This window comes from Helianthus annuus, chromosome 11 (genome assembly GCF_002127325.2).
Source record: "Helianthus annuus cultivar XRQ/B chromosome 11, HanXRQr2.0-SUNRISE, whole genome shotgun sequence".
Lineage (NCBI taxonomy): Eukaryota > Viridiplantae > Streptophyta > Magnoliopsida > Asterales > Asteraceae > Helianthus > Helianthus annuus.
The window spans coordinates 22020479-22092567 of NC_035443.2; the positions used below are offsets into that span (position 1 = coordinate 22020479).

General features: G+C 37.0%; 4 protein-coding genes across 8 annotated transcripts; 3 read left to right on the plus strand and 1 right to left on the minus strand.

The window, feature by feature from the left end:
- The first annotated feature begins 2463 nt into the window (after positions 1 to 2463).
- On the plus strand, positions 2464 to 7341 carry LOC110929879 (phosphoenolpyruvate carboxylase 1). The gene is made up of 11 exons (XM_022173063.2): positions 2464 to 2621; positions 2763 to 2963; positions 3427 to 3818; positions 3911 to 3995; positions 4093 to 4315; positions 4401 to 4504; positions 4584 to 4671; positions 4773 to 4927; positions 5025 to 6023; positions 6183 to 6569; positions 6847 to 7341. Exons 2-11 carry the CDS (start codon positions 2796 to 2798, stop codon positions 7141 to 7143), a joined length of 2898 nt encoding a protein of 965 aa, XP_022028755.1. The 5' UTR covers positions 2464 to 2621; positions 2763 to 2795; the 3' UTR covers positions 7144 to 7341.
- A 9455-nt stretch (positions 7342 to 16796) lies between these two features.
- On the plus strand, positions 16797 to 21535 carry LOC110929881 (14-3-3 protein 9). 4 transcript variants are annotated; one of them, XM_035979646.1, is made up of 8 exons: positions 16797 to 16956; positions 18544 to 18850; positions 19046 to 19133; positions 19820 to 19926; positions 20017 to 20165; positions 20258 to 20304; positions 20484 to 20492; positions 21266 to 21535. In XM_035979646.1, the coding sequence occupies exons 1-8, from the start codon at positions 16884 to 16886 to the stop codon at positions 21266 to 21268; spliced, it is 783 nt and encodes a 260-aa protein (XP_035835539.1). In that variant the 5' UTR covers positions 16797 to 16883; the 3' UTR covers positions 21269 to 21535. The 4 variants fall into 4 exon arrangements, with proteins under 4 accessions (XP_035835539.1, XP_035835540.1, XP_022028759.1 ...); XM_035979647.1 differs by having other exon boundaries at positions 20261 to 20304; XM_022173067.2 differs by lacking the exon at positions 20484 to 20492.
- Positions 21536 to 23690: 2155 nt separating this feature from the next.
- On the plus strand, positions 23691 to 29182 carry LOC110929882 (ubiquitin-conjugating enzyme E2 35). Its single transcript, XM_022173070.2, has 8 exons — positions 23691 to 23836; positions 23945 to 23972; positions 24092 to 24178; positions 25302 to 25360; positions 27860 to 27901; positions 28001 to 28074; positions 28717 to 28814; positions 28889 to 29182. Exons 1-8 carry the CDS (start codon positions 23801 to 23803, stop codon positions 28924 to 28926), a joined length of 462 nt encoding a protein of 153 aa, XP_022028762.1. The 5' UTR covers positions 23691 to 23800; the 3' UTR covers positions 28927 to 29182.
- A 25648-nt stretch (positions 29183 to 54830) lies between these two features.
- On the minus strand, positions 54831 to 59932 carry LOC110929883 (TPR repeat-containing thioredoxin TTL1). Of its 2 annotated transcripts, XM_035979648.1 has the most exons (8): positions 59257 to 59379; positions 58743 to 59161; positions 57089 to 57284; positions 56812 to 57002; positions 56388 to 56721; positions 56102 to 56306; positions 55905 to 56011; positions 54831 to 55620 (listed from the first exon to the last, which is right to left on the minus strand). In XM_035979648.1, the coding sequence occupies exons 2-8, from the start codon at positions 59144 to 59146 to the stop codon at positions 55468 to 55470; spliced, it is 1590 nt and encodes a 529-aa protein (XP_035835541.1). In that variant the 5' UTR covers positions 59147 to 59161; positions 59257 to 59379; the 3' UTR covers positions 54831 to 55467. The 2 variants fall into 2 exon arrangements, with proteins under 2 accessions (XP_035835541.1, XP_022028763.1); XM_022173071.2 differs by having other exon boundaries at positions 58743 to 59932.
- Between the last annotated feature and the right edge of the window lie 12157 nt (positions 59933 to 72089).

A 72089-nucleotide genomic window follows, 5' to 3' on the forward strand; every position in this document is an offset into this window, starting at 1 on the left:
GCTAGCGGGAAACTTTGGGTTGACAAGTATGTGTTGCATGCTAGATTATGATATGCGATGCCTTAGTATACGTTATTGCCATGTGGATTTCAATAAACTCTTTTATACTTATGCTAGTACACACAAACTTGTATACTCGCCAATACTTTATGTGTTGACATGTTATTTTACTATATATTGCAGGATAGTGATCATAACACATTGAAAAGAATATAGGAGGAAGGACTAGAAATGCACCAAACTTTAATTTATGTTTATTAGATTAGTCATACGTTATTTGTTGTACTTTTGTTTCCAAATCATGTACTTGAACCGTTAGCAATAAAATAAAAATTTACTTTTATATACTTGACACATTTAGTCGTTATGAAGTATTTTTCAATCTTGTTTTCGTCTCACTCCGATGTTTCACCATCGGTTGGGGTGTGACACATGAAGTTCACATCCAATTACAAGAAAAAAATGATTTAAACTTGGATCGTCAAGCTACCCATGAATGTTTGGTACGTAATTATTTTTCTAAAGATCCTATATATATTGACTAATTATTTAGGCGTTGTTTTCATATGAACTGAAAACTATGCCAATGAATAGTTGTGGATTTGGAGAGAGAGACAAGCCATGGTTCAGGCAAAAGTATGATGTAAAAGTTCATCGGTACCATATTACAAAAGTACACATCTACAATTTGTCAAATTATGTATAGAACCTGCATTGAATCATGGGAAAAAATATTTCAATATGTCATAAAAACTTCAAGGTTAAGTATTTACAGATCCTGTAAAGGGGTGATGGATTTAAGGTAATAAGTATTTACAGACAGACGCAATGACATCCAACTATATGATTTACATGAAGCCGAACGCGACTTTCTTGATATGCTTGGTAGCATCGATTGCACATATAGGGTGTGGTGAAACTGACCCACTTCTGGGTGAGGTTAGTACCATCGAGGTGATCATGTGACTCGACGATAATGCTTGAAGCTGTGGCATCACATGCTCTTTGATTTTAGAATGCGTTCTTTGGTGTTACCGATCCAAAAACGATATTAATGTTCTAAATCAGTCGCTAATTTTCAACATCATAGATGTTATCACACCGAGTCTTCATTTTATGTCAAAGGGTGATAAGCACGATTATTACATTTCTGATGGGAATTTTCCTGAATATTCTATAATTATAATATTGTTTATATGTCCACGGATGAAAACAAAAACAATATCAAATCAACCTAAGAATTGGCAAGAAAGGATACCGAACGACCATTCATTGTCCTAAACTAGCGTTGGCATATCGTGTAAAATTCGACACGGTTTTGGAAGGATAACAAAATTAGGAACATAGTATACACTTCCGTAATTCTACATTTAATATGATTTTACAGGGACAAGAGGAACACAACTCGACAACACTTTCAAGATGATATCCAACGGGTTGCCAAAGAAGTTGACGTCTTGACGAGGAACAAATAGCAAGTTTGGAGAACTCACTAGCCGCTAGTCGACCAGTGAGGTGGGGACTAGCGCCCACTCGGGATTAATTGGATCGGGTTTTTTATATGTAATTTTCAGTTTTATGTATATATATACACACATTTTTATCGGTAAATATTTTAAATAGCTAGGTTTTAACTCTTACTCAACTCATTTTTTATGTATACAAGATTAATTGTTGGAATTCACATGGTTTGGTTGGAATGTGACCGGAATTTAGAGGTTGTGGACGTAATATACAGGTTTTTTACCGAAATCTGGCCGGAATCACCGATTTTTTGCTGGCCGACTAGGTCCGACTAGGCCCGACTAGCGATTAATGGACTGATTAACGAAAAATTACTCAGTTACTGGACGACTAGCGATGAATCGCCGACTAGTCGCCGCCTAATCGTGATTTTTACAACACTGTCAAATAGCAATAAACCATCGAGAGCTACTCAATCGAGACTCACACTCACTTCCGAAAAATTTGGTTGAGCATGACATGTTAGTCACTTTACTTGTTTTTTACCTTTTTTTAAATTAAACTTATTATGTTTTTATTGATGTAATGTTAAAAAAAATAAGTTAATGCTAGTCTTTTATTCATTTGTTATTTTATTTAACATTTGTTTAAAAATAATAAAAAATAAATGATGAAAAACAACCACACTCAGCACTCACGATATTCCCTAATTTTTTTTTAGCGACAAATTTCTTTACTTCTGTCGTCTGTGGGACTCGAACCCTCCGCTACTTCATCTGAATGTAAACCCTCTGTTGTCTGCGTGACGCTACATACCCCACCCTCACTCTCTGAACATGAAATATGCCTAATGCTCATGAAATATGCCTATGGGTGGGCTTTAATGTAATATGCCTAATGCCTCATGAAATATGCCTATGGGCTTTAATGTAATAATTAATTAAATTGGATTAATTAAATAATAATAATAACACTTTAAAGAAAAATATAAAAATCCCTCTGATTCAGGCGTGGAGTATGCCTATTTGGTGACGACTCTACACTGAAAACTCAACCAGTTCCTCTATAAATACCCGATCCCTAAACCATTTCATTTAGGTCTCAAATCACTGACCAAAACCTCTAAATCTACTATCAATCTATCCGTCAATCATCAGGTTAACAACCTACCAATTTTTGTTTAATTTATGTTGAATCTGAACTGTTCATGCTTCGATTTATGGAATCATGAGCCGCGATCACAAGTTTGTGACGTTGTCATTGATCCGATTGCTTTTATTTTAACTTTTTTTTTTCAGGATTGGGGGAAATTTGAAGAAAGATTCTGTGTAATGGCGAATCGGAATTTGGAGAAATTGGCATCGATCGACGCTCAGTTGAGGCTTTTGGTTCCCGGAAAAGTTTCAGAGGATGATAAGCTTATTGAGTATGATGCGTTGCTGTTGGATAAGTTTCTAGATATTCTTCAGGATTTACATGGAGAAGATCTTAAGGAAACGGTATGAGTTCTTGTAGTCTGATGTTTTTGTTACTTTTTTGTTTGATTTTTTTGGGTTTTATGGAGTTGAACATCAGGTGTTCGACGAAATGCGTGAAAGAAAATTTCACTTTTTTTTCTTGGGCTTTTAATTTTAGTGATTAATGGCTTAATGGGTACTTAGATTGGTAACATTACTCATTATTGATAAGTTGATTATTTTGTTACTTTTTTTGTTTAATTTATTAGGGTTTATGTAGAGCCTCAGGTGTTCGACAAAATGCCTCAGAAAGATGTTTACTTTTTTTTGTTAGTCTATTAACATTAGTGATTAATGGGTACTTAGATCGGTTAAGTGATTAATTGATGACTTGATTTCATGTTTGATCGTGTAACAAAATGTATCAAAGATATTTTTTTTTCTTTTTTTTCTTGGTTTGTTAAGTGACTAATTGATGACTTGATTATTATATTTGATTGTGTAGGTTCAAGAATGCTATGAGCTTTCTGCTGAATACGAGGGAAAGCGTGACCCGAAGAAGCTCGAGGAGCTCGGAAGTGTGTTGACCAGTTTAGATCCAGGGGATTCGATTGTCATTGCAAAAGCTTTCTCTCACATGCTTAATTTAGCCAATCTGGCTGAAGAGGTTCAGATCGCTTTCCGTAGAAGGATCAAGCTGAAAAAGGGTGATTTTGCCGATGAGGCTAATGCGACAACCGAATCGGATATTGAAGAAACTCTTAAGAAGCTTGTGTATAAGCTTAACAAGTCCCCTGAAGAGGTTTTTGATGCACTCAAAAATCAAACTGTTGACTTGGTGTTGACCGCTCATCCGACTCAATCGGTCCGCAGATCTTTACTTCAGAAGCATGGAAGGTATACCCTTTAATGCCTTACTCCCTTAATCTGTGTATGCATCTGATTTGGTCAATTAGTCAACTTTAAAATTGATCTCTTTATCTTCATAGGATCCGTAACTGTCTGGCCCAGTTATATGCTAAAGACATCACTCCCGATGACAAGCAAGAACTCGATGAGGCCTTACATCGCGAAGTAAGTATTACCGATCCAAAATCTTGTTAGATCCAAGCTACATTATGTGAAATATCATTTATATAAACTATGTTTATATGTTTATGTTGTTTTGTAGATCCAAGCTGCTTTCCGTACCGATGAGATCAGAAGGACCCAACCGACACCGCAAGATGAAATGCGAGCTGGAATGAGTTACTTTCATGAAACAATATGGAAGGGTGTTCCGAAGTTCTTACGGCGTGTCGACACCGCTCTAAAGAATATCGGGATTAATGAACGTGTTCCGTATAATGCACCTCTTATTCAGTTTTCTTCATGGATGGGTGGTGACCGTGACGGTATGTTATAACACATTTTTTTAAGCTACATATACACTTAAAATGGAATACGTAATCGAATAACATTTGTTTGTCGTAAATACAGGTAATCCAAGAGTGACTCCTGAGGTAACAAGGGATGTTTGCTTACTAGCAAGAATGATGGCTGCAAACATGTACTTTTCGCAGATCGAGGATCTAATGTTTGAGGTATTTGAATTTTATGCATCTTCTCATTGTGATTAATGATGAATGATCATTGATCTTAATCTAACATTGGGTTTCTTAGATGTCCATGTGGCGTTGTACCGATGAACTACGCGTTCGAGCTGAAGACCTCTTTCGAACAGCAAGGAGAGATGTAAAGCACTACATAGGTACAAAATGGTCCAAATTTATTATTTTTTGTATCTAATGTTATATGTTGTTTTACAGAACACGACGTAATTTTTTTCGGTTTCTGTTTTATTTTTTATAGAGTTCTGGAAACAGGTTCCTCCCACTGAACCTTATCGTGTAATTCTCGGTGATGTAAGGGATAAGTTATATAATACACGTGAACGTGCTCGCCATTTGTTAGCGCATGATATATCCGACATTCCAGAAGAGGCGGTTTACACCAATGTTGAACAGGTATCACTGATTACTTTCTTTATTTGTTAGCTTGACTCTAATGTCCTTTTCTTTATGATATATATAATTATGTTTTTTTTTTTATAAATTTATACAGTTCCTAGAACCCCTGGAGCTATGTTACCGATCACTATGTGCGTGCGGTGACCGTGTGATTGCTGACGGAAGCCTTCTAGATTTTCTACGACAGGTGTCGACATTCGGGCTGTCACTAGTGAAACTCGATATACGACAAGAATCCGATCGCCACACAGACGTCCTCGACGCAATCACTCAACATCTGGAAATCGGGTCCTACCGTGAATGGTCTGAAGAAAAACGTCAAGAATGGCTTCTAGCTGAACTCAGGGGAAAACGTCCGCTTTTCGGTTCCGATCTCCCGAAAACCGAGGAAATTAAGGATGTTTTGGACACGTTCGGTGTGTTGGCAGAACTCCCGGCTGATTGTTTCGGTGCTTATATCATCTCAATGGCCACGTCACCGTCTGACGTCCTCGCTGTCGAGCTTCTTCAACGCGAATGCCACGTAAAACAACCGTTACGCGTGGTCCCGCTTTTTGAAAAACTTGCTGATCTGGAAGCTGCCCCTGCCGCTATGGCCCGTCTTTTCTCAGTCGATTGGTACAAAAACCGAATTAACGGGAAACAAGAAGTCATGATCGGGTACTCCGATTCCGGAAAAGACGCTGGGCGGTTTTCTGCTGCGTGGCAGCTTTACAAAGCTCAAGAAGAGCTGAAAAACGTTGCAAAAGAGTTTGGAGTTAAACTTGTTATGTTTCACGGGCGTGGTGGGACCGTGGGCCGAGGTGGTGGGCCCACCCATCTTGCTATCCTGTCCCAACCTGCTGAGACCATTCAGGGGTCGTTAAGAGTCACAGTTCAGGGGGAGGTTATTGAGCAATCGTTTGGTGAGGAACATTTGTGTTTTAGAACGCTGCAACGATTCTGTGCAGCTACACTTGAGCACGGAATGAACCCGCCGATCTCACCGAGGCCCGAGTGGCGTGAACTTATGGACCAGATGGCGGTTGTTGCAACCGAACAGTATCGTTCTATTGTGTTCCAGGAACCACGTTTTGTCGAGTATTTCCGCCTTGTGAGTGTCTTATCTTAATAATTTCAATTTATTTCTTCAATACACATCTTGTTATCTAATTTTACTAACTAGTGGCTTACCACCCGCACTCTGCAGCGGGTTCGAAACATAGATAAAAAAAATAAGTTAACCCCAACACATTTTTTTGTAATTCTACAGGCCACACCAGAAATGGAGTACGGGCGTATGAATATCGGAAGTCGCCCATCAAAACGAAAACCGAGTGGCGGCATAGAATCACTTCGAGCCATTCCATGGATCTTTGCATGGACCCAAACCAGGTTCCATCTCCCTGTTTGGCTCGGGTTCGGTGCTGCATTCAAACAAGTCATTCAAAAAGACAGCAAGAATCTTCAAATGCTTCAAGAAATGTACAAAAAATGGCCTTTCTTTCGGGTCACCATCGATTTAGTTGAAATGGTGTTTGCTAAAGGAGACCCCGGCATTGCTGCCTTGAACGACAAGCTACTTGTTTCTGAAGACTTATGGCCCTTTGGAGAATCGTTAAGAGCTAACTATGAAGAAACCAAAGATTATCTCCTCAAGGTACATTTTTCGACGTTTATAACTCACTCTCTTTCATGTCAATACGGTTTCGAATCAAACGGGTTTCTTTTGGTACGGGTCGATTCGGGTTGGCTGCTAATACACATTGTCCATTTCTTTTACACCTTTTTTTTTTTTCATAAAATACCCTTATACCTCTTTTTGGTACATTTCAGTTGCCAATAGCTATTTAAAGATAAAAACATGACCCGAATAAGCTCATTTAATAACTAAACGGGCCGACACCACTAATCTGATTCTATTTTCGGATTTGTAGATTGCTGGACACAAGGACCTGCTCGAGGGCGATCCCTACTTGAAACAAAGACTTAAGTTGCGTGATTCATACATCACAACCTTAAACGTTTGTCAAGCGTATACTCTAAAACGGACCCGTGACCCGAATTATCATGTGACCTTAAGGCCGCATATTTCGAAAGAATATGCTGAGCCAAGCAAACCGGCTGATGAACTTATCCACTTGAACCCAACCAGTGAGTATGCCCCGGGTCTGGAGGACACACTCATCTTGACCATGAAGGGTATTGCTGCTGGAATGCAGAACACCGGTTAAAGGTTAACCGTTATGCAAGCATATCGGGTTTTTTTTTTCTCGTTTTTCGAACTTTGTCTCGGCCTTGTTTTCTCGAGTTCATCGATCTATGCGTTTAATGAAGTTGTAATGTATGCATATCGATGATGGTTTATCCATGAAGCTAATAATGTATTGTACACTTGATCACAAGTGATATTGAAGTTTATTTTCTTTCTACTTGTCTTTTTTATATTATCATATTCTAAAAATATAGTTGGTGACTTCTTTTATTTAATACAAAACTAATTATTAGTATACAACTCCAAGAACTAAATAAAAACTTGTATACTTTATTTTTTTTAAGTGTGACAATTAGCGTTATTAGTTACTAGGTTAGAACCCCGTGTATTACACGTGTTGAATAAATGTAATTTTATATACCAAATAATAAAACAATATATTTTCAAAAATCTCGTTTATTAGACGGGTTGAATAAATTTAAATTTATATACCAAATAATAAAACAATATATATTTAAAAATCTCGTTTATTACATGGGTTGAATAAATGTAATTTATATATATTAAATAATAAAAAAGTTGTATTTTTAAAAACCTCGTGTATTGTACGGGTTAAGTAAATTTAATTTTATATATTAAATAATGAAAAAGGTTACATGTGTTAAGTAAATTTAATTTTATATATTAAATAATGAAAATTTTACATTTTTAAGAACCTCGTGTGTTATACGGGTTGAACACATGTAATTTTATATACCAAACAATAAAAAGTTATATCTTTATAAACCCTATGTATTATATGGATTAAATAAATCTAATTTTATATACTACATAATAAAAAAAAAGTTATATTTTTAAAAACCCCGTGTATTACACGAGTTGCATAAATGTAATTTTGTATAGTAAAAAATAGAGTAAATTACAATTTTGGCCCCTGTGGTTATATCACTTTTACCCTTTGGCCCAAAAAGGAATCTTTTAACATCTGAGCGCCCAACGTCTTTTTTTCTAAACCTTTTAGCCCTCAACGTTTTTTTTTTCTAACACTTTTGGCCCCTAAAAGTAAATGGATGGGGTTAGTGTTAGGGGCCAAAAGGGTTAGAAAAAAGACGTTGGGGACTTAGATGTTAAAAGATTACTTTTTGGGATAAAAGGGTAAAAATGATATAACCACAGGGGCCAAAATCATAATTTACTCTGAAAAATAAAAATGTTAATCTATAAAAAACCTCGGGTTGAATGAATCTAATAAAAATTTATATCTTTAAAAAAAACCAACGGATATACTCGGTATACGATGGATGGGGTGATTGCGGTGATGATTCTTATAAATGTCACGTAAACATAGTTTATAAGGTGTAAACAAAAATATTAATCAATGTTTATTGGTTCTATACTTTTATTTTCGTGTTCAACTCTCAACTCAGTTTAATAAAATAAATAAATCATTTACATTAGGCTATCTCGATATGATCACGTATCTGAACGATCTTGCCTCTAGTTTTTCCTGGACCATCTCGGACCAGTAGATAGCTTACATCTTTTGTTAATTTCAGGATAAATAATTTTGAAATCTGATAAATATTTTAAAATATTATATTATCTCCGATACAAAGTGTTTAAATTTATATTAAATTTAATTTTATAATTATCTTTTAATTGATATTAGTTATCTATAAAAAATAAATGGTTGACATGTGTCCTTCTATTGGTTTCTTTTATTATATAGATTTATTTACATAATTGTGTCCCAAGTATTTACCGAAAAGTTAACTATTTATAAAAATACAAAAGGGGAGGGGGGGGGGGGTCAACATGATTGATATTAATTAATATGTTTTGGGCATGCTTGTATTCCTAACTTGGTCTACATGTGTTTTTGATTAATCAAATACAAAATCAAAATGAGAAATATAATCACTTAGTAAATGTAATATTGAAGTAAATTTAATATGATAGTTATAGAACTTGTTGTTGTTGGTATAATAAATTAAGAGCATGCTTATAAAAATCTAATTATTTTTAATAATAAACCAAATATAACATATTAACAACATTCAGATCCACTTTTTTTTCAAATAAAAAAGTGAACAACCATTATTTGTTATCGAAACATGGTGGGCTAAATAAGAATGAGTTAAGATTGTAACCGAATTAGATTAGGCCTGTTTGGTGAATCAGAGCCTCTGATTGAATAAGAGGCTCCACTCCTCTGAATTTGTAACCGAATTAGATTAGGCCCTGTCTAGTGAATCAGAGCCTCTGATTGAATAAGAGGCTCCACTCCTCTTAATGGTTCAGCGCCTCCTCAAATCTGAATGGTTAAGACTTTGAAATCCTCATTCAGATGTCAAACTAAACACCAAATCCTCTGACCGAATCAGAGTCAATCTCTAATTGATTCCATTCAGATGCAAACAAACAGAGCCTAAGTGACAGAACTTAAATAACCAATCGAATTCAGATTTTTTTAAACCTGAACATATAATTCGATTCGATTTGATTTACGATTTATTTTTTTAACGCAAAACTTACTCCTATATGATAATAAAGTTCTAGGATTAATATTATCAAAAGGGCTAGCGCACCACGTTGTAAATACGGTTTTCGACAATGTTTTAAAACCGTTTCAAACCAGCCGCTTGTATCAGTTAAGCCGTCCGCTACACCCGATTGAACCGTCCAATACACCTGGTTAAACCGTTTCTTAGCCAAAATCGATACCATATAGTATAAGGCTGGAGGGTGTGGTTGGAGGCCCCTAGGGGCTTTATCAGGCCACGTCAACGCCACCTAGGATCCACCTCAGCCATGGAGCCCCCTTTAATTTGCATGGTGTGATGGAGCGCCATATTAAAAAAAAAAAGATTTCATTGGTGCAAAACAAGTGGGCCCCACCTGATAAAGCCCTTCTCCCTCGTTACCATGATGGAGCCCCTCCTATAGCGCCCCTCTTTAATTTCGTGGATGTGGTCGTATAGCGCCCCGGGACGCTATAGTTACTGAGTTGGCGGGGATAGCGCCCCCACACCCTCCAGCCTAAACGAAAGAGACCAAGTTGCTATTATCACAGAAAGGCACGTGCCAGCCTGTCTTACGTGTCGCACAATGAGTGGGAGTCATACTCTAATGTATAGGCTTTGGGGGATGGGCCCCTCTTGTCGCCTTCCACCCACTTGCCAACATAAAAGATAAAACTCTCAACTTTTTATCTTTGCATATTTACCACATTACTTTTATATTATCTTTTATCACCACATACATGCTGAAAATAATTGGTCCAACCATCAATGTATTTCTTTAAAAGAGTAAACTGCCAAAATAGTCCCTGAGATTTAATCATTTTGTCACTTTAGTTTAAAACTCAAATTTTTTGAATCCAGATCCCCGTGGTTTCAATTTTGTTGTCAATTTCATCCAAAATCAAACTCTGGTCAGATTTTTCAGTTAACATCCAGCTTTTTTATCTTTTTCCTCACTTTTAATGAAGGGTAAAATGGTTTTTTAACGTTTTATTATAACAAATAAAAAAATCTGACCATTTTGCCCTTCATTAAAAGGGAGGAAAAAGCAAAAAAAACTGGATGTTAACTGAAAAATCTGACAAGATTTTGCCTTTGGATGAAAATGGAAACAAAATTGAAACCACAGGGATCCAAATTCAAAAGGTTTGAGTTTTGGACTATAGTGGCAAAAGTGAACAAATCTCAGGGACTATTTTAAGACCATGCGTAGTCGTTGGTGTAAATAATGCCCCACCCTTGGGCGTTTTGCGTCATGTGGCAGCCCAGTCAGCAATGGGGCGTTTTTCTAAAATGGGTATAGTGGGGATATGAGCATTATGTTAAAAGGGGTGTAAAGAATTAAAAAAAAACCATGAAAAAAATTGATGGACTAAAGAAGAAAAGGGTTAGATATGATTGGCCCATCAAATGGGGTTTGGGCGTGCTTTTAAAAATGCCTGGGAACCAAAAACCACAAAACACGCCATGGAGGCGGCTTTGTCGGCGTTTTGGGGTGTGAAAGAGGGCAAAAACGCCCACAAAACTGCCCACTTTGTATTGTGTAACAGTTTACTCTTCTTAAAACCATCGTTATCTCACAAAAGTTGTGAACAAATACAACAAGCCATTCTTTGGAAGCTATCACTCCAATTGTCAACAAAAGTAGGATGAATTATATTATGATATGATATGTAAATCATACAAGAAAAATTCTTCATTAGTCAAAGTTTCAACAAACCTCACAATTGTCATCCTACATGGTTAATAAAAAACCATGACAATTTTTTTTCAGAATAATTATACGATAACTTGTTGTAAAACTCTAACATGTAGCATCGGGATAGACTGATATTTCATTAAATTTCGAAGCAATGAAATCATTTGAAGCAAAGGTCATGCATTCCTATTATTTCTTCTCCAAGAACTATCATGTTTCGATCAAGTAGTTAGGATGAAAAAAAAAAACGATCAGTAAACCTAACAATATACTTGCAAGGTGTTTGATTGCTTAAAATCAAGGGAATTAGAATTAGAATATGAATTAAAGGTAATTTAAATGATAACATATATGGTTGAAGAATAAGCTAAATTGAAATCGGAATGAACTTTGTCAAATTCTTTCTAGGTAAAAAAATCTAACATTCCTTCCAAATTACGAAAAAAAAAATAAAACCAAAGAAAATAGTATCCCCGTCGACGTCACCACTCTCGCAACCCATGTCATATCATCGCACCACCGTCACCGCCAATGCCAAAACCATTTTCATCGCTCTGCCATCAATTTTATTCTTTCAAATTCTAATTCCTGTAACATAGTTAACTTTCCATAACATTCCGCAAACCTAACCCGCACTTAGGGCTGCAAAGGAACCGAACAAACACGAACAAGACCTTGTTCGTGTTCGTTTGTTAAGAAATATATGTGTTCATGAACGCTTACCGAACAAGATTTTATGTTCGTGTTTGTTTGTTAAGGGAATTGTTAAAAGGATAACATGATCCATTCATTCTCAATAACTTATATAAACTATTACAATAGAATATTGTAACATATATAATATTTATTGTTATAAAATGTTTGTTTATATGAACATTTTTTTAAATTATGTGCGAGGTGGGCTGATATATGTTGATCAAGTGATGGGCCGTTGTTTGGACTGTTTTACATGGGCTGAAGATACATAGGACATGGACTTGAGCATTTAGTTATTGAGCTGAGAGGGGGTGTTAAAGGATAACATGATTCATTCATTCTCAATGACTTATATAAACTGTTACAATAGAATATTGTAACATACATAATATTTATTGTTATAAAATGTTTGTTTATATGAACGTTTTTTATATTATGTGCGAGGTGGGCTGATATATGCTGATCAAGCGATGGGTGTGACAACTGTGTTCTATTAATCGTTGTACAATGTAAAACAATGTTGGTTATCAATAAAACAATGTGCTTTGGTGTTATTATATGTGATTTGATGTTAATATGTGTGTAATTATGTTTGGTGATTTTACAATTTAATTAGATTCCAATTTCAAGCTTTAAATCGCTTTCTGGAAGGTTATACGCGCACTGATGCGTAAATATAACCAGTTTAATGCAGCAAACACTCCAGAATAGTGAAATAAGCTTAACATACCTTAAATAACCTCCACATAACTTAGAAATAAGTTTTGGATGGTTTGGTGTGTTGAAATCAAGTTTGTTCGATCGCAGGGACTATTTGTGTCAAACTGTGAAACTATACCGATTTGTATAGTAACGAACATTCTGGAACTTGATAATAAGTTAAATATACCCTATATAACCTTTACATAGCTTAGAAATAGGCTTTGAGGGGTTCGGTATGCTAAAATAAACTTTATTGATCAATAGGGACTAAAAGCGTCAAAAAGTGCACAAGTTTGCATTTTCGCGCATATTTTACGTTCTGAATATATCCGGACATCCAAAAATTCGTGTAATCATTAAAATATTATGTTTTAGTGTTTGGCATGATAAAAATCCATTCGTCGCTTGATTTGGATCGTTTTTGCGTTCGTTACGACTTCCGTCGTAATTAAGCGAATAACGCAACGTACGACCAAACGAACCGACATCTGAGATATTTTTGAGCATGTTTTGAGTTCCCTATACTTTAACTTTATTTTAGAGCCTTGAAATGGGGTTAACGGGGCTTAAAAGTGCAAAAAAATCAAGTTTTACAAGTGCAGGGACCATTTTTGAAATTTCTGACCAGATTCAATGAGCCTAGTCCATTTTGAAGTGTTGATGGTTTTAACCCATGGTTTTGCAAAATCATGGGCTGGTATTCAATGAACCTAGTCCATTATGACTCATATTAGGGACTCCCATGGTTTTAGAAAACCATGGGCACACATGTAAGGTCCAGATCAAAGCTCAGTTTTCGATGAACGATCTTAACGGTTCTTGAATTCCTATAAATACCCACCCTCACTTCCTCCCAAAGCACACTTGAATCTGATTTTGGCTCTCTAAGTTGAAGTTTATGCTTCATACCTGAGAGTAAATCGGATCAAGAGCTTGCGGGGACCTTCTGTAAGTATTCTTTCGTTCTTTTCATTCGTTTTTGTCGTTAAAGTCAAACTGCGTTTGACTTTCTGCTTTGACCAGTTTATGGTCAACGCGAAGTTCGTTTGAACTTCATAACGTGAGCGTAATCACGATGGTTATAGTCCCTAGTGACTATACCTACTGATTACCATGTTATCTAGGCTCAGTGACGAGTCGTAGTTTCGGCCAAAATGCGTTTTCTCACGTATTTTGTAACCAAACTACTCTAGGATATCAAAACCGTTTGTTTTGATATCAAAACCTGTTTTCTAACTTAACTAAACATAGTTTGCCACTTTTTTTAAGATTAGTGCTTGTGTGGAGCCGAAAGTCAAGCGGACTAAACACCCGCTTAGACTTTCGAACACGACCCGTTTGGTCGATCATTAGGATCCGACCAAACATGTTAAGTGACCATAGTAGCGTAGGGAATAACCTTCCGAGGTTATACCTTATGGTAACTTAGGTTTGATTAGTCGCATGATAGGTAGTTTATATGCTTTTTGGTAAATTACCAAAATACCCTTTTCATACATAATTGGTAATTAAGCATATGTAACCTAAACCTTTGACACGTAGCTGATTATGTAACATAATTAAACATGTATGGGCATATAATACTTGTCATAGGACTAGTTAGACGTCTTGAACGCGCTTTTGCGCACACGACGCGTTAAAGTAGCGTAAGCTACCTTAATGGGTCGCGATGGGTCGAAAGCACTTAGGTTAGGTTTCAATTTAGGATGTAAGCTTTGTTAAACCATATCATATGAGTTCCAACACTCATTTGGTTTACGAGACTTCATTCTATCCGATCGTCGGATTTAGGCGTCTATTGTTTGACTAGTGGTTCGATTACTAGGTGCTACTTGATTCCTTTGGTTTGCTTGAGGTTGTTTAAAGTTCTATTGATTGAGGATACTTTGCACTACATGTGAGTACATAGCTCCCCTATTTTACTGTTTTCAATTGTTTTGGGGTGATTCATATGTACGAAATGGTTTCAAAGTTTAAACGATGGTTTTTCAAAAACAATTAAGATGGTTTATACAAAACTAATAACGATTTCAATAAAGTGAACAAACTTGTTGGTTGTAGTTACATAACAAATGACATTCATTAGCATTGATCAAGCCGACCAGTATTAGGTTATGGTACCATAGGATCTGACAAATCCCGTTATTTTACATCATCCATGGTTATGTGTGGGGGTTGTGGGTAACGACTGAATCTGATGTTAGTTAATTTACCCTTTGTGGTTTGTTAACGCGAGAAGCGAGACGCGAGGTGGTCAAGTCACAAAGGTTTGAATGTTATTAGCGAGACAACCATATATAAGTTTTCACAATTAAAACGAGGATGATTTTAAACGATTTAAAGGAGTTAACGATTTGGAAATGATTTGAACAAGTTAAACGAATTGGAAAAACGATTGATTTTTGGTTAGTGTATAGATAACGAGACGGGTGTAATGTGATGAAATCATGGTGGATACGCCGCTGGTACTTCCTATATATAAGTGTTTTCATCATATTACATACCGTGGCGTTATTTAGTTCACTTGGGTAAACGATTTTGAAACGATGTCACACAACGATGTTTTCTAAAAGATATAAACCATACGAGTTTTTAACAAGTTTTTACAAGATGTTTTACAAGTTGGTTTTCTAAAACAAATATTTTTGGGGTTAAGAATCATGGCTACGAGATTTTATAAACTATAACCATCTTGATTTGAGTTGGTTAATTATGTTGCAATACATTTTTCAAAAACAAGGTTTGTATTTCGACTCTTGAAGTCTACTAAAGTAATGCAACATGTAAACGAAGCCGTAATTCCGATGCTCTCATAAAACCTATGTACTCGCCAGTATTTCTTTGCTGACTTTGTTTCTACATATGTTTCAGGTGATGTTGCTTGATTGATTCTAGGATGCATGCGTCACGTAGGATCTGGACAAGGCCTTAGTGACATAATAACAAGTGATAGACGATATGTAGCTTGTTTGTTTTGTGTCAAGACAATGTAATGTTCAATATTATCAATAAAACGAAACACTTTTTGTATCCATGGTTATGAAACAATAGCTTCTGTTACAACACTCCCCGACGTTTCCGCCACGGTTTGTTGTCCTACGTGGTCGGGGTGTAACAATGGGCTGCTGTTTGGACTGTTGTACATGGGCTGAAGATACATATGACATGGACTTGAGCAGACATGTAACTTGGCGTATCATACAAGTGTATATTATACTTGTGATGTCCATTATAAATAAAGAGGGAGGTATCCTATCTCATCATTCAGTCACTTTTACTCTCTCCCTCTCCACAAATCAGTTAGGGTTTCATTCTTGTAAAGCACAAATTCACTTTGAATCTGTGTTCATAGTTTGTTATCTGATAGTTGTGTAAAGATTATCTAGTTGATAATCGTGTGTAGAGTTAGATCGATAGTTATAAGTGATTGTAATCGACCGAAGATATTCCCAGGGATAAATATCAGTTTGGTTTGGGTATTTGTGGTTCTTGGAAGATCTGATACCATATCGATGTTCATTGACATAAATGAACTTGTTTGTGTTCCTTTGTGTTTATTTGCCAACTTTAGGAAACGAATGAAAACGAACGTTGATGAACGCAAATGAGCACAAACTAACGTTCATGAACAAAATATATAATACACCGGCACTTATTAAATATTTTATTTGTCGAAAATTTAAAGTATTTAAATAATATATAAAAACTATATTCACTAATGAACTATCAAACACAAACGAACACGTTACCGAACGTTCACAAACATAAATGAACGAACGCGACCTCTGTTCATATTCGTTTATTAACTAAACGAACGAAATTTCTTGTTCGCGTTCGTTTGTTTAACAAGCGAACAAACACATACAAACTTCTCGTCAAACATTTCACGAACTATTCGCCAAACATTTGGTTCGTTTGTAGCCAAACCCGCACTTAATTTACTTCCCATCTTAAAATTCATATTTTTAGTGTAACAAGTGGAAAACAATCAACTTTAGTGTCAAGAAACAAACATTCCATTTGACTATATGAACAAACACACACACACACACAACAAACAATAACACTCTCTTATTTTACAAAAAAGAAAAAAAAAACAAAAAAACAAAATAGCAGTTGAGAGCTTGAAGATCAGCATCCATGGCGGCTTCTGCAGAACGCGAAAACTTCATCTATATCGCCAAACTCGCCGAGCAAGCCGAACGCTATGACGGTTAGCATGTTTATCTCATCGTAGATCCGTTCTTTACATCTTAATTTCGTTATTTTATCCTGCAATTTCATGATTTTGATCGGTAATTCATGTAGATGTGTTGTTTACATGTTAATTTCGTTATTTTACATATAGAGATCACCTAGGGTTACGAAACTGTTAGCGGATTGTTCAAATTTCGGGAAATAGTGACTAGAGGAAGTGTGGAGGTTAGAATTAGGGTTTAGAGGTTATACAGACTGTATGCTTTTTGTTTTTGAAATTGAGGTTGAATTTGTATTTGTTTTTAGTGTTTTAACGTTTTTAGATTGATACTAATCCTTTGTAACTGTGTAAAATGACACGATGGATGTAATAAATTGTGTTCAACTGTTGAAGTTGTGAAATTAGAATCTGAAGTTATTGTATCGAATATTGACTGTTTTTTAAAGTGATTTTGGTGTATGAAGGCGCTTATATGCACTAATATAGCTAGATGTAATGGGGAAAATTGAATACAGAGGACTGCGTAGTGTGTGTGATTTTATTGTTTATAAGACCACCCGTAATCGGGCGTTTTTTGTCCAAAAAACTGCCCAAACACGCCGGATATCGCCCCTACTCCGCCCCCTGCGGCGTTTTCGGGCGTGATCTTGGGCGATTTTGTGTTTGGCGTTTTTTGAATAACGCTGGAAGGGGCAAATGATGGACCAATGGGAACGAGTTAGCTTTCGTCATCAACCTTTTATTGCCGGAAATTTTTGCCGGAGGTTGCAGGTCAAAGAAGAAGAAGAAGGTCAGAAGAAGAAGAAGAGTTGGACTGTGGGAGGCGGCTGTGGTTTTTATTTTAAGTTTAAAAAATGGCAAATTAGGTCCCTGTGGTTTTATTTTAAGTTTAAAAATGGCAAATTAGGCCCCTGTGGTTTTATTTTAAGTTTAAAAATGGCAAATTAGGCACCTGTGGTTTTTATTTATTTTTTTATTTCCAGTTTTTTTTATTTCCTGTTTTTTTTTTTTTTAAGTTTAGTCGGTTTTTATTGTTTTTTTATTTCTAGTATTGTAATTTTTTTTAATTTAATGAATTATTTTAAGTTTTTAATTTAAAAAAATAAATAATTGTGTAATGATTGGATGGAGCGTTATTGGGCATTATTCCACTACGCCACTTTTGCAAAAACGCCCAATAATGCCCCCATGTTGACTGGACTGCCACATGGCAGAAAACGCCCCAGGGTGGGGGCATTATTCATCAAACCACTACGCATGGTCTAAGACTGAATAAGTGTTCATGACGCACATTATATGCATATAATAAATCGTAGATGTTTATTTGATGTTTGATACGATAGACTATGTTAAAGTTGTAAAACTGGAATCTGACTCTAACATATCACACGTTGACTGTTTTTAAAACTATATTTTGGTAGATGATGATGTAATGGGGAAAATGAATTCAGAGGACTACATATTTTGTGCGAATTCAATGTTTATAAGATCGTATAAGTGTTCATTATTCATGTTTACATATAAAACAGTAGAAGTTTATTTGATGATTGATCTGTATTGTTCGCATCATTATTGATCTTATGGAGTTATTTTTTTGTTCAGAGATGGTGGATGCTATGAAGAAAGTAGCAAACTTGGATATCGAATTAACTGTCGAGGAGAGAAATTTGCTGTCAGTTGGATACAAGAATGTGGTGGGTTCACGTAGGGCATCGTGGAGGATATTGTCTTCCATTCAGCAAAAAGAGGAATCAAGGGGCAATGAAGCTAATGTAAAGCGAATTAAGGAATATAGACAGAAGGTGGAAACCGAGTTGTCTAACATTTGCAATGATATCATGACTGTGATTGATGAGCATCTGATTCCATCTTCCTCTGCTGGAGAATCTACTGTTTTCTACTACAAGATGTGAGTTTTACATATAAGTGTGGGAAAAAGGTCCAAAAGAACATTCTTGTCCCATTTTATGTGGTTGCTGATTGTTTAACTTGTTCTAAGAATACAACCTTTACATAATTTAACGGGGTACCCTTTTCTCAACTGGGGACGACCTTAAGCTTTTATGGTTCTAGATATTTTCTAACGTGTTTTATTGGCATGCAGGAAAGGGGACTATTATAGGTATCTTGCGGAGTTCAAGTTTGGTGATGACAAAAAAGAAGCAGCTGATCAGTCACTAAAGGCTTATCAAGTAAGTTGCTTTTTTTTTTATTCTGCAGTTCAGTAATTCTTGCAATTTGAACAGGTCGTGTGATTCCGTTTTATTTATATTTAGACTTTTAGAGTAAATTGCCTGGATGATCCCTGTGGTTTGCTAGTTATCACCTTTAGTCCGCAACTTTCTAAAACTACATATTTGTTCCCTGTGGTTTGATCACTTGTTACTCGGATAGTCCCCTGACTGGATGACTGTTAATTTGTCCAGTTAAGTCTTTATGTGAAATGACTAAACTACCCTTTAGTCTATGTGAAGAAGGAGAACTATTTTTAAATTGATTTTCTTCAGAATAAACAAACTGATGGGTTTTTTTTTTTTTTTGTTTTAATTTAAGATGCATTTTCTTATAAAGAAATAAAGGCAGGTGCCCTTGTGTTTGTTGATTTTATTATTATCATTATTGTTTTTTAATTATAAAGGGAAGTTTAGTCATTTCACATTGACTTAAGTCTTAACTAGATAAACTAACGGTCATCCAGTCAGGGAACTACCTGAGTAACAAGCGATCAAACCACATGGAACAAACATGTTATTTTTGGAAGTTGGAGACTAAAGGTGAAAAACTGGCAAACCACAGGGACCACCCAGGCAATTTACTCTTATATTTATAACAAAGGGCCAAATTTTGTATTATGTATTTACCGTTATGTTTCCCGCAGTTGGCTTCAACTGCTGCAGAGGATTTATCTCCTACTCATCCGATCCGATTGGGTTTGGCTTTGAACTTCTCTGTTTTCTATTATGAGATAATGAACTCTCCTGAAAGGTAACAAAATTTGTTAACAATCTTTTTGGTTTTCTTTGTATGAAAAGTGCATTCTAAATTGTGTTTTCTTAAAACATTGGTATTTATCAGAGCCTGCCACCTGGCAAAACAAGCGTTTGATGAAGCAATCTCGGAACTTGACTCCTTGAGTGAGGAATCATACAAAGATAGCACTTTAATTATGCAGCTTCTGAGGGACAACCTCACTCTGTGGACTTCTGATATTCCAGAGGACGGAGGTAAGTTTTCGATTAACCTTGTTTTTCATACGCAAATTTTTATATTTATTAGCCATTTCATTATACTGGTATTTTTCCATCTATTTTATCAGAAGACCATAAGATGGAGATCACCAAATCTGGTGCAGAAGATGCGGAGGTTAGTCTCATCAATTGCAATTTCAAATTTTATATACACACACACACACACACACTTACATATATTTGTAGGTTATGCTTATAAAATACCATCTAACTAATTTGTTTGTATATTTTTGTATTGCTTACCGGAATATGTCGGTACGGTACGGTATCGGTATGGTATCGGTACGGTAGCAGTATTTGAAGGTAAAAGTTGGTATTTTACCGGTACGGTACCGAACCGATACCGATCCCGAAAATACCAACACCGAAAATCGCAAAAAGTGGATACCGTTTCCGGTACCGAAAAAAATTCGGTACGGTATTTTCGGGATCGGTACGGGACGGGATCGGGATCGGTATTTGATACCAAATGCTCATCCCTAGTTCTATTTATCTACACAAACAATGAAACTAATTTGTTCTATGTTGTTTTTTGAATTTCGGGAGAGAGGAGTGAGAAACAAAAACCGTTGTATTTATACCCTTTTACTTTTAAGAGTAAATTACTTTTTGAGTCTATGTGTTTTAGTGGTTTTAACCACTTGAGTCCAAAATCAAAAAGTTTAACGCCCTGAGTCCCTAACCATTCATTTTATAACGTGTTTTGAATCTCTGTGTTTTAGTGGTTTTAACCACTTGAGTCCAAAATCAAAAGTACAAGTCTTAAAAGTTGGACTCAAAATGTTATAAAATGAGTGGTTAGGGACTCAGGGCGTTAAACTTTTTGATTTTAGACTCAAGTGGTTAAAACCACTAAAACACAGGGACTCAAAAAGTAATTTACTCTACTTTTAGATATTTTAAGATAATACACATAAATTTATCTGCGCTTATGCATACACTAATTCAGGTACAACATAACACGATGATGCATTTGGTCACATTATTTATGGTTTCACATTGAACCCTCCTTGTATATATGTGTTTTTTACTTTATTTTTCATAATTTGTTCTTATATTATTTTTATTTTATGCAGTAAAAATTGAAGGGTAACTCTGCAACCTTGGAGGAAGCGGATATGGCCCTTGGTATTGTATTTGTAAGCTAAAATTTGAAAGCAGTAGTTGTTTTCGTCTGTTGTAACAGTTGTGCGAATGCCCGGGTAATGGGACATTTATGTCATGCCCAGCAGGTTTTATGATCCAGGCTTGTTCCTTTAAAAGAATCTGCTTTAGTTAATTTAGCAACTTTTTTTTCTCTTTGGTGAGAAAGCAAATAGAACAAAATTTCACCATGTTTAGCTCTCGATTACCATGTGTTCTGTTTGCTTAAATTGTCGTCGCTACTACCTAGCAACACCCTCCGCCGACGCTGCATTCCTACACGTCATAACCTCCTTTCCACTGCATTTCAGTCACCCCCCCCATTGAAGATTTGTAGTTAATAATTTTCTTTTGTTTGAAGGAGATGAAATATTTGAAAAGTATTTGCATGTGTATTTTTTAAACCAGGTTGATGGTATGGTTTGTGGATTGGTCCAAAAAGAGTTAACTTCACTATAGTAATACAATAAAATATATAATATGATACAATTTTACATAGTTTGACAAGTTTTCAACTATGGAAAGCTATTTTTTTCTTTCAAACGACAAATTTTGAATCACTGACGGACCATTGAAGTATAAATGTGCCACCCAAGGTATCACTAGGCTATAATGTCATGGGCAATTATTAAAGATATTAAAAGATTAAATAGTGTCAACAGTTCTGGGTTGAAATCTTAATAAATTGAAACTACGAAATCAAATGTAATATCTACTTGATTATGTTTGATTCGTTTTTGTCTAGTTGTTTGGTTTTGAGTGAAAAGAGTCGAATGTTTAACACTACACTAACGAAGTGACGTTAAAATCGTTGAAACCGAACAATGAATTTTCTTGTATTATATTATACTCCTTAATCACGTGAACAAAACCAACCAATTTACAATCCCATATAAACCAAAATCTCAAAAATTAATAAATTAGAATATCATTTAATCTAAAGAGTAAATTACAAGATTTGTCTTCTATGTTTACATCAATTGCAGATCTTGTCCTTTTAGCCAAAAGTTTACAGACGGTGTTTTTAACTTTCCAAAATCTTGCACGTTTTGTCCTTAGGCCAAACCTGGTTAGAAATCTCAGTTAATTCTTGTCATGTGCAATGCACATGAGGGTGCAATGGTCTTTTTCCCTCTCAACCCTTTCTATTTCCCCATTTATAACCCTCACCAACCCCTCAATTCAGCTCTATCAAAAATCCAGCCCTCGTATTCCTCTAGCTTCAAGTTTAATTTAAGAAACTTCGAGTTGAGCTAGGAGCATCTCCTCGAGTTTAACTAATTTATAATTAATCATCGATCCAACAGATCTTAGAATCCCTATGTTGTGAGAAAAGAATGATGAAGAAGAAGAGTGAAAAGGAATACGAGGGCTGGATTTTTGATAGAGATGAATTGAGGGGTTAGTGAGGGTTATAAATGGGGGAAATAGAAAGGGTTGAGAAGGAAAAAGACCATTGTACCCTCATCTGCATTGCACATGACAAGAATTAACTGAGATTTTTAACCAGGTTTGGCCTAAAGGACAAAACATGCAAGATTTTGGAAGGTTAAGGACACCGCCTGTAAACTTTTGACCAAAAGGACAACGCCTGCAATTTGATATAAACATAAAGGGCAAAACCTATAATTTACTCTAATCGAGAGAGAGGGAGAGAGGAAGAAGATGAGGGGGGCCACTCATCTTTATATCTTTTTTATTGGTTAGGGGTAATTTCGTCATTTCACACACATTTAACTAAGAAATTTAAAATAAATTATTGATAAGGATCACCCGAGTGCAAAAATTATAACCACCGGGATCAAACGTGTAATTATTAAACCACTGGAACTAAATCTGCAATATTTGCGAACTATATGAACCAACCACCATTTAACTCTAAATAAACTCAAAAGTATAAGGTTTAATATGTCAATTCACTAACGTATGAGGTCAAAACCATTAAGGGGGTGTTTGGCCTAGCTTTTTTGTCTAAGCTTATAGCTTTTTTAGCTTATTTTTACAAAATAAGCACTAATGGGTGTTTGGTTTAGCTTTTTAAGCTTATGCTTATTAGCTTATATAAGCTAATTTTAAGAAGCTTATGGGAACATGGTTTTTTAGCTTATTTGAATAAGGTTATTTGAAGAAGATGGTTTTTTACTCATTATACACAATGATATTATACCCCTTCCCATAATACAAAATAACTTAACAAACAACTAAAGGTTAATTATTAATTATCAACTTGTAGAATATAAGCTAATCCAAACACTTAAAAATAGCTTATCAAATGAAAGAAAATAAGCATAAGCTACTTTAAAATATAAGCATAAGCCAAAAAAATAAAAGCTAGGCCAAACACCCCCTAAATTTAAACAAAAAATCCCAGAAATAAATAAATACAATCCAATTCATCATTTCCCCCAAACTTTCTTCTCTCTCTCTCTCTCTAAAATCCCCGTAGCGTGAATCCTAAGCTTCCATCCATGGCGAACAGCAACCTACCTCGAAGAATCATCAAGGTATTATCATCGTTAATCTCTTTCTCATTTACGATCCTCTTTTCCGGTAATCATTCATCTGTATCCGAAAACCCTAACTTAGGGTTTTGACTTTCGTGTTTGATCCAGGAAACGCAGCGATTGCTCAGCGAACCAGGTGATTTTCAACTTTATATTCATTTCTCTTATGAAATTAATTAATTCAGTATCTGTAATGGTTGCTTTATGTTATTGTGTTTGTGTGAATGTTGAGATCAACTGATTGTGTGTTTGTAGCTCCTGGAATAAGCGCATCGCCGTCAGAAGATAATATGCGGTATTTTAATGTGATGATTCTTGGCCCTACACAGTCTCCTTATGAAGGTAGATTGAATTGAATTATAATTATTGGTGTGCTAAATGTTAATGCAAGTTTAGATTATTAGAATATTAGGTGCTTTGTTGGCTATCTGTTGATTTGGTTATTAGTTTATTAAGTTTATTTAAAGTTGTCATATATCGATGAACAATGTTTCATTTTAAATCTTACAGCAACATAGTGAATAAAAATATAACTAGGAGTGGAAGTTGTTTTTATAATAAAAGAAGAATTATAGAAACATATGAGATTTTGCTGATGTAACTACTGCTTCGTGATCTCTTATTGAAGTTGAGTGTAAATCATATCTTGGTTTTAAAATGCGCGCATAATGTGTGATGCACTGTGATTACATGATGCACTCTAAATCGCATAATGCGCGCATTTTTCTGAAAATCGACCACTATAGACTTATAGAGTAAAATTGTAGAATGTGCTTAACAAGCTTGTACAATGAGCTGGTGAAGTTGTTAAATGAGCTCCTACATAGATTACTTGTACCTTTTGCATAGACTACTTGTACACAAAGAGTTCAAGGCTTGTTTGGTTGTATTGAACTTCTTTCATGGTACTAGAGCTATTTTTTAGTATTTATTTATCTTAATCTCTAAAATTTTAGTGTTTAAAGTTAACAAGTTAAAAGATTATCTATAAATATATATATATTATATTATCTATATATTAAAAAACAAACGCCTCACATGCGTGCGCATCACTCATTGCGCATGGCGTATCAGCTTTTGGGATCAAAACACATCGGAGCGCATCACGCTTTTTAAAACCAAGAATCATATATTCAACTAGTCTTGTATTATAGGATGAATTGCGTAAAACAGGCCTATTGGTACTTTTGGGTCATAAATTTTGCCATCTTGGGTACCTCCTTTTTGAACATATGTTCATATGGTATCAGGCTTTCTGTTTATTTTCTTGATTTAGTTCAGTAACTGAGAGCTTACAGTTGAAAATATGTTTTATTCTAACTGTACTATTTACTTGTGATTTATGGCTGAATATTTGTATCTTGCTCGTTTTCGATTTAAAAAAAGGGCCTTGATAGTGGTTCTGTTTCATTCTTCTACACTGTTCTTACCTCAAAAAATGTAATATTTTAAACTTTTTAAACAGGAGGTGTGTTCAAGCTGGAGCTATTTCTGCCTGAGGAATATCCAATGTCTGCCCCCAAGGTATAGATGTTAATAAAGATATCCTTAAATGACATTTGATTTGCTTTGCTTTGTTTCCTGTTATTAGAGCTGTAAACGAACTGAACATTCAGCGAACAGTTCGTGAACTGTTTGGCAGGAAGTTCGTTTACGTGCGTTTGTTTAATAAATGAACGAACATGAACAAGAAATTTCGTTATTAGTTAAATGAACGAACACGAACAAAGGTCTTGTTCGTTCGATGGCGTTCGTGAACGTTTGATAATGTGTTAATGAACGTTTGTTCATTTACGACCGTTCATGTTCGTTTGTTTATGTTCATGAATGATTCTGTCCCTTTTGTTTATCTAAACATTATATATTATTTATTTTATTACCCTAACAATTAAAATAGAAAACTCTAGTTCTGCCTTATTTTTGTACCATTCCCTATTTCACATCAATGAATTCATCGACCTCCATTGCACTATTAGGATTTCAAGTTCTAGCACTGCTCCCTCCGCCATCTATTTCTAGCCTCCTCCGCCTTTGCCGATTTTATCTGTGTGCGTTTGTGTTTGTGAACAAGTTCATATTCTTAATGAACGAACATGAACAAAAAATTTCGTTCGGTAAGTGTTCATGAACACATTATTTCCTTAACGAACGAACATGAACAAGGTCTAGTTCGTGTCCGTTCGGTTCGTTTACAGCTCTACCTGCTATCATTTTTAAAACTTTAATAAAAAAACAATGCTCCCTTTGATTATTTCATGGATCATGAAAAGTTGAAAACTGTTATTGTGTTAAAGTACAATCCACTCCAGTCTCTACTCTCTACTTATATTTTCCAATGTATTAGTGGAGTCTTTATATGCATATATTCAGAGGCAACAGTTAAATTGACACTTATTATTGTTACATTTTAATTATGGTACTCAATGATCGTGTCAGGCATGTTTAAATATCTTACCAGAAAATGAACAGAAAATCGAAAGATCAGAAAAAAAAAACGAAAAATTGATTCAAATAATGGGTAAGTCCTTTTTCTTAGGCCATCCGTAGTCATAAAGCCCCCGGGTGGGCGTTATGCGACACGTGTTGTGCCACGTCACACAGGGGTTTTATGGGGCGTTATATCACTAGAGCCCGTAGTCATAAAGCCCCAACCCATCATTACCTAATTATTAATTTTCATTTTTATTAAGTAATTAAAAAAACATTAACTATTTTTGATTGGTGGAAGATTTGAAACTCCCCTCCATACCGGCGCTATCACCATACCGCCCCCACCATTTTCTTCCCCCATAAAGCCCCTCGTCGTGGTGTTCCAGGCGCCATTGGGCATTATGTTTGGATTTTTGGGGAATATAGCGTCCCACTACAGGTGCTCTTAGGGTTAAGTGCTAACTATCAGGGTCATGTTTTATTGTTTTCATTTTTACATTTTTGGCAAAAATTTACGAATTTTTAGTTAGTTTTTATGAATAATACTGTTTTACATTATCAAAATGACCAAGTTCTTATTTTATTAATTACTCTAAATAATGCAACTCTTAACCTATGTTGTAAAAGACGCAAGGCGCAGGCGAGGCGCATCGGCCTCGCCCGGAGCCTAGGCGCAAGGCACAAAAAAAGCGTGGGCTTTTTTAAGAAAAGCGCACATAGAGAAAAAAATATAAAAAAATATGTTATGCTTTGAAAATAAATAAGATTCCACATATAAAATTAAAAAAACTATTATATATGTCATTTAAGATCATTTAAGATTATGAGTTTCTGAGCTGGAATTTGGTTGAGTCAGGTTTTGCACGCACTCAGTTAGGTTTTTTTGTGCGTGCGTTTTGTTTTCTGCTTATGCGCTGCGCCTCAGCACTCGTTTCTGCGCCTAGGCGCGCGCCTTTTTGCGCCTCAGCAGCGTTTTTTCCATAAAAACCCATTTTTGCGCCTAGGCTGCCACCAGGCGCTATAGGTGCGTCTCGCTGCGCCCGAGCGCCTAGGCGCGCGCTTTTTGCGCTTTTGACAACATAGCTCTTAACAAGACTCCTCTTCACATAAGAGACCTTGTCCTATAGGTGGGAAGCCCACATTTCTTCTTTGAGCTACTCAATTGCCAAGGAAGCCCAAAATAAGGTCCAGTTCCCATATTAAGCCCAAGTTCAGTTTTAGTACTTAGCCCAACAACCTCATTCCACTTTCATATATCAATCCTCCCTGATTCTAGTTTGATATGACTGATGATTTTTATTTATAAACAATTATAATTACAATCTTGGTTTGCTTTCAAATAAAAATATCCAAATTATCATACGAATCATCATCCAATAGTCATCTCTATCCATATACACCTAAGCTCTTTGTCATGTTAAATTGTTTACGATTATCAGAGTAAAATAAGTCCTAATAATATGTTTGTTACAGACCAGTGATTTGTACTATTCTTCAGATGCTGCTGAAGATTTGTTATGTCATTTTCGTCCATTCATGTGATTTGTTACGTAATGTGCTAATTAATAGATCATTTAATTCATGTTGTAACAGGTCCGGTTCCTTACAAAAATATACCACCCGAATATCGATAAGGTATAATGTGGTACCCACCTCATCGTTTGTGTATGTGACTTTAATGCTCATATTTAAATGTTTTATTTCTATTTATTTTATTTTTTATTTGTTATGTAGCTTGGCAGAATATGTCTTGATATTCTTAAAGATAAATGGAGCCCTGCTCTTCAGATCCGTACAGTGCTCTTGAGGTAAAATCATTTGTATTTTTATTACTAAATAACAGTGGCGGACTCCGAAATTTTTCTATGGGGGTGCGGAATATTTTTAAAGATTTTAGGCCTCTAGGTATATAAAAAAATCTTGTTCATATCGGGTGGGATCGGGTCGGGTCATGTAAAACAAAAGAACGTCAAATTAAAATTTATATAACCATCTAAAACACGTCAAACGTCATTACATACATGTTTAAAATTGTGCCTACGGGTTTTCATTTTTTGAAATCTATGCAAAACATCATATATAGCTACTTTCCTAATGGTTCCTCGTTAAATTTTGGATTTCGGGTGATGGGGTGGTCGGAATCAGGCTTTTCCGGGGAGAATACAGTCGCTGCTGTCGTGCCTGTTGACTGCTTACGTGCGTCTGTCGCTGCGCGGTCAGAAAAGAGAGCGGGAGAAAGAATTGGAAGGGGCGGTTTCCGGTTGGGTTGGGTTAATTTATTTAACTATATATATATATATATATATATATATATATATATATATTTTTCAAGGGATGCGGCCGCCCACCCACACCAGTGGGTAGGTCCGCCCCTGCTAAATAATAATTACACCATTTCATATCACATTGGTATGTTATGATATGAGCTTTTTTATATATCTATATTGTAGCATTCAAGCACTTTTAAGTGCTCCGAACCCAGATGACCCGCTCTCTGAGAACATAGCAAAGCATTGGAAATCAAATGAAGCAGAAGCCGTTGAGACAGGTAATTGAATTTTGATGCGGTTTTGCCGTTTTGGGTTTAATATATATTTTTATATGGTTTTTATGCAAATGCAGCAAAGGAATGGACTCGTTTGTATGCAAGTGGCGCATGATGGACATACAAAACCACCGAAAAATAACAAGTGTATTATCTATCTAGTACAACATATTCCATAACCTGATTATACTCCATTTCGCCATCCTTTTGGTCCCAATATATGATGTGTCCTTTATTTTTATTATGAATTTAGTGATGGAAGAGTCAATGAAGCACTTTTCAAGGTTTTGTCATATACTACTTTTTTCTTTAGTTATGGGGACCAATCAATAATTGCATGTTCATTCGAAATGGACGGTTCGGTTCGCTAACATGTATTCGATTCCTGTTATACTCCCGTTTATTATTGAGAGGAGGTTATTTGTGCCCCATGTTAACGGTCACATGTCTGACTGTTTTTGGCTCATTCTGTGAGGTAATTCAAACTCTTGTCAATGATGAAAAAGCAGCAGAATATGTTATTAAAACCCATATTTCAAACGGTTAAGTCTGAAAATTGATTGGCAGATATAAATGATAGCGATGAGGTAAAATACATTTCTCGAAAGTAGTTAATATTATTCGTTTGTTATAACCCAAAACTGTATACAAATGTTAACATTTCTCGAAGTCCATAAGATTTTAATTTTTAACAAGTATTCCTGTTCTCCTTGGTAAATATATTTAACCTAGGGATATCAAGATGTGAAAAGATTTTTGGTTGAAGGTTTTATTTAGTTTTTTGTTTTTTTTTTAAATATTTTTTAGCTATCGTAGATTTGTTGATGTTTATTGTATGTGTTTGGGGTTGTTTATTTTAGATCTTTATTGACTGTTACAGAGTTTGCAAAAGTCACATTCTTTTAAATTCTCAAAAACTCCTTTTAACACCTTTAAAAAGTTATAAGGAGTTTCAATAAACAATCCCAAATATGGCCGTAGAAAGAGATATCGAAGTTAAATAAACGGTCTGACATGACGAAAATGTTAATAGAGTATTGATGAAACAATGGTTAACCGGGCAGGGTTAACTCACTGGTCTCCTCAAGAAGGGTTAATCCCTTCCTCTCGAGGATCGCTGGCTGGATCACCGGTGGAGGATGGGGTGGGGGGTGCTCCTTGTTACCACTCTCCGGCGTGAGAATCAGTAATTTGCTTAGGAAGCAAAGTATGATAGTAGTAGTAGTGAGAGAGTTGTGAAGAGATACCTCAAACCTGGTTTGGGGTTGGTATTTATAGCCGAGGAGTGAAGGAGGAGGATGATGGACGGACTGACGACGTGCTGCACCTTTGCAGGTGTGTCAGGCTTGTCGGTTATGGATGTTACGCCACGTCAGTCCGTTGCTTACGTAGCCCTGACAGGTGACTGCCATTGGTGCCACTTGCACTGTGGTGTCAGTCCTACTTGATGAGCGTATAGGATGCGGTGCGAGCCGCATCGCTGCCTGCGGTAACATCTGATGTTATCGCGTCTCTTGCTTGTGATCAAGAAATACGCGAGATGCGGTGCTGGCCGCATCGTCGCCTGTGGTGACTGTTGCTGTTATCCAGCTTCCTTGTATTGATAGAAGTGTTCACTAGATGCGGTGCGAGGCCGCATCGCTGTGAATACTTCCGTTTTCATACACCAGATGTGATGCTATGCCGCATCACTCTACCGTTCTAATATTCTAGGTAAGTCCTCCATCACTGGACAGATTGGATTTAACCATTGTGTCGATGCGTTCCCGCACGGACATAAGTAGGTTGTTTAGCTAGTGGGGGTTTTGATACGGGTAATGGTCACTCGCGGTCGATGCTGACGCGAGATCTGGGACCATACCCCTTCAAGTCCCCCCAGTCTAGTGGTGCTGCCATATGCAAGTTGCATGTGGGAGGAGTACTGGACTATGGTGTCTAGAAGGTAGTTTGGAGTCTGGAGAAGATCCTAGACCAAGTGGATGGTCTTTGCTTTTTGTAAATCAAGTTGGAGGTCTGGAAGAGTCATTTGACGCCTCTTCCGTATCGGTGAAAATGTTTCGTCTGATGCGAAATTCTCAGCCTTTGGCTGGATGCCACCTGTTGGTGTGTCGAACCAATTGTGGGAATTAGTCGGAGGAAGTGTACAAACTTCGAACCAATCTCTGAGATGGTGGTTGAAGGTGTGCACAAACTTCGAACCAACCTTTGAGGTGGTGAATGAAGAAAAGAGCGTGCTGCTCCCATGATTGGATATCTAATGATGATTCCTTTCGTGGGGTGTTCATGTTCTTCCAATTAGCTCTCAAGTAACCGCACGTCCTTTGCGGTTACCTCGTTGCTTGACATTGTTGGGCACGGTTGTGGAACAATGTTGGGTACTTGCGTCATTGTTGGCCATGTTTGGTCGAACAATGTGATTCTGGATAATGGTCAAATAAACATGGTCATAGGCATGGTAATGCCTATCACTGTTTATTCTATCCAACTTACAAGTAGGGTAACAAAGTCATAAGCAGACTTGTTACCGCTTGTTCGATCGTTTGTTGTTCGACAAGGGCTCGTATGATCATTGGGTATCTCGTCCGCATCTCTTCCTTATGCACCTTCCTTCACGCTCCAATACCGAAGAGTTTTCCTTAAAGTGGTTTCGTTCCTCGATGTGAAGTTAGTTGTGGCTCTTCCGTAGCAACCGTTTGCGGAAGCTATGGTTATGTCCGCAGCGACTCGTGAGTGTCTGCGGTTTTGTCACCCTATATTCGCTTGAAACGGGTTTGTTGCACGGATGTGGCCCTCAAAGGATCAGGAGTCAGGGTTGCTGATGTGCGTGCGCGTACATTCTCTTCCTTCTTTTTGTTAAAGAAGTTGTTCATGCACCCTCTGTGGTTGTGAACCGGACAGGAGGGATTTGAAGCTTGAAGAGAATGAAGGCAATGCGGTTTACCTGTTTCTGAGATGCGGTTCAGTCTAAAGAACAACGCTGGTTCTGAGTATCTGACACACCTGAACGGGCTCGTGTGTGTCATTTTCGCATATTCCACGTGTGCTCGTGGGTAGTGCGGTCAGGTATTATACCCCCTTATAGTGTGGAGATATATATTTTTGCATATTTTTAGGGGTATGTAAAAAAAACGACATGCGGTATGGGTTATGGTGCGGTGTACCAGAGAAACCGCATGCCGCTTATAGTTGGATAATGTAGTCGCTTTTTGTTGCATACGTGGCTGATCTCACGTGTGAGTTGTTGGAAGTTGGTGAGATCATTCTGGCATGTGCTGAAATGAAAGGACATTTGCACTGCCCGAGGCATTAAATGCACTGTAGCAAGGAGTGTAAAGGTCTCTCTTGTCAGGCGCGTGGACGGCCACGCGCGCGTGATAACCGTCAGCGGAAACGGCGCTTGACACGTGGTGTCGCGTAATTCGTTCTTTTTGAACGTGATAATTCGTTTTCTCCCTCCGCATTACTTGCGATGGGTATATAAGGGGAAACCGTTCGTGGTTTCCCCTCACTTGTTCGAAATTTCAAAAATTTTTCCAGTGAGAGAAAACATTTCCTTTGTCTTCTCCGACGATATTTCTAAACTTCCGGTGAGGTTGAGTCGAGTTTTTCCACTCACTTTCTTCCGTTTCTTCGATATTTCTGATTGCTGAACCATCAAATCCACATAATGTGGAAGGTGAAAACCCTGAACAGCCGGTTGTGGCGGCTGATGAAGATGAAGATGATGATGGTGGTGCCGTCGGTGGTGGGTTACCGGTGTTGAAGTGGTCAAAGGGTAGTTTTAAAAACCTGATGACCACCGTTCATATGGCCGACGAGTGGGAGGCTACTTACCCACAAGAGGGGGATACCGGTGCCGATGCTCCGGCCGATTATATTACTTTGTGGGCAGATTTTTTCACCGAAGGCAACCTTCGGTTGCCGGTGACAGTGTTCGTTGCGGAGGTGTTGGAGTACCACCATTTCCATATCTCCCAACTTAGTCCCTTTGGGATGTTCCGAATCAGGAACTTTGAGTATACCTTCCGTGCCCATGGCTTGCCCATTACTGTTGAAAATTTCCGGCGATTTTAACAGTTGACGGTGAACACTGGTTTTTTCTCTTTTACTCAACGTCATGGGAGTTTGAAGTTGATGACACCTCCGAAGGGTGTGACCTATTGGAAGATGAAGTTCTTCTATGTTAAAGCCTGTGCGGTATATGCCAATATGACTTTCCGGGATGTCAATATTGGTGTTACTGATGAGGACATTCCTGTTGCCACCGCGAAGACTGTGGATTGGTTTTCTAGGCTGCAGCATATTGAACTCAAGAAGTTAGACAACAACCAGCTGTGGGTGTTGCGGATGATGCTTACGAGGCCGGACAGGAAGGCAAGACCCGTTCTGCGGGAAAAGAGTGGTGGTAAGCCTGGTGCTTTTTATTGTTTTCCTTGCTTCGTTATCCTTGTAGTTATATGCATGCATGTGTTGTATCAGTGGATGCGGTTGGCTTGTGGAGGATGTTTGAGCCCGATTTCAAGGGCCAAGTTGATCTGATTCCGGTTGAGTTACGGGAAGGTTTCAATATAGAAATTGTTGGTAACTTCCGTGTACCCAAACGTGATGTGTTGAGGGCACCCGTGCCAGAAGGCGAAAAAGGTATTTTCCAAGTTGTACTTGTTTTCCACGTTTACCCTTGTAATTTATTTGCTTGATTTCTCCCATGCAGCTATCCTTGCGGACTTGGGTAAGTTTGAAAAGCGCATCCCTAAGAAGCATGTGGAGAAGAAGCAGGTGAAGAAAACCACGCGGGGTCGTGGTAAGGGGAGGGCTGAAGGCTCAGATGCCCCTTCTTTGGTGTCTCAGGCCGCAGGTAACTATCGATCTTGTTATCGCAGATATACCGATTACGTGGTAGTATCTGATACCCTTGAGGGTTTGGGTGTTCTAGGTAGTGGTGCGGCTGCGGGTGGAACTGCTGCGAGTCCCCCCGTTGTTGGTGATAAGAGAGAACCAGAGCAAAAGGCTGCTGGTGGTGGTGAACCAAAACGTCGGAAACTGCAGTCTAAAAGGGCTGCTCCGGCGCAAAAGAAACATGCGGTTGCTGCTGGTAAGTGTAACCTTTTGCATTGTTTTGCATGCACAATGTGTTAGATTAACAGTTATTGTTCTTTGTATTGCAGAATCCCAAGATGCAGGTTTTTCGTTTTTTGATTTCCCTTCGTCTCCCACGCATACCGCTGCTGCGGACGCGGGGGTGCCGAAGGAGCCTGTGGTGCCCAAGGAGCCTGCGGCACCTTTTGTTCGCGATCCCACCGTGCAGGTGGAGAAGACGGTGGAGAAGACTGCTTCCCAGATTTTTGATACTGTGGATTCCTACGACAATCTGATCTCTCCCAATGAGGGTGATGGATTGGACTTGAGGTTTTCAGATGCTGGGAAACAGAAGTCTGATGCTGAGGTGCGGCAGCATGGTGTTGAGCCGCAGAAACCTTCTGCTGGTGAGAAGGTTACCAGTTCTACTTCCGGTGGTGCGGGTTATGACGGACCTCCGATTCAGCCTGAAGAGTCTGAATTAGAGTATTATTACCGCACCTACACGCAGGATCGAAGTACAGCGTATCATCGACCCCACTGGACTGTTATGCAGGTGGATGATATTTCTAACGATCCTTCGGTGTACAAGGAGATTCTGGGTGGTCTGGGCACCCCCTTTGAAACTGAGCGTGCCCGTGCCGCACCCCGTGAGCTGCGCATCAACCAACTTTCTACAATGCTGGTAGGAAGTTCCATTGTGGCGAATGTCATTTTGGAAGACTACAGAGTATTGGGCCGCAGGGAAGAAGAAACTGCTCGTTTGCGGGCTGAAGCGGAAGAGTTGGTGAAAGCTGCTCGTGAGGGTGCGGAGCAGCTTGAAAGGGATAGAGCTGCTTTTGAGAAGTAGAAACAGACCTCGGAGTGGGCTGCCACTGCGCAGCTGAAACAGGTTCGTACTCTTGCCAAACTCCTTTCTGACGAACGCAAGAGTTGGAACGAAAAGTTTTCCAATGATCGCAAGAAGTGGAATGATTCTTGGGCTAAGCAGAATGACACTCTGTTTCGTGCTCGTCAGGAGCTGACAAATGCCAAGGCAGCGAACGCTGCTTTGATCAAAGAGAAGGCTGCAGCTGAGGCGGTTGCGGTTAAAGCGCAACAAGTAGAGGCCTGGGCTGTTAAGGCGTTAGGAGAGGCCAAGGAAGCGGGGGCTCGTGCTGCAAAGGCCCTTGAGGAGGCCAAAGAGAGGGAGAGGCGTTCTTCTAAGGCTTTTGAAGAGGCGAATGCTGAGCGCACCCGTTTGGATAAAGTTGTTGCCAGCCTTCAGGTATGATTCGTTACCTCTGTTGTATATTTCTCTGCCTTTTGAGAATGTTTACTGAGTAAACTGATTTCTGCTCTTTGAAAGGCTGAAGTTTAGATCCGGGAGGTCGCGGTTACGGACCTTACAGGTCGCGCGACTGTTGCGGAAGAGCGGGCTAACGCTGCTGTTGAGGCCAGAGATGCTCTGACTTCTTCGTTCCAACAACTGGAGGCTGATCGTGAGTGGATGCGGAGTCAAGGCATCGCATATGTAAGTATTATCTGACTTTGTATCAAAGGTTGACCATATGATGACCTTGTTATCCTTTTGTCGCAGATTGTTCAGGCTATCATGGATGCTCCTGAAACCGCAACTGGTTTGGATTTGGTCAAGAAACGTGCCCGCGATGCCGTTATTAAAGCTGGTTATAGCCGCTGTGTCAGTTATATGAACGTCATGTCTGAAGGCGGTTTTACCGCAGAGTGATCCGGGTTTCGTGATGTGGACACCGAAGGTCGTCTTAACGCGGCTGTAGCCGCATTTTATGATACGTCCCTCTCTTGCGTGGAGAAGTTGGACGAATGTTTAGAGGCTGCGAATTACGTTGACCGGTTGCGGATGCTGTATGCCGATACAGAAGAGGAAAATCCCGCTGGTGGCGGCCAAGATGGCGCGGGTATCAATGGTACAAAATAGGGTTTAGGTTGGCTAGTGTGCCCCCTTTTTTGCTTTCCTTTTGTAAATGTGGGAAACTTTATGTAAATCCATTAAGCATCGCGTGGGTGCTTGAATTTTTTGAATATAAAGTTTGTTGTTCAATTTGTACAAGTGTTTTTAATTCTTGCATGTTTGAACGTATATATGCGGAACTTTACCCATTTGTGAATGGGGTCAAGTATACTCCATACCTTTGTCGTATGAGTACGCGTTAATTCCATTGTTTACCTTTTTAGGGTTTAGGAATTGTGTAAGTTTTGTAAAAACTTGTCTATCCAGCCAGATAGACACTTGATATTCTGCCTTTTGCTGGCCTATTACAATATTTGTGTGTGGTTGACACTTTGTGTGGGTATCGCGAATGAAGATTTTGCCAATCTGTTTTTGCGGATACCGCAAAGTGGAACACGCATTTGTAATAGTAGTAACAAACAATATTGCATTGAATCGTTCGTTTATTTAATTGCAAATGGCCTGCGGCCCGATAGGTTATATGAAAATGTAAAAAACATGGCTTACATGTAACAGCATCTGAGCTGTTGTGCGTTCCATGTACGTGCGATAGGTTCGCCTTCTAACGTTTGCAATTTGTACGCGCCTTTTCCCAAGATCTCATTGATGAGGTAGGGTCCTTCCCACTTGAGGGTAAGTTTCCCTGGGCGTTCAGCATTAGATGCTTCATTGTCACGGAGGACGTAGTCTCCCGGGTTGAAAGTACAAACGCGGACACGTGAGCTGTAGTACTTTTCCAGTTTGGATTTGTACTTAGCCTCATTGGTGGCAGCGTTTTCACGCCTTTCTTCCAAAAGGTCTAAGTCGATCCTGCGTTCCATACTGTTGTCTATTTTTTCAATAGCCAACATTCTGGGTGAAGGGAGGCCTACTTCCGCGGGGATCACCGCTTCTGAGCCATAGACTAGGCTGAATGGTGTTTCCCCATTGCTTGTTTTTGGGCTTGTGCGGTGAGCCCATAGGATACTTGGGAGCTCATCGACCCAGCCACGCCTGGCTGTTCCCAACCTTACTTTGATGCCTTCGACTAGACTTTTGTTGATACTCTCAACTTGGCCGTTTCCTTGCGGATGTGCCACGTATGAGAATATATGTTCAATGTGTAGTTCTTCTAGCCATTTTTGAAATTCGTCAGCAGCAAAGTTGGTGTCATTATCGGTAACGATGCACATTGGTAGACCGAAACGGCAGATGATGTGTTCCCATATGAATTTCCTTGTTATCATAGCAGTGGTTGAGGCGAGCGGTTTTGCCTCTACCCATTTTGTGAAGTAATCAACCGCTACTATGATAAATTTGACTGCACCTGGTGCGTCAGGGAAAGGTCCCACAACGTCGATTGCCCATTTCTGAAAGGGCCATGCGGTGGTGATCGGGACTAGGTTGTTTTTGGGGCGCAAAGTTTTTGGAGCATGTCGTTGACAGTTGATACATTTGCGCAGCTCTTTGACGGCGTCCAGGTGCATGCCGGGCCAGTAATACCCAGCATTCATGATTTTGGCCACTACCATGCGTGGTCCTGCGTGTATGCCGCACATACCCTCGTGTATCTCTCTGATGAGGTATGTGGCATCCTGGGGGTTGACGCATCGTAGTAGTGGCCCTAGGTATGATTTGCGGTATAAGATAACGTCTCCCATTTGATAATGGCACGCTTTGTATTGTAGCTTGCGTGCCTCCGATTTGCTTTCGAGAGTCACACCTGATTGGAAATATGCAATAATTGGTGTCATCCACGACGTTGTCCCGTATTGGATGACGTTGACCTGGCGTAGGGGTACTGAAGGATTTTGTATAATTTCGATACGTATTTCCTTTGCCAGGTGTTGGAAGCTGGTGGATGCAAGTTTGGAGAGTGCATCTACGGATTTGTTTTCACTCCTGTTAATATGTCGGATATTAAACGAAGTGAACTTTAATGTTAGTTGCAGGGCTTGCTCGAGGTAGAGGATCATGATATCCCCCTTTGCGGCATAGTCGCCGCGTATCTGTCCTGCAACTAACAAAGAGTCGACGTGTGCTTACAGATGTTGCACGCCGAGTTTAAGTGCTAAACGTAGTCCTGCCAGTAGGGCTTCATATTCGGCCTCGTTGTTTGTGCTTTTGAAATCGAGGCGGATTGCATACGTAAGCTCTTGACCATCGGGGCTGACGAGTCGCAGACCTACGCCCGCTCCTTCCTCGTTGGAGGCACTATCGATGAATAGTGCCCAGGTTTCTAAGTAAGATGGCGTTGGTGCAGTGTTTTGTGCTTCTTCCATTCTTGGATGCGATTCACCGGTACTTCGGCGGCGAAATCAGCTAAGATTTGGGTTTTAATTGCGGGACGCGTTTTGTAGTTCAGCGTGTGTGCGCCCAGCTCTATTGCCCATTTTGCTAATCTCACAGAGATGTCAGGTTTGGATAGGATCGGGCCGATCCTGTAATTGGTTAGCACTGTGATGACGTGATTTGCGAAGTAGCGTCGCAACCGTCTTAAAGCGTGCACCAATGCTAACACCAACTTCTCCATTATTGAGTACCTTGTTTTTGGGTCGTTGAGTATCTTGCTGATGTAATAGATGAGTGTTTGAACCCCCTCCCGCTCCACTATCAATACCGCACCTACCGCGTTGTCCGCGGCGGATAAGTATAGTATGAGTGGTTCATCCTTGCGTGGTGCGGTTAAAGTTAAAAGTTGTATCAAACACTCCTTCATATCCCGGAAAGCGTTTTCAGCCTCTGCGGTCCATTGGAATTGTTCTTTCTTTAAATAGTTCCGCAGGGTCTTGATGAAAGGATAAGACTTAGCTGCATGGTTGTCTAAGAATCTGTTGAGTGCTGCTAGCCTGCCGGCCAGTCGTTGCATATCTTTCATCGTTGAAGGCGATGGCATGCGCTCGATCGCCTGAACTTTCTTCGGGTTTACCTTGAATCCATCTTTAGTCACGATGAATCCAAGGAATTTGCCTTCTTCCATTCCAAACGAGCATTTCCCTGAATTAAGCTTTATATTAACGCTTCGCAGAGTCTGGAATGTTCTGTCAATGTCTGTGAGCATGGTATCCTCTTCCATGCTCATGACGACTAGGTCGTACATGTAGATTTCGACACTTTTACTTATTTGCCCGCGGAAAGTGTTATTCATCAGTTTTTGATAAGTTGCGCCCGCGTTGCGCAAAGCAAACGACATTTTTGTATAACAGTAATTTCCTATAGGAGTCCGCAATGCCGTTTTGTATTCATCCTTAATTGCCATTTGTACCTGGTGGTACCCTTTGTAGCAATCTAGGAAACACATCCACCTGAATGGTGCGAGATTATCGACCTTTTCGTCGATTTCTGGAAGTGCGTAACAATCCTTGGGGCAGGCTTTGTTGAGGTCCTTGTAATCGACACACATGCGCCAGCCCCCGGATGGTTTCTCTACCATGACTGGGTTGGATAACCAAGTCTGGTATTTAACTTCCCCCAGGATGCCTGCGGAGAGCAGTTCTTCGACCTGCTCTTGCATCGTCTGGTTTTTAGCGGATCCAAGGTGGCGTTGGCCTTGGATCACCGGCTTGATACCTGGTAAGGTATTCAAGTGATGTTGCGCAATATCACGCGGGACCCCCGTCATGTCTGCGGGTGTCCATGCGAATATGTCTTGGTTCCTGAAGAGAAGCTGCTTCAGGTGCGCTTTTGTAGTCGGGGACAAGGCGTGACCCAAGGTAACCTTTTGTTCTAGGTATCTCGCGTTGAGAACCCATTTTTCTGATTGGTTGTTGGGAGTGGGCCTTGCGACCTTGGTCGGACGTAGCTCGTCCGACATCATGACGTCTCTTCGTGCGTAGATTATCGCGATCCCCGATTCGGTTGGAAAACCGACAGCAGAGTGGGGGACGGATGTAATCATATTGAAATCTCCCTGGGATTCTCTCCCAAGGAGTACGTCATATCTGGAGGTGTGAGGTAAAACCATGAAATTTACCTCTTCTGTTCTTGTGTGCCTTCCGCTGGTAAGACGCACAGGAAAAGTGATCTGCCCCAGGGGAAAGACAGTTTCCCCTGCGAACCCGGCCAACGGGTAATCTACTGCTTGCAACCGATCTTTGTCCTCCTGGTCGAACTGGTTGAAGCATTGTTCGTAGATTATATCAGAAGTACTGCCCGAGTCGATGAATAGACGCTCGGTGCAGTAGTGTGCCAGTTGTCCTTTAATAACGACGGCGCGCCTATCGCGCGGTCCGCCTCGGACTTTTGGAAAGACGACTTACTCGTCTTTCCAGTCATTGTCCGGCCTTCTCGCCGCTTTGCGCGGCCTACCTTTGCCTCCGTTGATCATGTGGGTGGAGGCCACGTACATGGTTTTCTTTCCGGAGGAGGTACCTTCGCCATGAGGGGTGATGCGCTTGGTGGGTTTTTGTCCACCTGGTAAAAGATGTTACAGTTTCCCCTCTTTTAAGGCTCGCTCAATCTCCAGCCGGAGACTGATGCAGTTGTTGGTGGTGTGGCCCGAGTCCTTGTGATACTCACAGTAGAGTGTGAGATCCTGATTTTTCTTGAGCTTCATTGGTTGGGCCGGTCGTAGGAATTGCGGGTCCGTCAGAAGGACCTCGCTTGGCGACATAGTGATCTCGGTACAGTTGCGGTCCCGAGAATCTTTCTTTAACGCCCGGTTGTCCCGTTGGGCGTTATGGTTTCTTGGGTCAAACGGGTTGGTTCGCGGGAAGTATGGTTTAGAAATACTGTCGCGATTTCCCGCGTCCCTGTTGCGTTTGTTGTTACGCTTGGACCCTTGGTAAGAGGTTTCGGCTTGGGGCTGTGCCTTTGCCAGGTGCGGTTCAAGAGACCGCTGCGTCTGGGCATATGTCTTGACCGCGGTCATGACATCTTCCCATTTTTTAGGCAAGCCCTCCTTGTTAGAGATGGTCATGACCATCTGCTTGTCCCTGACGGCCTTGATAAAGTGGTTCCGCGCCATTTGGTCTGCCACGTCACCTATCTCCAGGCATTCTTTGTTGTAACGGACGACGAATGCTTCGATAGATTCGTCGTCCCTACGCCAGATATTCATGACGTCCATCGAATCACGTTCGTGGCGTCGTTGCTGGCTAAAATGGGCGAGAAACTTGGCGTGCAAGTCCTCGAATGATTCCAGTGATCCTATTGGCAAAGAATCGAACCATGCCCTGGCCAGGCCCGTGAGGGTCTGGGGGAAAAAATTACACCAAGTGGGTTCATATCACTGGCCATTGCACCCCGCACCCATGAAAATGTTCATGTGGTCGTCCGGGTCGGTCGAACCACTGGTATTTCCCAACATTGAATGGGAACTTTGTTGTAGTGACATGGGCGCGGGCAATCCGCGGGGCGAATTTGGAGTTTTCGGCCGCAGCCCTCAGGTATGTATTGCGGGGGTGAGTGTGAGGAACATAGTTGCGTCCTCCCGGTCTGCTGTAGGTGTCATGCGAATCCCCACAATATGTATGGTCGTCCGGGTCGGTACGACCATACCTTTCGATGTATGGCTGTGGGCCCAACCGGCTCTGAATTCCAGAGCCATGTTGGGATGCGGATCGTTGCCTGTCCTCAACGTACGGACCTAGGCGGGTATGTACTGGTCCCCTGGAGTGGGACCCGTACGCGGAATCATTCTCGTTGATTGTGTGGACCGAACAGTAAGATGATCCGCGGTCTTCACGTCTGCTTCTCGAAGCTGGACGTGAATGTGCTCTGCTTTCGTATTGTAAAATACGATCGGCAGGGGTGTGCGGTGCTGGGGTGGGCCCAGCTTGTATCTGCGCTTCCGCACAAGCGCGGTTGTATGTTGCTGTCAGCAAGGCTGCCTGCTGGTCGTACCAGGCATGAACGTCGATGACTGGTGGGATCACAGATGCGTACTGTGATAGGTCATGTTCAAACGTAAGGGAGGGACCCCTTTGTGTGGACGTGCCGATGTGTCCGGGTTGCGATGTTGAGGGATTGACCCCTACCGGACTTAGATTTGTGGGATTTTGGTTATTCCAGTGTTGTTTTGGTGATCAGTCATGATCGTGAGAGAGGGAAAAGGATGGTTTGAAAAGTGCTAAGAGTAGCGGTGGGCACCAATGATGAAACAATGGTTAACCGGGCAGGGTTAACTCACTGGTCTCGTCAAGAAGGGTTAATCCCTTCCTTTCGAGGATCGCTGGCTGGATCACCGGTGGGTTGATCTCCTGCACAGGGAAACAAACCGTGACTCGTAACAAGGAGGATGGGGTGGGGGGTGCTCCTTGTTACCACTCTCCGGCGTGAGAATCAGTAATTTGCTTGGGAAGCAAAGTATGATAGTAGTAGTAGTGAGAGAGTTGTGAAGAGATACCTCAAACCTGGTTTGGGGTTGGTATTTATAGCCGAGGAGTGAAGGAGGAGGATGATGGACGGACTGACGACGTGCTGCACCTTTGCAGGTGTGTCAGGCTTGTCGGTTATGGATGTTACGCCACGTCAGTCCGTTGCTTACGTAGCCCTGACAGGTGACTGCCATTGGTGCCACTTGCACTGTGGTGTCAGTCCCACTTGATGAGCGTATAGGATGCGGTGCGAGCCGCATCGCTGACTGCGGTAACATCTGATGTTATCGCGTCTCTTGCTTGTGATCAAGAAATACGCGAGATGCGGTGCTGGCCGCATCGTCGCCTGTGGTGACTGTTGCTGTTATCCAGCTTCCTTGTATTGATAGAAGTGTTCACTGGATGCGGTGCGAGGCCGCATCGCTGTGAATACTTCCGTTTTCATACACCAGATGTGATGCTATGCCGCATCACTCTACTGTTCTAATATTCCAGGTAAGTCCTCCATCACTGGACAGATTGGATTTAACCATTGTGTCGATGCGTTCCCGCACGGACATAAGTAGGTTGTTTAGCTAGTGGGGGTTTTGATACGGGTAATGGTCACTCGCGGTCGATGCTGACGCGAGATCTGAGACCATACCCCTTCAAGTATCTAGGGTTAATCTTTTTAACACAATTAATAAAATTAAATTACCTTATATGAACTTGTACAAAGAGAGCATAAATTGTAGAGATTGGTGGTAAAACGTTGTCATCAAGTTGCACTAGGTTGTTGTCTAGGCAAAACTCTAAGTTAACCACCATGTATTTCAGACGATTTACACATTGCCAACATTATGTTGGACAATAACATTGGTGTTCATACATTCTCATATTTTGCTAATTATAGAACGTCTATACATTCTAATTATCTTAATATTTATGCGAGCAATGTTAACAATATAACAAAACAAATCTTTTGTAATACATGTTTTCTCGATAGAGAGAAGTATTGAGAGAGAAGACACTAAGGTGTTTGTTTTTCTAAAAAAGATCTGTGCAAACTCTTTTGTCTGTGCCGTGCAGACCACGCGCAGACATTGACATCTGCATGATGTTTGTTTTTTCCGAAAACGTTTCATTAAAAAACGTCTGCGCGAGTTCTTCTTAGTTCAGAATTGGCCCAGCCATATCTAAGATCTTCTAAGGTCTGCTGAAGGTTAAACACCACCACCCACCACTATCGTCCACCACCCACCACCGTCCATCACCACCACTGTCCGTATACCACTAGCAGTTTATTTTAGAAGTCTATATACGTTAAAAAAACAAACAGCCTTCTTTTTGCAGACTGCAGAAGTTTGGTCCACCTCTTCTTTTACAGATGTCTACAGATGTGGTCCACAGATTGCAGACGTTTTATCTCTTAAAAAACAAACAGCACCTAAATAATCACTTTAATAAGAGTTTATGCCTTGTAAATCACTTACATTTGTGTCTTCTCCCTCAGATGCTTCTTTCTTTCGGTAAAGCTTGCAATATCTTCAAGCTCTATTTTATCAAGGTTGAATTATTTTATTAAAATCAATTGTATGTTATTAAAGCAAGAAAAACTTAAATACATTCTCAACTCAACATAAAACGATATGTTTAGCTATCAATAATAATAACTAGGTAATAACTATGTTATTAAAGCAATAACAACTTAAATACATTCTCAACTCAACATAAAACGGTATTTAGCTATCAATAATAATAACTAGGTAATTCTCCTACGCGATGCCGCCGTACATTACCGCAGGCGTTAAATGAGTATCATTTTTCAGTTTGTTATAATACTGTTATGATAATTCACTCGGTATAGAAATCAACATGTATTGATATCGACCAAAAACGATAAAAAGCATTGAGAGAGAAGACACTAAGGTGTTTGTTTTTCTAAAAAAGATCTGTGCAAACTCTTTTGTCTGTGCCGTGCAGACCACGCGCAGACATTGACATCTGCATGATGTTTGTTTTTTTCGAAAACGTTTCATTAAAAAACGTCTGCGCGAATTCTTCTTAGTTCAGAATTGGCCCAGCCATATCTAAGATCTTCTAAGGTCTGCTGAAGGTTAAACACCACCACCCACCACTATCGTCCACCACCCACCACCGTCCATCACCACCACTGTTCGTATACCACTAGCAGTTTAGTTTAGAAGTCTATATACGTTAAAAAAACAAACAGCCTTCTTTTTGCAGACTGCAGAAGTTTGGTTCACCTCTTCTTTTACAGATGTCTACAGATGTGGTCCACAGATTGCAGACATTTTATCTCTTAAAAAACAAACAGCACCTAAATAATCACTTTAATAAGAGTTTATGCCTTGTAAATCACTTACATTTGTGTCTTCTCCCTCCGATGGTTCTTTCTTTCGGTAAAGCTTGCAATATCTTCAAGCTCTATTTTATCAAGGTTGAATTATTTTATTAAAATCAATTGTATGTTATTAAAGCAAGAAAAACTTAAATACATTCTCAACTCAACATAAAACGATATGTTTAGCTATCAATAATAATAACTAGGTAATAACTATGTTATTAAAGCAATAACAACTTAAATACATTCTCAACTCAACATAAAACGGTATTTAGCTATCAATAATAATAACTAGGTAATTCTCCTACGCGATGCCGCCGTACATTACCGCAGGCGTTAAATGAGTATCATTTTTCAGTTCGTTATAATACTGTTATGATAATTCACTCGGTATAGAAATCAACATGTATTGATATCGACGAAAAACGATAAAAATGACCACAGTACCGGCATCGATATTGTTTGAACTATATCGATCAGTTAAGATTGTTACGGTATCGATACCGATATTCATTTATAGTCGCAGATAGATTTGTATAAACAAAAAGTTATTGAAATCGGAAACCATAAAGATGATTACAGGTACCGTTACCAATGTTGTTTGATCGGTCTTGGTTCGGTTTGGTATGATAGTGACATAATATATATTTTCAGTAAAATTTATATCGCAATGTTGAAAAAAATAAACATAGTTGCGGAGGTAAATTTAAAATAAGAAGTTAATATAAGCAACTTATTAGAAAAAAATCAAATTATATGAAGAGTAAAATATTATTATGGAAATCAAAACAACTACTCAAAACTATTTCAGATAATATATAAAAAAAAGGTAGTTAGCCTAGTGCCGACATGTGATAGGAAGAAGATGTAATGTCATATTAGGTTGTTTTCATATTCCTTAACGATGCACAAAATCAAAATGACGGTTTACTTTATGATTGTATCTTTATTGTAATTTTAATGTTAGGTTGTTTTCACCGTTTGTTTTATTAAACTTCGAAATTGTTTGACTTAATATATGAATATTTTACATGAAAATTGTTTGATTTATTTTTAATTTATTTATCAAGCATCACATTTCAAAATGACTTTACTTTATGATTGTCTCTTTTGTGTATATTTGATTTGGGTGTATAACATTAACTATATTGAATGTACATATATCTCGTGATTAAAAATAAACATTTCTTTAACTAGAGTTAAAGTAAGCACGTATTTCATGGCGGGCGATGATTTTTTTTCGCAATGCAATGGTCATTCAATACTTATCATTTCAAATCATTATGCATGCAAAATTCGATCGGTATCGTTTCAAGTTTGTTACGATAGCCTTATAGTGTCGCCCTGGACACCCACCCGTTGGTAAAAAAAAAAAGATAAAAAAAGAAGTTAGAAAGTATAAAAAGGTAAAAAAATAAAATAAAACCACTTGGCTACCAATTATTAAAAGTTCTTTTAATTAATCGAGAGCATAATATGATTGTTTTCAGTTATATGTAAATATATGCGAGGGCTAGCTTCTTGCTATAGATTCTTGTCTTTTAGTGGAAGACTTTGGGTTCAATTAGGGGTTTAAATGAGCTGGGCCAAGTCCGAGCACGATTGGGCTCGAGCTCATCATGTTTTTATGACGCTCGAGCTCAAACCCGGCTCGAGCCTACTTATTTGAGATCGAGTTCGGCTTGCGAGCCTACTTATTATTATTATTATTATTAATATTATTATTATTATTAATATTATTATTATAATTATTATTATTATTATTATTATTATTATTATTTGATATAAAAAAATAAAATGTTGTTTGGGCTCGTTTAGGCTCGCGAGCCTAAACTAGCTTTGTATCTCAGGTTCGATCTCGGTCTCGATAACTAAACGAGCTCTATTTAAGGCTTGAGCTCAGTCTCAGGCTCGTTAAAGCTCTGCTCGTTCAAGCTTTTAACCGAGCTGATAACGATTAGCTCTCGAGCCTCTGGGCTTGTTTACACCCTTAGGGTCAATCCTAAGCAAGGAATAGATTAGGATTTATTTGATATAATTTACGAGTTCGTAAACATTGCCATTCAAAAGAATGCAAAGCTAGTTAATGACATACCAATATTTTTTTTCATTTACTTTAAATAAAAGTTATATCTAAAAGATACATAATAATATATATAATTTATTTATATACATTATTATATGTAGAATGTAAGTAATTCAAGTTACATGAAAAATATATATTTATGTATTACACATTTTTTAGTATTCAGTCCGTGCAATATACAAACTATTATAGTATTTTAGTGTTGCTTATTCGCATATGCTGTTTTTTATGATATATTTAAGTTAGTTGTGTGACCTGTCATATGATAATAAAAATACTTCAGTTAATACATAGGTTATAACCTAACATTTTATATACAAACAATAAGTTATGAAAATTTTAAAAATAAAAAATATATATATATATAAAAAAGGTAGGATTAAAAAATCAACTTTTAACGAATATAAACTAAACACATGAAACATATAACATGAAGAAAAAATATTACAGGTGAATAGAAGCCGGTAGTATGGCAAATATTTTATGGAATATCCATATGGCAAATATTTTATGGAATTAAAGTATGTAACGTGATAAAATAGATACAAAATATCAAATTCACATATCTCATCATGTTAATCTTATATTATTTGTTGACAAAATAAACATTACAATATAACATTTAATGATTTTTTTATAACAGTAAAATGTATGTCAATATGATTTTAGCCTTTCACCTATTCGGGGACTAACTAACATGTTGTATGTTGTGTTAAAATATCGTAATTTTATGAGTTCGTTTAGTATTTTAAATAAATTCTGAAAAACTTTTTAAAATTTGACATGAAACCAATGTTTTAAATACCGGTATGAACCGGCCGGTTATACCGGTTAAACCGGATACTGGACACGTGCCCGGTACGATAAAGGCCGATAAAACCCAAATACGGTATGTCTTATGTACCGCCGGTAAATCCGGTTCTACCGGTCCAAACCATTGAACCGGTATGCATTATCTTAAAATTTGATATTTTTAATTATAAAAAAATACGATATTAAGGTAATACCGACTTGCCATTGTTGGTAATTAACCTAGTTTTAATCGCTATTGAAATTGTTACTAACATCATCTAATGTAATATTGTTTATACGTAATAAAAATGCTCTTAAAAATGCATAACATTTTACAAGAAAACAATTGTTTTTAGATAAAACCATAATCAGTTATATAAATCTTAATTAAGATTGGATTGTTTTTTAGATTTATTTGTATTTTATGGAATTATAGTGTTAACTAGTGACCCGGTTGAACCGCTCAGTACAACCCGGTTCAACCGGTTGAACCATTTTAGAGTCTAACACGGTATGAATAAAAAACCGGTTTTTGAAAAACATTGCATGAAACTGCAATGAGTTGAAAGTGTTTGTGAACGTTTTAAATGTGCTTACATGTCATCAAGAGATGTATGTTACTAGGAACATTAGTAGGTGACAATGAACACATTTATAGGATGATATGATTATATGCACAAACTTACTTAAACAAGTAATTGCATAACAACGTGATTCGGTGGCTATGTGTTAAACTACATGTAAGAATTCATAAATTAAAACTAATTGAAACGGTAAACAATTCAGGAAGAGATTGACTTTCTTGATTACCTTTCAAGTTTACTACCGAACAAACTAAGGTGAGTTCACAATCATTTTCCAAAAGCATGCGTCCTAGTTTGGACAACACTTTTTACGGTAGCCTTGTTTGGGGCTACACGCGCGTTCCTTGTGAGAGTCACTAAAACATACTATCCACTAGAGGTGGAATAGTACACTGGGACTAAACGAAAACTCTATCTCGAAAGTCCCTACATTTTACCGATTAGATTGTCGGGTGGCATACACGGGGTATTAGTTAATAGCATCATTAGGTTTGACAAACCTCAAACCGTGCTAGAGGCCGAGCGTAAACTTCTAATCTTCACTCTTGCATTAATGTTGATAGACATTAATGAGGGCACAAACGAAACGTCAGCATTTGATACACAGTTTAGTCATGTGATAACGGTTAGCTACCCGAGTCATACATAAATCAAAAAATTGTGAACTTTACTTTTGCTAAACTATAATTTGTGAATTCGCTAGCTTTATTGTTGACACGTAGTTGCATGCTTTCCAGGTCAGTAGGTACAGCTATGGACGGACGTTACAATTGGCTGGAGCGGGTGGTTCGTTAAAACTTTATGTTTTGCACATTTATTAAACTTGTGGTTTTTAAGTTATTATGGGTTTTACTTTTTTTCCCTACAACATAAACTGTGTTTTAGACAATTGACATTTATTGTTAATCATGTTTTTAATGAAGTTTTATGATTTTAAATAGTTGGTTCAACATGATTAATGGCTAAATGCTGGTCAGTCATGCCTCGTGGTAAAACTCTACATGTGAAAATTGAAGGCGTGACATAAATCTAATTCTACTACCTAATAAATGAATACAAAGTTGGATACGTGTCACCACTATATTTCACATCACAATTTTTTTTTCTGTCAAAATCTCTCTATAATCCTTAATAAAGAAATGTTGTATAAATTAGGAAAGAGTAACTTAATTATATTTTAAAATTATTAATATATTTTTTGACCCCATATATGACATAATAAATTCTCCATTAGTTATTGTTAGGTCCAGAGTTTTACGCTCATCTTTATTACGTTCTTTTATGTTTATTTGGTTTTAAATTATGTCTTGGGCTTGGCCATGTGGGCCAATAGGGTACAGGCTCCTATATATAGTCTTATCTAGATTATTAGGATAGAGCTCTCCCATTGTGTAATCATGTAATCCACAAAAGGAGAACATTGTACTAGACAATCCTAGAGATTGTGTGCAAGGTTCTCGAAGATCGCACCAGACAGTCTTTGAGACTGTGTGCGATCTAAGCAGCGACACCATGTTTTATAATGAATATTTTCTTTTTGTTCATTCGGTTTGATCTTATATTCCGCATTCGATTGAACCGTTGAGTGATATCTCGGGTTTTTCGGGACTAACAGTTATAAAAATATATTATTCATTATATATAAATCGTTAACTTAGATCATAATATAACTAATCATTAATTAAATCCGCATAACAGTTATTAAAATAATAACAAATCTAGTTAATGACATACCAATATTTTTTTTTATTTACATTAAATAATAGTTATATTTAAAAGATGCACAATAATAAATATAATATTATTTATATACATTATTATATGTAAAATGTAAGTAATTCAAGTTACATGAAAAATATATATTTATGTATTACACATTTTTCAATATTTAGTCCGTATAATATACAAGCTATTATAGTATTTTAGTGTTGCTTATTAGCATATACTAGTTTTTGTGATAGATTTTAGTTAGTTGTGTGAATTGTCATATGGTAATAAAAATAGTTCACTTAATACACGGTTTTATAATCTAATACTTTATATACAAAAAGTGAGTTATGAAAATTTTGAAAATTAAAAAAAAATTATATATAAATAAAAGGTAGAATTAAAACATCAACTTTTAATGAATATAAACTAAACACATGAAACATATTTGATGCATCTTAACATGAAGAAAATATTATAGGATTAGGTGCTGATACACAACAGACTATCCATATGGCAAATATTTTATGTAATTAGAGTACGTAACGTGATAAAATAGATACAAAATATTAAACTCACATATGTTAATCTTATATTATTTGTTGACAACATAAACATTACAATATAACATTTAGTGATTTTTTTTTTATAAAAGTAGAACATTTAATGATTTTTTTTATAAAAGTAAAATGTATATCAACATGATTTTGGCCTTTCACCTTTTGGGGGATGTAACGCACCAAAGATGAGCCGACAACTCATTACTCATAGCTAATAGTTTACCAAATATACAGTTTTACACCCTTAAAGTATGGTCAACTTCATAAATGCCCCTTCTATTTAGTACAACAGTTACTCTAGACCCGAACTAAATCATGTATTATTTGACAAATGACAAGTGACAATTGAGTCCATCTTCAAGCACGTGGTACTCCACCTTTGACTTATATAGTCAAAGCCATTTAATTCGGACCATATCCCACATATAATTTTGTTTCTCTTTTAGCTTCAAAATAATGCTAACAATTTTTAGCTTCAAAATAATGCTAACATTGTTTTAACTTTTAATATTATTTAAAATTATTTTCTTCGTAATCTCAATTTTTGTTTTCAAATCAGCCGCATTCACTCTTGGGTCTTGCATACCACAATAACCGAACCCTAATTCGAGTCTCAAAACCCTAAATTGCGGAAAACACCAAAACTAAATCTTGACAGTTAGAAATAGGTTGAATAGTGGACACACAAACACACATGATCACACACACATCAAAGACGAGGGAGGAGGAGAAACGATAGGAAGGTGATGGTAGTTGTTGCCACAGGTAGTTAGCAGTGATGATGTTGGTGGCGGCGGCATCAACGCCATTACATGAGGGACAGGGAAAGGAAGACGGAAGTGGTGGTGACGACGTGAAAGTCTGTTTAATATTTATTTGTTAGTTCTAATAAGGGTAACTTACAAGTCCTCTAATCTTACTATTAAATCTACATATTTATCCATCACAAGACAAACACCCAAGCACGTGAAAGAATCACTTTTTAACCATATAGCATGTTTTTGGTTTTCATTAATTAGGTAGTAATAAATATCAAAGTGAAAAATACCAGCTGTAATTTTTGTTATTTATAGTTTGTTACGAAGCATTCTTAAAAAAATTAATTTTTAAATTTGTTATTACAACTAAAATTCGAGTTGCTGAGTCATAGCTAGGGCTGGCATATCGTGTCAACCCGACCTGTTAAGACACGAACACGATAAGACACGAACCCGAAACAGGTAAACACGAACACGACACGAAATCTTATCGTGTCAAATTTTCAAAACACGAACACGAACATGATAATAAACAGGTTACACGAAATGACCTGTTAAGACACGAAAAATTTACCAACGTATCATACAACCTGTTAAGACACGAACAAGACATGTTAAAACATGAACATAACCTGTTACTACATGTTTGATATTTAGCCATTAACAAGTCTTAACATGTATTGTATAATGGTTTTAAGTCTTAACATGTCTTAACATGTCGTATCGTGTCTGGCATAACCTGTTAAGACACGAACATGACCTGTTAAGACACTAACACGATAAGACACGAACACGAACACGACACGAAATTAAACAGGTTTTAACATGTCGACCTGTTATATACACGAAACCTGTTAAGGTTAAACACGAAACCTGTTAACTTCGTGTAGGTTCATGTCGTGTTATCGTGTTCGTGTAAATATTGCCAGCCTTAGTCATGGCCATTAAATGTAATTTTAGGTAATTTGCAATTAATACAAAATTCGGGTTGCTGAGTCATGGCCATTAAATGTAATTTTAGGTAATTTGCAATTAATACAAAAATCAAAGGAGATGTCATTCACTAAATTAATATTAGGAAAGGGGGTGTGATATATTGCCCCTGGCTACATCATCTTCGTTAACGTCCTATGGCGCCTCACACCCATTCAAAGCCCGCCAAAGAGGGTGCGCTATACACCCATCGCAGCCCAGTAACGAGCCAAAATGCACGTTGTTCGAGATTTTTGGTCAAAATGACCGTTATCAAACGACCGATTTAATAAAAAAAATTAAGTTTTAATTTTCAATTTTAATACTATAAATATAGTACCTCCTTTACTCAAATATTCATCCATTCTCCATCTATTCTCTATCTCAAAACTTTACAAACATTATCATATTCACACAATGTTTCCAAACAATTAAAACCCTTGCGATCCCAACAATCGTTTTGGGGTAATTTAGCAAACAACAAGCAAGAAGAACGGTACCGAATAGACCTGCGAACGGGTGAGGTTGGGTATTATCCGATGCCACCTACCACCCCAACCTCCCCTCATCCGACCACGCCACCGATTCCCGGTTTTTTGGATACTATTCCCCACCGCCATTTTTTCCCCAAAACATACCCCAAACACAAAACATACCCCAAACCCAAAACGTATACCAAACCCAACCCACTTCCTCAAAAGGTGGACGATCTAGAAGGCACCGTAAGAAGGGCAAGAACAAAGTACGTGCTCCTAAGACGACCGAGAGGTGGACGCCTACGGAAGAACTTGCATTATCACAAGCATGGCTCGACGTGTCGGAGGATCCGATTGTTTATAATTTTTCTCTCCATTAACTTTTTATTAATATATTTTTATAAATATAATTTTATAAAATATTTTTTTTTATTTTTATTTTGTTGTTACTATTTTTTTTTTCAAATTATAGCAACCGACCAAGATATATTCGTATTTTAAAGGCGTGTATCTGAGAAGTTTTTATCCGCAATGGGTTGTGGTGAATATCGTTCGGCCAACTCATTTTCGGGCAAGTGGACCGCAATGCGGAACAAGATTAACAACTTCAAAAACACATATAATAGTCTCGTCAACAATCATACAAGAGGTTCAAGCGACGTGGACATTATGACCGCCCCCCACAACGAATATAGATTGTATCATGAGCATCCGTTTACGATGATACCTTCGTGGGAGCTTCTTCGCAAATCTCCCAAGTGGCATCTTGTACCACCGTTTGACCCAACGACCCATAGGTCAAAACGGTCCAAATCAACGACGGCTAGCGAACCATCCGAGTCCGATGCTCATACTGCTACTAACCTAAACGACGAGTTCGATGATTTCAATTTTGAAGAACCGCAATAGCTGCCACGACCGAAGGGTAGGTATAGAAGTAAGGCAGTTGCACGAGCACGAGACACATCTTCTTCAACACCATCGGATGACCCGTCAAGGTTGGACGAGTTTGACGATAGACTCAACCGGCTTCTCTCGATCAAGGAAAAGGAGCATGAACTTAGAATGGAGAAACAAATCCAGAAAGATATGAAGTTTCTCGAGAAAGATTTTTCCAACCTGCCGGAGGAGGACCGAGTCATTTTAGAGGTTCGTAAGGCAAAAATCCAAGCAAATATATGTAGTTTTTCATTTTCAAGTAGGTTATGTTTTTTAAGTAACTTTGTAATTTTTTTTTATTTTTTTAAGTACTTTGTAATGTTTTATTTATTTTATTGAAGTTATGTTTTAAATAAATTGGCATATAAATTTAAAAAATTACAAAATATAATAAGAAAAAATAATTAGGTAATGATGATAGGGGCTTTAAACCATTGCATGCAAGTTAAAAGGAGGGGTTTTAAAGCCCCCCATATGAGGTGACGCCTAGGTAGATCTGACGTGCCGTAATAAAGCCCCTAAGGGCTTTAAACCACACTCCCTAACCTTATTATAATTTATCTCCAACGTATGCTTGTTTAGTAGATTAATTTTAATTTTATATAATAATTAAAAAGTAAACTTTTTTTTATGTAAACAACAATAATAATAACATAAACATAGTAAGTAAATTTGACGATTAAACTACAACAATCAAAGTATAAATTAAGCACATTTTTTTTTTCATTTGCATATTGCATAGAATGACAATGTCAAACCTATGTTTGCAAAATAATATATTACATAAAACGAGGTCTATCAACTCAACCTATCAACCTTAAAACCACATGCTACAGTTTTAATAAAATGTATAAAATTACCAAGTGTAATTAACTATTAACTATATAAAATATATTAATTATGTGAATGGGAACCCTAGAAATTCAAAAAAGAAAAACATGAAATGGGGACCAACACCCATGAAGAATCTTAAATTAAAAGGTCAGTATTTAATGGATGGTGTAAATGGTGGAGGCCATGGTTTTCTTTAAAGTGGTTTTCCCCATTCATTGCATTCACATGTATTTTACACCCTTATTCTTTAGTGCCCTTCACATGTCTTGTTTTTTCAAGATAAAAATGGTCAACATGACCCTTCTCTTTGACTTTTTACCCAACCCCCCAAATTCCCCTAAACTTTACCAAATTCATTTTTACTCTTTTACCCTTTTGACTCATCCCATAGATGTAACCAAAAGGCACATTTAACTCAAAACTGACCCAAACCTATTTAAACTAAATGCAAACACGTCAATCGTGTAACAGAAATTCACACCCGGCATCAGTGACGAACCCATGATTTATTTTCTGGGAGTGTGAACAGTATCAGTGACGGACACAGGATTTAAATTCACAACCATAGTGGGTCCGCCCCTACCCGGTATACACAAACCATTACATAATAGCGAAACAAAATATAAAAAAAAAAGATAAATCTTTTATTGAAGAAATGGTTTAACAAAATAAAAATCCCCCAAAGTATAACTACTAATCCAGTACAACTAAGGCCTACACATCCAATTTCTTCCTCCAAAATTACTCTTTTTCTCTTCTATGTTTGTACTTTTTTGTATATATCTTCATCTTCACATATATACACAAAGGGCATATATCCACCATATCCATAACAAGAGCCCTTTTGTAATTTACATTGGTACATCATGATATCTGAAATGGAAGATGACACAACAGAACATAGGATGGATGATAGACTACTTATGATAATAAAGGGGGTAAAATGGGAATTCTAAAAAAAAAAGCTAACATTTTGATAAGTAAAGAATGAGGGGGGGCTTTCTATAAATCCTTAAGAGCTATGGTGGTGAATAAATGTAAATTACTAATCTAACCCTCTCTTGTTTGTTCCTACTGGCACTGGCTTTGAAATTTGGCTCTTGATAATATAACATTATTGTGTTTTTATGTAGTACTGAGACAGAAGGTCCATGATTGGAAGGGGAAAATTACCATTACGCCCCTAATCGATGATTGGAGGTGGTGAAATTACGGTTCTACCCTTCCCTTCATCAACCGAAAACTAACCGTTGGATTGATTTAGAAGCTGTAATGACGGACAGACGATTCCAATGCTTCTCTACACGGACATACGAGCTCCTTCATTCGGTTACCTTTTTTGTAAATCTTGATTGTCGGTACAATTCTTACGTTCTCTACATTCGCTATTGTCGGGCTCTCTTCTATATCAACCTTTACATTAAAAAAATAAAAACATTTGTTAAAAAGGTGATATAAAAATGAAAACATTACCGAACATAAACGAACGAACGCAACCTCTGTTCATGTTATCGAACGCATTTTTTTGTTCGTGTTTGTTCATTTATTAAACAAACGAACATAAACAAACTTCCTGCTGAACGGGTCACAAACTGTTCGTTGAACGTTCTGTTCGTTTACAGCCCTAGTCATGTGTGTGCTTCTTGATCATAAAAAATCAAAACTTTATGAAAATTACGCACTAAACGTAACAATACCTTGAGAAAATTTATAGACGGATATCGCTTGCATAAGGTATCAAGAAACGGGGATATCTGCTTGCATTGAAGATCCGATGCGGTTTTGAAAAGAACAACCGAAGCGCCTGCATTTCAAACGTTAAACATCAACGAAAAGTTCAAAACTTTAGCAAGAATCGATTATAATAGTATCATTTGAAGAACAAAGAACAAACCGGTTGTAACGACTGCGGCTTTGAACTGCTCGAGATCATTAATCAATTCAACTTCACCGCCGAATTTCAAATTATACACTTCTTCGCCTCGTGATTTCTTTAATGCAACTTGAGCATGAAATAAAGATTCCGCTATATCGTTATCGTTTGGAAGCGCTCTCCTCAAGACCTCGTAATCTGTTACCGATTCAGCCCACCTTTCAAGCTGTAACATAAAAAAAAACATTAATTTATTTAAAGAAATTATCTTAAAAAAAAATAACACAGAACAAATATAGATAGATACCTTGCTAAAAGTGGCGGCTCGTCGAAGAAGTGCTTTTGTATAATGTGGATGAATAAGAAGAGCTTGATTACAATCATCAAGAGACCTTTCAAACTGCCCGAGTTTAAACCAACAAGCTGCCCGATTGCAGTATAGAATTGGATTTGACGGATCGGATTTAAGTCCATCACCGTAAGCCGAACAAGCTTCCGTATATCTTTCTGATTTAAACAACTCATTTCCACGAGCTCGAGATTTACACAACGATCTTATGTTTTGAAGCAAAACCGCAACCTCAACGTTCCTTGGATCGATATGTCCTGATTTCTCGATAGAAGTAAGCGCGTTCTCAAATCTTGAAAAAAATAACAAACAAAAAAAATGTTAATTAAAGTGATTTCTACATGAGAAAACTTTTGAAGATCGAAACGTTAAGACTAATCACCTTCCCAATGACAAATCAATCTGAGCGCGAACGAACAAAACGTACGCCTCAGATTGCATCCCGAATAGCTTCATTTGCGAACACGACAGGCTGCTATTACTTGCTTCGAATTTCGGCAAATGTGAAATAACCGAATCTGCATCGTCTAACTGATGGAGCTTCAATAACGCTTCGGCTTTGCATGCGAATAGCTACAAGTTTGATATAAATACACATTCAGTTTCGTTACAATAATGTTTATGATACAATAACCTATTTCGAGAACAATATGTTTTACCTGAGCACAAGCATCCGCTCCAGATACGATCGCAGCATCGGATTCTTTTAACACATTGCCCCAGTCTCGGACCCGTCTTAAATCAGTGCACTTATTCAAATGTTTTTCGACGAGCTGCAACTTTTGGGCCTCGTTCGGATCGGGTTGGTACCCTTTGAAATAAAGGTGTCTCCTTGCATTTTCAACCTGCCCTAAACTGCCATTGTAATCTTTCAATCATAATCAAAATTTAACAACAACATGATCACAATAATATTAATAATAGTAATACACATAAGGCCACAAGTAATCACAACAATAAACAAAAATTTAAAAAAAAAAATCAATATATTATCCAAACTATCATTGACACTTGAAAGTAACCACTAACCTAATGAAAACTACTAATTTCACAAGCAAAACACAAAAATTGATTATAAATAATATCTAACCAAATGGGTAGTTCTCAATTTTCATTTTCAAGATTTCTTGAAAAACCTATGATCATAAAACACAATAAAAATTCAAACTTTACATATAATGAAAATTACTAATTCACAAACAAAACACAAAAATTGATTATAAATAATATCTAACCAAATGGGTAGTTCTCAATTTTCATTTTCAAGATTTCTTGAAAAACCTATGATCAAAAAACACAATAAAAATTCAAACTTTACATATAATGAAAATTACTAATTCACAAACAAAACACAAAAATTGATTATAAATAATATCTAACCAAATGGGTAGTTCTCAATTTTCATTTTCAAGATTTCTTGAAAAACCTATGATAAAAAAACACAATAAAAATTCAAACTTTACATATAATGAACATTACTAATTTCACAAACAAAACACAAAAATTGATTATAAATAATATCTAACCAAATGGGTAGTTCTCAATTTTCATTTTCAAGATTTCTTGAAAAACCTATGATAAAAAAACACAATAAAAATTGAAACTTCACATATAATGAACATTACTAATTTCACAAACAAAACACAAAAATTGATTATAAATAATATCTAACCAAATGGGTAGTTCTCAATTTTCATTTTCAAGATTTCTTGAAAAACCTATGATAAAAAAACACAATAAAAATTGAAACTTCACATATAATGAACATTACTAATTTCACAAACAAAACACAAAAATTGATTATAAATAATATCTAACCAAATGGGTAGTTCTCAATTTTCATTTTCAAGATTTCTTGAAAAACCTATGATCATAAAACACAATAAAAATTGAAACTTCACATATAATGAACATTACTAATTCACAAACAAAACACAAAAATTGATTATAAATATAAAAAAACCCAATAAAAATTCAAACTTTACATATAATGAAAACTACTAACTTCACAAACAAAACACAAAAATTGATTATAAACAATATCTAACCAAATGGGTAGTTCTCAATTTTCATTTTCAAGATTTCTTGAAAAACCTATGATCAAAAAAACACAATAAAAATTCAAACTTTACATATAATAAAAACTAGTAATTTCACAATCAAAACATAATAATCAAACATGAACTAGATCTAACTAAATGGGCATGTACCAAATACCAATTTCCATTTTCAAGATTTCTTGAACAACCTATGATCAGTCGAAAAACATAATAAAAATTCAAACTTTACATAACAACAAAACAATAAACATACCTAACAAGAAGCGACCCTAACCGATGATGAGCCCTAACATAACCAGAATCAAGTTTTATAGCCTCATCACATTCCTTAACTGCCTCACTCAACCTCTTCAATCCCATCAATGCGGCTGCACGGTTACAATGGTAGGCCGCATTCGCAGGCGATAATCCTATTGCCTTATCATACAACCTCAATGCCTCTAAAAAATGCCCCTTTTTGTACTCTTCATTCCCTAACCTCTTCAACTCTTCCGGATCCATTGACATTCTTCTTGAGTTCGAACTCACCGGCACATGAGTGTCGGTTTTACCTGTACCTGTACCCGTACCCGACCCGCCACGCATTATGCTACCATGACCATAATTACCGGATCCTAAACTCAAAACCTCGGGTTTGGAGCTCCGGTTTGACATCATACCCGTTTTCAAAACCCGACCCGAAGGGCAAATGTTTCCTGCCGGAAGTACATTCATCGCCGGAGAAGTGGCGGAGGATGTACCCGAATCGGGTCGGGTATGTGCATGACCCGATTTAACGACCCGAGACCCACCAACTGAAAATGTCGGTGAACTGTCAACCGTCAACTCACCGGAGTGGTGTTGGTGGTTAATAGTCCCACCGGACCCAACTCCGATCCGACCCGAAACCGACCCGGATGAGCTGGAACTGGAACTAATCGTGGGTCCGACCCGTAAAGGGGAAATGGGCGAAGCCGAACCCGGACCTAGACCCAAATCAAGCTCACGAAAGTCGGGTTTATTGGTATCATCGCCGTCGCACGTGACCGATTTCTGGAACCGATCGGAGAGTGTTTTAAACCCTAATTCGGATATGGGTTTGTGTGACATTTTGGTAAATCTTGAAAAAAAAATGTTGGTTTTGTGTAAAGATTGAAACTTTATCAGTTTCCCAGAATCTTGAACAAGATTAGGGGTGTAAAGATTCAAGCTTTATACCATTTTGGAAAAAAGTTGTTGAAGATTAAGGTGTAAAGATTGAAACTTGATGAGTAACCCACAATCTTTTTAGGTGAAAATGGAAGTGGGTACGATTAAAAGACAATCACCGATGGATTTACAAGAAGAAACACAAGAAAAAAAGGAAGAACAGAGACGGGGATCTCGTGATTTAAAGGGGGAAGAAAAGAATGAATGTGAAATGGTTCAAGAGAGAGAGAGAGATGGGTTTACAGAGAGGAGAGAGATGATGATGATGATGATGAGTTAATCTTTGATTTTTTATAATTTTTTTAAATATTTTTTTATGTATTTTTGATTTTTTAATATTAATATTTTGCACTTCTTGGTTGATGATTCACGAGCCAAAGGTTTGTATCTTTACTCCTTTACTATTGTAAAACATTATTAATAATAAGAGTAAATTACGATTTTAACCCCTGTGTTTATATCAATTTTATCTTTTTAATCTAAAAATTTATTTTAACATCTGAGCTCCAACATCTTTTTTTCTAACCCTTTTGGCCCCTAATACTAACCACATCCATTTACTTTTAGGGTCAAAAGAGTTAGAAAAAAAGACATTAGGGGCCAAAAGGGTTAGAAAAAAGACGTTAGGGGGTCAGATGTTAAAAGATTTTTTTTTTTTTGCTAAAAGGGTAAAAGTGATATAACCCATGGGCTAAAATCGTAATTTATTCTAATAATAATTTATAATTATAATTTATAATGGAGTGGGTACTGTTCTGATGTGCCTAAACCTACATTAAATGTTGCTCAATGTGCAATCAATCTGTTTAATATTCTTTTTAATTTGGGATAAGATGAATTGAATAAGTATTTAATGTAAATAAACCTCATAAATTAAAGATGATGATGAAAAATGGTTAAGAGAGATGGATTTGAAGGTGATACAAGGAAAGATGGAGTAATTCTGGATGAAAGTTTGATTAATTGATTTAAGATGAATTTAGTAAATGATGAGTTATTAATGAAATACATTAATGTTTTATGTATCTAATTAAAAGGCTGATGAATTTTGTAGAATATGGTATTACTTTTAAGTAAAAATATATTTTAGTTAGAAATTAGGTCCAAAAATTTTAATGTTGTGTGAAATTATATATCTTTAAAACCTCAAATTGTTATTATGTTTTTATTGATTTAGATCATATATCTGTTAAAAATCTGTATTCATAAATTTCAGTTAGATTAAAAAAAAGAGTTAAATGTAATTTTAGTCCATGTGGTTTGGGTGATTTTTTCATTTTAGTTCAAAAGTTTCATTTTTCGTTTGTGGGTCCAAAAATGTTTCATCGTTGCCATTTTAGTCCACTGTGTTTATTCAGTCATTTTATATGTAATTCTGTTAACTAGAAGGGCAATTCGGCCTTATAAAATCACCAAATTGCCCTTCTCGTTAACAGAGATAATAGATAAAGTTAACCCAGTAGACTAAAATGGCAACGATGAAACCTTTTTGGACCCACAATCGAAAAAATCAAACATTTGAACTAAACAGACAAAATGACCAAACCACAAGTACTAAAATGACATTTAACTCTTAAAAAAATAACAGCTTATTTTTCCTACTTATTATTTATGGTCAACATGACCATTACACTTTTGGAATTTTGTTCGGTATGCATATCGTCATTTCTAGGGCTTTTTAATGTTGTAATCACGTTATTTAAAAGCATGATGACCATATTAACAATAAGTCATATCATCAAAAGCAAATGTCACCTAACCAAATGTAAAATACATCTAGTAGCTTTGAGTTTAAGGGGAAACATCAAGAAAGTGAAGAATCGATTAATTATGCATTTAATATGTTAAATATATTATAAAAAATCATTTTAACATGTTAAAAATTATTTTTTTTTTCAAAAAATCATAGTTTTTGCATATAAAAATGTGTAGAAGTCATTTTAATAAAAAATCATTTTGGTAAAAAAAAAGCATTTTTTTCCTTTTTTTTCAGCATTATTTTTTTTTATTTTTCTAGTTTTTTTATTAAAAGGTTTCTACATCTAATCTAACTACTATAATAAAAGAAACCAACTTTTGGACACGTGTCATTCATTGAAAGTATCCTCAAATCTATATTTATCTTATATTAACTAAATAAATAATAAATTAATATTAAATCTTATCATATTTTAATAAAATATTATCCTCAAATCTAAATTGTTAATTTAATATATTTTTAACACAAATACATCTCTTATCTACTTATCTTATATTAAATATATAAATAATAAATTAATATTAAATGTTATCCTAATTTATTAAAAATATAACTTTTTTTATTATTTGATATACAAAATTATATTTATTTAACTCGTGTAAATCGCGGGGTTTTTAAGGATATCATTTTTTTATTATTTGGTAGATTTTTCAACCCGACTATACACGGGTTTTTTAAAGATACGACGTTTTTAATATTTAATATACAAAATTACATTTATTTAGGATATAATTTTTTTTATTATTTGGTAGATTTTTCAACCGACTATACACGAGTTTTTTAAAGACACGATGTTTTTAGCATTTAATATACATAATTACATTTATTTAATCTGTGTAATACACATGATTTTTAAAGATATAATTCTTTTTTAGATCTATTCAACACGTGTAATATACGGAGTTTTTAAGGATGTAATTTTTTATTATTTGGCAGATTTATTCAACCAGATTATACACGAGTATTTTAAAGATACGACGTTTTTAGTATTTAGTATACAAAATTACATTTATTTAATCTGTGTAATACACATGGTTTTTAAAGATATAACTTTTTTATTATTTGATATATAAAATTACATTTATTTAACCCGTACAATATACAGGGTTCATAAAGATATAACTTTTTATTATTTAATATATAAAATTACATTTATTCAACCCGTGTAATACACGGGGTTTTAACCTAGTGTATTTTATATGTAAAAGCTAAGAAAAAATTTTAAACAAAAATAATTTTAAACATGTTAAACGAAATTTATAATATATATAACTTGTTAAATGCATGGTTCCCCGGTTCCCAATTTTTAGGTATTCTCCAACTAACCAAACCTAAAAAACCACGGAAAATATTGTCAAACTTTGTAACGGCACACCAAATATAATTGAATCGTTATCCAGCTAAATAAGATGTAATATTTTAGTTAATATAATGTAATATCTTTCGTACACGATTCAAATTATGATGATTTTTCAGAACTATACCTTCTTATTCACATTTGTGTCTATACACCGTATGCCGACAACAATGATATCATATAAAAAGTACATACGTTATGATTGAAATAAAACTTTTAACGTCATTTGTTTATGATAATTATCCATGACTTAGTGATCGAGTCTCCTCCACCCCCACCCCACCCCCATCACCACATACGCACAAAAGTGGTATGGGTTCACATAGTTGCAAGTGTAAGGTTAAGTGATATTTAGGTGTAAAAAAGTTATTATTAAAAAAGTTGTTTATAATAATTCAAATTTTAAGTTAGGATTATAAAAATATATTAAGTTATTGTTAGTGCATTACGTCTATTGACTTCGTCTTGTATCATGTAATAGGATAGGATAGGATATCCAGTGCACAAGGTTCGAGAAATAGTTGTTGGAGAATTAGAGTGTGATTTCGCCTGAAATGACCAAAGGTCATTTGGAGCGAAATCAGAAACTTCTGATTTCGCCCAAAAGTGCATCTTGGTCATTTGGAGCGAAATTAACCTCCTATATATAGTGCACTGTTCATTTCATTCGGTACACGCGACTTCCGGATTTGTAACGAAGTGCTGCCGAAATCTTTTCAGGTTGTAATTGATGATAAAATCCATATAAGTGACAGATTTAATAGTATCAAGCTGTTTCCACGTCCGTTTCACTGATTCCGCCTTTGAATCGGATTTAAAGCTCTTCTGATCGACTCAGTCGGGTCAAACAACGATCCTACAAGTGGTATCAGAGCTCAGGAAGAAGAGTTTAGCTTGATATCATCCACATTCTGACTTCTACACCTTCTTTCATCATTTTGGGAAGTTTTATCAGACAAAACCGGATCAAATTTTCACAGATTGTTTAAAATTGGACATAGATAAACCCTTGAAAGTTTCATACCTAAATTCGGACTAAAAATGGACAAAAATGGACTTCGACCTGATTTCGCTCGAACGGACAACTTTTGATTTCGCTCGAAATAGTGTGATTTCGCTCTTAGGATCAGTCTGATTTCGCTCCTGAGACACAAAGATTGTGATTTCGCTCCAAACTTTGAGTTGATTTTGCTCCAAATTGTCAATCTTTCTGATTTCGCTCCAGGGGTTCTTAATTGATTTCGCTCCAAGTAGCAAAGATCTGATTTCGCTCCAAAATTCAGATCTGATTTCACTCGAGTTGTCAAAGTCTTAATTTCGCTCGAAAAACCAAAATTGGGATTTCGCTCCAAAGTGCTATTTCGCTCGAAAAGAGGATTTTTGTGTCGAAATCATTTCGCGACGATTGAGTGTTAGTTTGTTACAGTTTATTTGATATTGATTGTACTAATTGTGTTTGTTTGATTATCTGTTCAGGTTTACATCATGGCTGAGGAATTCTACAACACGTTTTTCAACGCGTTAACATCCGAATCGTCCGAAATTACAAATGTTACACCTAAAACCATCACGAAGGCGATCAACGAAAACATCAAGCATGATAACTTTTACGGAACTCACTCAAAGCCACCAACTCTGGATAGCATTGAGGATTACACATGGTGGAAAGAACAGTTTATTAACTGGGCGAAAGCGTATGCGCATGAAAGCTGGTTCTGCTTAGAGTTTGGGTACAAACGACCAAAAAATGATAAAGGTGAAGAACTTCCATTCAAGAAGTTACCGAGAGATGACAAAGCAGAATATGCAGCTGAACAGAGAATGATTGCTTTGATCCAGACAACAATTAGAAATGACATTTTTGCACTACTTAATCATGATGGGTCGTCAAAATCAGTCTGGGAAGCTTTACGAGTTAAAGCTGAGGGGGGTAAACAGATTAGAAAGAACAAAATTGCTTTACTTAAAAAGGAATTTGGTCTGTTTGATAGTCTAAAAGGAGAGACAGTGAGACAAATGATTGAGAGATTTTGTCATCTTAAAATTGAATTGGAGAGATTTGAGATAGTGAAAATAAGAGAGGAACTTATCGATAAAGTGATTGAAGCGTTACCACGAGCTGATCAGTGGCACTGTGTTTATTTTGAAAAATGATGCTTTATATGATACGATTTCTCTTGATGCATTGTTTGAAAAGATAGAGAGTCATGATCTGGAGCTACAAAAGCAAAGCAAGATGACTGGTTCTTCACATCAACAGAATGTAGGCTTGTACTACAAAGGCAGTGTACCTTCGGAGAAAGGCGTTGGTTCACCAAAGACAACATTCAGTGGTGAGAAGATGATAGAACCACAAACAACGTCAACAAGTCATCATTCTGGATATCATTCATCTTCAAAGTCAAATTCTGATGAAGCTGAAGAAATTCTGTGCAACATTGCTCTTAAACTGAAGAATTCCCCTGCAATGAGCATCAATGCAGCAAAGCAGCAGATAAGTTTCCTTGCATCTGTTCTGGAATCATATGAAGGTCTTGTAGCTGGCAAAATTGGAAACTCGGAGTTGACCAAAGAAGACTACGACCAAATTGATCCGGAAGAGATGGAACTCATAGATATTCGCTGGTGTTTAGCAAGCTGTATTCACAGAGCTCAACGATACATGGAGATTACTGGGAAACAATCTCTTGGTGGTCCGTCAACGAAGCTTGGATTCGATAAATCCAAAGTGACATGTTTTAGATGTATGCAAAAGGGTCATTTCAAAAGAGAATGCAGAAATTCTGATGTTGCTGAAGTAAATGAACGTCCTTTCAACGATGATACTACCGAAAGGCGATTTATCACCGTAGCAAAGAAGAGCCAAAAATGATTGAAAATACTCCAAAAGAAAAGTCAAGAGCATATGCAGTAATTCATCACGATGAAGGTTTTGACTGGAGCACAATTCTTCCAGATGAAGATCGTCCTGTAACAGCTCATGGCAGAAAAGCATCAAAGGCCCAGCATCATGTTTTTGTTGCTGAGATTCAAGATGAAAACAAAGACAAAGACACTGCTGAAATCCATGAAGAAAAAGTTGAGATCAAAGAGAAAACTCGAGAAGAGATCTTGAGTGAGAAGACTTACAGAGAAAGAAACGTGGTCTACAACAGAATGGATGAGATGCAGGAAGAGTATGAAAGTGCTGTCAGCAACAGAAGATGGGATAAGAAGAGAGAGAGTGCTACTACAACAGAGAAGGAGAACCGGTTGTTCCAAAGAAAGACATAATCTTTGATGATGTTCTTCTCATAATTCCTTTGAGAGTTGAGTACTATAGTAAGGTGATGAAAGATGACACATATGCTAAAAGGTATGAAAAGGAGATCAGACATTCCATGTTATCGTGTCTAAGAAAAAGGGATGAAGAGAGAATGAAGAAAAATGTTGAAGAGATGGTGAACAATCTAAAGAAGGCTGCTGAAGAGGTTAAAACAGAAGCTGTTGAAGTTGAAGTTGTGAAAGGTGTTGTTACTGAAGAACAGCAGATTAAAGAAGAAGATGAAGAAAAGAATGAGAAGTTGGTAGCTGGTGATGCTGGTGATAAAGTCAGTGTTGAAGAAAAGCTGAATGATGCTGATCAGAAGCAGTCAGAGGCAACTGAAAACACCGAAGTGCCAATCACTGAGGTAAATTCTGATTCTGAAAACTTAAAACTGATTGATCAATGCAAGAAATGCATGGAACCGTGCAGAGCTTGTATTGAAAAAGATGAGCAATTCAGAACGAGAGATCTTGAATTCACAAAAATTGAAAACATTTTTCAAAGAAAAATGCAAAGAGATGCTAGAAAAAGAAAAAGTTTTTAAAGAAAATGATGAAAAACTTTCAGAAAAATGTAACAAATTAGAAAAAGAAAATGAAGTTTTGAAAGAAAATGTTTTGAAAATGACAAATGAATGTGAACAAAAAGAAGTTGCTTGTCAAGAAATGAAAAAGGAATATGATTCAATGAAATTATCATATCACATTACAAAAGAGTCATATGAGAAAGTAAAAGACAGAATGAAATATGCTCAATCAAGAATGAATTATCTTTCTGAAACAACTAAAGAGCTTAAACGAATGTTTGCTATAAAACAAGATGTTGTTAATTCCTATATTGAGGATGTTGCTAAGTTAAAGCGACAGATTGCTGATTTAGAACAGGATACCAACAAGTTAAAGAGTTACCACGTGTCGTCATATGTGCTTGAACGAATTTTCAATATAAAACCGGGTGATGGTGAGTCTGAGCAGAACAAGAAAGGCATTGGCTCAGGGTTTCATCAAGTTCCACCACCGGAAAAGTTTGCATTTTATGATGAGGAAAAGGTCGAAAAAGCTTTCAACATGGTAGACCAATTGCCAGACAACATTGACATAACCTATTCCAAATCTGATGATTCTCATGATTCAGAGGTGGTAGGTAAAGTCGTTGAAAGTGTGTTGAAAGAAGAGTCGATTGTTACAGGTAAATCTGAATCACAGGATGAAGATGAAGGAAATCTTCATGATGGATATCTGAAAAACACAAAATTCGAGAAAAATTTGAATGATGATTCAAAGGGATTGGTTTATACCATGATTGGATCAGACAAATTATTCTTAGATATTGTATTCCCGATTCAGAATGTGATTTCAGAAAAGGTTGATAAAGTTTTCAAAATGGTTGAGATTGAGAAGTTTGAGATTTCAAAGTATGTCGGTAAGAGTCGTAAAGTTTCGTATAACAAACCTGGTTTCAAGAAGAAAAACATGAAGGCTGGGTTGGGTTATAAGAAGAAGCAACATTGGAACAAAAATGAGACGCCAAATTATCAGGCAAAAATGAGTTTTGTTCAAGGAAACAATTTAGCTGAAGAGAAAGAACTTAAAATTGGACGACAGTCTAATGCTGAGTTTGATGCACAAAAGAGAAAACAACAACCACAGGTCAAAGATGTGTCCATGAGAACATGTTTCAAATGTGATCAAAAAGGACATCTTGCATGCAAGTGTCCAAATCTAAAACCTGTGGATGTTGACAAAAAGAAGATTGATGTTGAAAAACAGAGATCTGAGGATGTGAAACAAAGGTCAACCAGATTTGATTCGAAACAAACTTGGAGGTACAATACAAACAAGTTTGCTTCAAATCAAAATTGGAAATCAAACGCTAACAGGTTCGATTCTAGACAGACCTGGAATTCTCACACACCCAGATTCAGAACAACACAGAATTGGAAAACATCAGTTGATATGACAAAACCCCAAGAGTTTTGGAAACCAAAAGCTGTTGTTCAAAATCAAAGTGTTCAAAACGATTCACATTTTTATAAAAGAGGAACACCAAAAGGACAGACATGGTCTGTTAAGAAACAAGTGACTCCGGTAAAAGATGAGAAAGTTGAAGTTAAAAAAGATAAAATCATTGTGAACAATGACAAAGAGTTTCCGGCATTAAATGAAAATTATTGTGTTGAAATGCCTAAGGTTCAACAGACCTGGGCTAAATTGTTCAAGTAATTGAGTTAGTTCAATGTGCAGGTGCTCAAGAATTCTGAAGATTGTAAGTTTGGAAGTTGGAGCAGCCTGGCACACCGAGAGGAGGAGAAGGCTGCTGGACCCTGTGTTGGTTGAACAGGGAGTTTATTTGTTTTTCTGTACATAAATAAACAATATTTTCAAAACCCTAAAAAATTGAAAAATTAAAAACCAAAAATATGTTTTTAGTTTGTTAAAATTTGGAAAACCAAAAATATGTTTGTTTTTAATTTTTGTCAAAAATAGAAAATTACAAAAATATATGTTGATTGAAAATGCCGAAACCCTCACGGCTGAACAAACATGATTACTTTCACCAGATTGAAAAACGGTATTCAAACTATAAAAGATCAATGTGTTGTAAATCATGGGGGGTACTTTATGTTAGTTTTTCTGCTAACTGTGCTATATAGTATGTTATATTTTCTGTAATTCGGTACACGATAAGCAAAACATGGATGGCGAGACAAAGCTATCAGCATCGTGTTGTCAAATTTCCTTTAATGGTTTTGCATTTTAGGGGGAGAAAAAATTGTCAGAAAATACAAAAACATTAGAGAATTTGAAAAAAACCAAAAACATGATAAAATTCAAAAATTGAGTTTTGCGTAAAAAGAGGAAATGATAGTACATCGGTAGACAGTTACAGTATGCTAAAGAAATGTAATGATTAAATAGCGTTAAACAGTCTCACTGATGATATGCCGATAGGTTTTTATACATTTAGTAAACTTTTTCAGGATATAAACCTAAGCAAGTTTGAATTTTGCTTATTTCGTGGGGAACACTACTTGGATATATAGGTAACCCCTGAAATCTCGTTTGAAAGGTCCCTTATTCTGAGATACTAGGTCTTTATACTCAGTGATATCTAGGGTATTATTCCGGGACTTCTGCTGAATGGAAGTTCTGACCTAGTCCCCGAATAATACTTTCTGCATTGCTTGAAACATAGCATCGCCCTCAGCATAAAAAATGATGAAACATTGCAAAATACTAATCGTGTGCTGTTGAAACAAAAAGATCCTCTAAAGGGGACACACCGAAAAGTCGAAGCCGTCATCTCTCTGCGTATACGGAAGTATCGACCTGAGCTCTCACGGCCCTCGCATCTAACCCCTTACAGATATCATCTGTGGTATACTCACCTGTAAGACTGAATATTGGGATCTGGATACGGGAGTATATTCAAGAGGTGGGACACATGAATGAGTTTAAGTTCTTAAAACATCTAATTCGTATCCTGAATCAGTTGAAATTTGTGTGAAAATTTAAAGTGGATCAGTATATTGACAATCTAAGTGAATTGTTTAATTCTTAATGTGTAACTAAGCTCAACGGTACTTGTGACTTGTCAAAAACTGATATGATCCTCTGACGCATACTCAAACAAAAATATTGTCTGTAAATATGTTTGTATATATTTCTTTACTGCTTTATATTTTCAGAAAAATTCAAAAAGATTTTTAATTCTGCTTTATTTTCGACAACCAATGTCTGAAATGCTGAGTTTCAAAATCTAAGTAAGCTGATTATGTTTCTGAAAATAAAACAAGTTCATAAATTTGATACTTGAATTAAAATCAAAAATTTCAAAAACAGTTTGTGATGTCTCCAAGGTCATTAAATTGGACTTGGATGATTAACTGTGAGGGAATTGGATTCTTTAATGCTGCTAAATCATTTAAGTTTGTTGATAGGGGGAGTGAATTAGAGAATTTGATTGATAATATGAAAACATTGTATTTATGAATGATTGAGTGATTGCAGATAGTCTAGACTACGATTCCAAGAGCGGAGTCTGAGGGGGAGTCTGAAGACAAGCTTGAGGCAAAGAGGAGCTTGTAGATGGAAAGCTAGGTGTCGATCCCAAAGCACGGAAGCTTGACGAAAGGGGGAGCCTAAAGAAGATGATAAAGCAAGAGTCAGGAAAAGATCCTGAACATGCTGAAGAAGAGAAAGATTGATGGATGCTTACATTGTTACAACTAGAAAAGAAAAGGCAGAATGATCAAGACTGAAGATGTGTCATGATGAAGACTAGTCACTGAAGACTTCGTCAATATCCGAGGGGGGAGTCTATTAGTGCATTACGTCTATTGACTTCGTCTTGTATCATGTAATAGGATAGGATAGGATAGGATAGGATATCCAGTGCACGAGTTTCGAGAAATAGTTGTTAGAGAATTAGAGTGTGATTTCGCCTGAAATGACCAAAGGTCATTTGGAGCGAAATCAGAAACTTCTGATTTCACCCAAAAGTGCATCTTGGTCATTTGGAGCGAAATTAACCTCCTATATATAGTGCACTGTTCATTTCATTCGGTACACGCGACTTCCGGATTTGTAACGAAGTGCTGCCGAAATCTGTTCAGGTTGTAATTGATGATAAAATCAATATAAGTGACAGATTTAATAGTATCAAGCTGTTTCCACGTCTGTTTCACTGATTCCTTTGAATCGGATTTAAAGCTCTTCTGATCGATTCAGTCGGGTCAAACAACGATCCTACAGTTATACAAGAACAAGTTATATAGTAATGCAACCTCTTTTTGTGAGACCAATAACTAAAATAATTACAATAGCCAAGTACTAAATGTAAGATGTTCATGTTAGCCAAGAGCTATATAAACTTTGAAGACCCCCACCAATATAGGAACCACGACCGATGTCATAGATGTCCGTTGACTGACAATAAGTCTCATTGACAAAATTTATCAATTCAAACTTCATCCTTTAACATCAACATGTCTACACATTGAAGTCACATCAACTAAATGATAAGGGTAAACCTCAATTAAGTCCTTGTGGTTTGGTAAAAAAAAATTAGGTTTCATCCATTGTGAAACCTTTTAATAGTCACAGTGCTTAAGGTTTAGCATTTTAACAATAAGCGTCCCTGAGACAAATAAAAAACACACCTTATGTTAAGTGATACCCATGTACAAGTCACGTGAGGGGTGTTTTGGTCCTTTCAAGCATCTTCTTCATCAGATATAATACCACATTTAGCTCATAAGATGTTTCCATCTTAAATTGGTCTCCATCATCCTAACCATACCGAGTAATGAATTCTAACTCTAATAACGTTGTGATATGTTCTTGTGGGTTTCAAACATCAATTCTCACCTCATAAACTAAATCAAACCCTGGTTTCCGCCTCTATTGTTGTGTATGATCTTCAACCTTATTTTTTGTGATATGCTGATATGACTTTTATCATCAAAAATCAAGGTGTAGCTTTGTGAGCTGGGCTGATCTATAAATATGTTTAGGAGAAACAACTATAATCCATGGCTTGATAAGATCAATAAACAACAATGAGGAGTTACCTAGGTCAAGAGCAAATTAAGTTAGAAGATTGAAGTTTATCTTAGGATTTAGTTGGATTTTCTTTGTTATGTACATATTGACCATTTGACCTATGAATGTTGTAAATGTCATTTTTGGTGTTAATGTACTTAGTATTCTAATGAAATGTAATTACAAGGTAGCAATTTTGACCAAATACTCGTGCAATTCTTACCTGAATGATTAACTCACTTGAAAGTGGCAATTTTAAGGTTTATGGCTGAAAAATACAAGGTATGAGGTTTATGGGGCTAGCTCACTTGGTAGAGGCTCTTGCCTCTTAGTGGGAGATCTTGGGTTCAATCCCAAGCAAATAGTAGATTATAATTTATTTGGTGTTATTTAGGGTATGTAAGCTTTGTCATTAAAAAATGAGGTTTATGTTTACAAAATACAAT

Excerpts from the sequence above, each read along its gene's own strand:
- LOC110929879 (XM_022173063.2), top strand. The coding sequence starts at position 2,796 with ATGGCGAATCGGAATTTGGAGAAATTGGCATCGATCGACGCTCAGTTG. Across the intron at positions 2,964-3,426 it reads GAGAAGATCTTAAGGAAACG|GTTCAAGAATGCTATGAGCT; the intron begins GTATGAGTTCTT and ends TTGATTGTGTAG. Across the intron at positions 4,928-5,024 it reads TTTACACCAATGTTGAACAG|TTCCTAGAACCCCTGGAGCT; the intron begins GTATCACTGATT and ends AAATTTATACAG.
- LOC110929881 (XM_035979646.1), top strand. The coding sequence starts at position 16,884 with ATGGCGGCTTCTGCAGAACGCGAAAACTTCATCTATATCGCCAAACTC. Across the intron at positions 16,957-18,543 it reads GCAAGCCGAACGCTATGACG|AGATGGTGGATGCTATGAAG; the intron begins GTTAGCATGTTT and ends TTTTTTGTTCAG. Across the intron at positions 19,134-19,819 it reads AGTCACTAAAGGCTTATCAA|TTGGCTTCAACTGCTGCAGA; the intron begins GTAAGTTGCTTT and ends TGTTTCCCGCAG.
- LOC110929882 (XM_022173070.2), top strand. The coding sequence starts at position 23,801 with ATGGCGAACAGCAACCTACCTCGAAGAATCATCAAG. Across the intron at positions 24,179-25,301 it reads TACACAGTCTCCTTATGAAG|GAGGTGTGTTCAAGCTGGAG; the intron begins GTAGATTGAATT and ends CTTTTTAAACAG. Across the intron at positions 25,361-27,859 it reads ATCCAATGTCTGCCCCCAAG|GTCCGGTTCCTTACAAAAAT; the intron begins GTATAGATGTTA and ends ATGTTGTAACAG.
- LOC110929883 (XM_022173071.2), bottom strand. The coding sequence starts at position 59,578 with ATGTCACACAAACCCATATCCGAATTAGGGTTTAAAACACTCTCCGAT. Across the intron at positions 56,307-56,387 it reads GAGCCGCCACTTTTAGCAAG|CTTGAAAGGTGGGCTGAATC; the intron begins GTATCTATCTAT and ends TTTATGTTACAG. Across the intron at positions 55,621-55,904 it reads CGTCTATAAATTTTCTCAAG|GTTGATATAGAAGAGAGCCC; the intron begins GTATTGTTACGT and ends TTTAATGTAAAG.